The following is a 72,089-nucleotide window of genomic DNA, read 5'->3' as shown; positions in this document are numbered from 1 at the left end:
GCTCGACCGGTAAAAGGTCTATCTTAAATTCCTTATCGGCTAAGATTAAGTTGCAGTTTTTATAGATTTTATCGACTTGCATGATCTTTCCATTGGCTACTTCTACTAATCATTTAGTTTCTAAGGGTTGAGGTTTTTCAGTAAATAAGGTACAAAAATCACTAGACACATAACTTCGGTCGGCACCAGTATCGAATAAAATAGTTGCATAACAATTATTGACAAGATACGTACCCGTGATGACCTCATCCTCATCTCGGACTTCAGCAGTAGTGATAACAAACGCACGACCCTTCGCAGCAGTAGCATTAACTCCAGTAGCGAGATTATCCTTCTTCTTAGTACAGTTAGGACTAATGTGTCCCTTTTCTCCACAAGTATAGCAGGTTGGAGGGGCTTTGGCTGGAACAATAGCCTTATCCATTGGAGGAGTCTTACACGTCTTAGCAACGTGTCCCACTTTCTTACATAATGTACAAACCGCAGTACACTTCCCCGGGTGATGCCTCTTACAATGAATACAGAAAGGATAAGTACCCTTTTAATTCAATCTTGTGTTATCCTCAGGCTTCTTACAATCATTCTGAGCCGAAATTTGAGATGGCTCAAACTTCCTCTTACCATCATTACCCTTGGTTTCAACCTGCTTATTGGCCAACACCCTTCTTCTCTTGGCCAACATCAGATTTTGTGCCATAAGAATCACAGTATCCAGAGTAACCTTCTCGGCAACTATAACATTCCCTTGAACATCCTTGGGAAGACCTTCAATATACCGCTCAATTCTTCTAGCTTCGGTAGGAAACATTTCAGGACATAGAGTAGAAAGTTCCAAATAACGATTGGTGTAGTTCTCAATATCAGTACCCTTGACCTTGAGTTCCCAGAACTCAGCTTCAAGTTTCTGGACTTGACTCCTCGGGCAAAATTTATTGACCATAATGCTTTTGAGTTCGTCCCATGGAATTGTATTAGCATTATCAATTCCTACGGACTTGGCATGAGCAGTCCACCAAGTTAAAGCATTACCACCCAATGAGCTAGTGGCATACTTTACTCGATCGTCATCACCACAGTTACAAATATGGAAAATAGATTCCATCTTCTCGAACCAACGGACTAGTTCGACAGCTTCCTTGGTTCCCTTAAATGCAGGAGGATGACAGTTTGAAAAATCCTTGTAGGAACAAGGTTTCGGTTAAGGATTAACATTGTTAGCTTGATTGTTGCCTTGAGCGGCAGTGAGTAGTTGTTGGAATTGCTCAGTAGTCAAGACGATATTGTTAACAGTAGGTGCAGCTGGACGAACCATGATGTCGCTACATAAGTGGACATAAGTCGGATAAGTTAACAAATTATAGGGTTGAGCAATTACAAGTAGGAATAAGATAAAGTATTAATATCACATGATATAAATAAAACACTTTATTTTATTAAGGAACGAGGCATTAAATAAGCCTTAATACACGATTCGGAATTAGAAATAGTTTTAAGGCATAGCCTTTACATAGATGGATAAATAGGAAAGATAACTAAAGAATATTAAGATTGAAATAATCTTCATATTTCTTCTTCTCATCCTCAAACTGCTTCATCACTTTTTCCATGTTATCCTTCACAAGTTTCTCCAGCCTTTCTGTTTGAGAGTCGAGAGATTCTTGGACAAACTTATCATTTTGCTCATTCTTCCCTTTTTGCTTTTCGTATTCGAGATTGTCATAGAGGTTGGTAACACGACTGTTAATGGCATTGGTGTCGTATTCCCTTAAGTCAAGTTGTTTGTCGACTCGGCTTCTCTCCATTTTCATTCGGAAGTCCACATCCTCCTGGAGATGAGCAAGTGATTGCTTTCCCCAACGAGTGTTACATTCTTCCTCGTACTTTAGGAGCCTTAATTCCTTTCTTAGTTCAACATTTTCCTCCACCAACTTCTTAATTTTGCGGTCCTTCTCATCCATACGGACCTCCACTCTCGCCATGTGGCGAAGCAAACCCTCATACTTAGCAGCATCATTATAAGAAGGAGTCCGAGCTCTCTTCCTTGATGGATCGGCTTCTTCATGATGTTTTCCTTTATCTTCGATTCTCGGAGTTTGATAATATTGAGGAGACCTTTGTGAATTTCGCAGAGTATTTGGACTATAGTTTGGTGAAGTAGGACTGTAAGAAGGACTTCGGACAGGTCTTGATGTTTCAGAGTGTCCAACACCTACTTCGGTAGTAGGGTTGTGAGTTGCCTTGTGGGGCTTGTTAACGATTGAGCTTGACATCCTATCATTAGGAAAGAGACTTTTATTAGAATCTTTTAGTCAAGTTTTGAAAAGCATAAATGTTAAGATTATAGGGCAATCCTAAGTGCTTTAAAGTCTAAGGCAGGAAAGGTAATAGTTTCCTAGATTGCTAAGGCACCCTAGCTAGCAAATAAGGCACACATAAAGATGCAATCTTGGTTCTCTATAATATCCTGGTTATGCTCTGGTACCAATCTATCACACCCCCAGTTAGGGCCTGGGCAAAATGTGACTTAATACCAAAATATACCAACATATTATAATAACGAGAACAATACTAAATGAGGAAATTAACTTTGATGAGTACGCAGCGGAAAATGAAATGTCGTTACAAAGGAATAAAGTAAATGTTTAAATGCAATAGTAAAATATGCGATAATCTCTTGATCCTATGTCCAAGTAGCATCACATAAGCAGTAGATAAGTAAGCTTGAATCAAACAGCACCTGAGACAAAACATGCTAAAGTGTCAACCAAAAAGGTTGAGTGAAGTTCATAGGTTTAACAAAAGTTTGACCGTTATTTTAGACTACGAGATTTAGTTTGTAAAGTTGAGCTCCCGCAGGATCTAAAGTTATGCCAAAGCGTGATATTTAGACTAAACGTTTAAGTTTACCCGATGACAAGTTGTGTCTGTCCTTGTCGGTTTTAATTTCATTATCAAGTAATACAAAGACTTAGTCAAATGTATCGGGGACGTTACTCCCGATAGGCCTACCCCCAATAATTAAGCATACCACAGCAATTAAAAATATCACTTAGGGAACAAGTTAGACTTGATGAGGAGGTTATGGTGGTGATGGGTACCGAAATTTTAAGGGGTATGAGGTTACATTTTAGACACAAGTACAGGGAACAAGTTAGACTTGATGAGGAGGTTATGGTGGTGATGGGTGCCGTAATTTTAAGGGGTATGAGGTTACATTTTAGACACAAGTACCAAACTGTTAAACTATGCTATACCCGACTATGTCCGACTAAGTCCGTACAGTGATATTTTTAATTGCTGCGGCATGCTTAATAATTGGGGGTAGGCCTATCGGGAGTAACGTCCCTGATGCATTTGACTAAGTCTTTGTATTACTTGATATTGAAATTAAAACTGACAAGGACAGATACAACTTGTCATGGGGCAAAGTTAAACGTTTAGTCTAAATATCACGCTTTGGCATAACTTTAGATCCTGCAGGAGATCAACTTTACAAACTAAATCTCGTAGTCTAAAACAACGGTCAAACTTTTGTTAAACCTATGAACTTCACTCAACCTTTTTGGTTGACACTTTAGCATGTTTTGTCTCAGGTGCTGTTTAATTCAAGCTTACTTATCTACTGCTTATGTGATGCTACTTGGACATAGGATCAAGAGATTATCGCATATTTTACTATTGCATTTAAACATTTACTTTATTCCTTTGTAACGACATTTCATTTTCCGCTGCGTACTCATCAAAGTTAATTTCCTCATTTAGTATTGTTCTCGTTATTATAATATGTTGGTATATTTTGGTATTAAGTCACATTTTGCCCAGGCCCTAACTGGGGGTGTGATAGATTGGTACCAGAGCATAACCAGGCTGTTATAGAGAACTAGGATTGCATCTTTATGTGTGCCTTATTTGCTAGCTAAGGTGCCTTAGCAATCTAGGAAACTATTACCTTTCCTGCCTTGGACTTTAAAGCACTTAGGATTGCCCTATAATCTTAACATTTATGCTTTCCAAAACTTGACTAAAAGATTCTAATAAAAGTCTCTTTCCTAATGATAGGATGTCAAGCTCAATCATTAACAAGCCCCACAAGGCAACTCACAACCCTACTACTGAAGTAGGTGTTGGACACTCTGAAACATCAAGACCTGTCCGAAGTCCTTCTTACAGTCCTGCTTCACCAAACTATAGTCCAAATACTCTGCAAAATTCACAAAGGTCTCCTCAATATTATCAAACTCCGAGAATCGAAGATAAAGGAAAACGTCATGAAGAAGCCGGTCCATCAAGGAAGAGAGCCCGGACTCCTTCTTATAATGATGCTGCTAAGTATGAGGGTTTGCTTCGCCACATAGCGAGAGTGGAGGTCCGTATGGATGAGAAGGACCGTAAAATTAAGAAGTTGGTGGAGGAAAATGTTGAACTAATAAAGGAATTAAGGCTCCTAAAGTACGAGGAAGAACGTAACACTCGTTGGAGAAAGCAATCACTTGCTCATCTCCAGGAGGATGTGGACTTCCGAATGAAAATGAAGAGAAGCCGAGTCGACAAACAACTTGCCTTAAGGGAATACGACACCAATGCCATTAACAGTCGTGTTACCAACCTCTATGACAATCTCGAATACGAAAAGCAAAAAGGGAAGAATGAGCGATATGATAAGTTTGTCCAAGAATCTCTCGACTCTCAAACAGAAAGGCTGGAGAAACTTGTGAAGGATAACATGGAAAAAGTGATGAAGCAGTTTGAGGACGAGAAGAAGAAATATGAAGATTATTTCAATCTTAATATTCTTTAGTTATCTTTCCTATTTTTCCATCTATGTAAAGGCTATGCCTTAAAACTATTTCTAATTCCGAATCGTGTATTAAGGCTTATTTAATGCCTCGTTCCTTAATAAAATAAAGTGTTTTATTTATATCATGTGATATTAATACTTTATCTTATTCCTACTTGTAATTGCTCAACCCTATAATTTGTTAACTTATCCGACTTATGTCCACTTATGTAGCGACATCATGGTTCGTCCAGCTGCACCTACTGTTAACAATATCGTCTTGACTACTGAGCAATTCCAACAACTACTCACTGCCGCACAAGGCAACAATCAAGCTAACAATGTTAATCCTCAACCGAAACCTTGTTCCTACAAGGATTTTTCAAACTGTCATCCTCCTGTATTTAAGGGAACCGAGGAAGCTGTCGAACTAGTCCGTTGGTTCGAGAAGATGAAATCTATTTTCCATATTTGTAACTGTGGTGATGACGATCGAGTAAAGTATGCCACTAGCTCATTGGGTGGTAATGCTTTAACTTGGTGGACTGCTCATGCCAAGTCCGTAGGAATTGATAATGCTAATGCAATTCCATGGGACGAACTCAAAAGCATGATGGTCAACAAATTTTTCCCGAGGAGTCAAGTCCAGAAACTTGAAGCTGAGTTCTGAGAACTCAAGGTCAAGGGTACTGTCATAACCCGTCCTTAACCATAAGAACGTGTTAGATAACGTATGATTTCATTGCGAGGGATTGACCTCTATATGCGACATTTTTAAAAGAGAAACTGCATATATTATACATTACAAACCATAACCATTATTTTTGTTACAAGCTTTAGACAATAAAAAGATGATTATCGTTTAGCGATAATCTTCGACTTACAAACTTTACATATAATGATAACAACACGATTTCGAGCATATTTTACAACACAAATCCTTGGGTATGCAGTTTTATTTTTGACACAAATATGCGTACGCAAGATCCTGCTCAAATTCAACATAATGCAGCGGAAGCTTTAGTAATCACCTGAGAATAGACATGTTTTAAAAGGTCAACATAAAGTTGGTGAGATATAGGTTTAATGCCGGCAGCAATATATATATATAGACCACAAGATTTCGTATATAAACAGTTTAATAAAAATATTCTAAGTGGTTGAGCACTTGGTAACCATACTTAACATTTAATCACGTCGCATATTCCCTTTATTATGAAATCTTACTACACCGTACCAAGTGTAGTCACGAAACGAAGTACTGTGCAACCGTTGAATACTGGTCGTCCAGTCCGGTTGGGGTTGTCAGGCCCGATAGATCTATCAACAGGATTCGCGTTTACAATACCGTTGTAAATAACAGTTACCAAGCTACAGGGAAGTATGCCAGTGGTACAACTCAACGTAGAATATATTTTTCAGTTACTTGTGTCCATAACGTAAAACATAAAATACATGTATTCTCATCCCGAAATATTTAGAGTTTAAAAGTGGGACTATATACTCACTTTCGTCTTGAAGATATATATATAATTTGACTTGGTCTCCGGTTGATATCACGAACCTATCCATATATAATATATCAATACCTTTTCTTTTTAAACAAACGTCACATATATATACTTGTTATACTTTTAATACTTTGAATAATTCCTTAGTCCGTAGTTAGCAGTTCGTTGTTAGTAATTCAATTTTAATGGTTCATTTTTAGATGTTTAATATACCCGCAATGAAATAAATAAAACCCCCAACGAAATAAATAAAACCCCATCGTATATGTATTGGTCGAGATTAATCTTGACCCATGGTACCGGTGTTGTCAAATGACGTGTTGCGTACATAAAGTACCGGTGTTGTCAAATGACGTGTTGCGTACAATCATGGGATCTTATGATTAATCTTCTCGTGTTGTTTACGGGTGATCCTGAACCATATAAAATTGAATTATAAGTACATATATATAAAATATCATGTTAACTTAAAAAGATGTGATTTATTTAATTTTTTTCCCAATTATTTTCGTGGCTAAACTAGTCTTGGATATCCGATTTTGTTTCGGTCATAGTTTCTTCGTTACAACTCCGTTTTCGTTGATTCAACTTGCCATCTCCTTGGATCGAGTCCCTCTTTAAGACTATGAACTGTAAATACCTTAGTTTGTATTCAAAATCACACGGCATAGGTCAAACTTTAGTGAAACTTATGAAGTTAATCATTTTCCATCATGTAAACAACCTCAAATGATTATTTTTCTAAAAATACTTATACTTTGAGTTAAATCATGAAATTTTTATGTGTTATCATATTCATAGTAAAAATCATTTTTCCAGAAAATAAACCTCCAATTCAAAGTTTAAGATGGTTTTTAATTATCCAACCCAAAACAGCCCCCGGTTGCACTCCGACGTCGTAAATTCAGTTTTTAAGGTGTTCTTTGAAAAACCAAGTTATACCTTGTTAAGTTAGCATATAATTAAGATATGTTACAGGTCTTGAAGTATTTTAAAAGTTAAGTTAGAAGGATCTATTTAGTTTGCGAACAAGTTTGAAATCATTCAAACTATGTTCTAGTTTATAAACTCTTATATATATAGCTTTAAATATATGAATTGAAAAAGAGTTGAAGTAGAGTTTTTACCTCAAGTTTAAAATGTAAAGTTGCTGGAAAGAAGTAGTAAAATAAAAGTTGAGAGAGTTCTTGCAAGTGTGTGTGAAAATTGGAAGTAAAATTTGGAAAATGAATGTGTAAAAATGAGTTAGAAATGGTGCTTATTTATAGGCTTGAAAATTTGGTTTTTAGTGAAAATATCTAAGATAAGTTAAAATTTATTATGTCATGAATGACATATTATTCCAATAATTGAAGATTTCTATTGGTATATACCAATAGTAAATACTTCTAGAAGCTGTGTATAGTACCCTAGATATACGTATAGGATTATTGAGGAAACGGAACGAGAATTCAAATATAACTATCTTTCGTAAATATACTTATATTGTTTTATGTATAAAATCCCTTTAAAAATGATTAAATACATTACTTATACGATATATGTATAAACATTATAAATCATCAGTATTTATGTCAAATAACGTTACGTAGGTTATTGTTTTGAAAACTTAAGTTAGTAGTTTCAAAATATACTTATGACTTTTTGTTATTAATACAAAATGAGATATTAAAACATCCTTAGATCATGTTAAATATGTATGTATAATTATCATATATTGTATAGTTCGTGATATCATCGGTCAAACTAGACGGTCAAACGTTGTGTAAAACTCTTTTCAAAAACATAAGTCTCAACAATTTGGATTGCTTATCATGTTGGTAAGGTTTAATTTATGTAAATATTAATCTCATAAGTATAGAACGATCGGAAAAGTGCGGGTCGTTACAGTACCTACCCGTTAAATAAATTTCGTCCCGAAATTTTAAAATTGTACCTATTTTGCGTCATCGAGAAACAAGTGTGGATACTTTTGTTTCATCTGATCCTCTCGTTCCCAAGTAAACTCAGGACCTCTTCGAGCATTCCAACGAACCTTAACGATTGGTATGTTGCTCTGCTTGAGCTGTTTAACTTCACGATCCATGATTTCGATTGGTTCTTCGATGAATTGTAGTTTCTCATCGACATGGATTTCTTCAAGAGGAATGGTGAGGTCTTCCTTTGCAAGACACTTCTTAAGGTTTGAGACGTGAAAGGTATTGTGTACTCCGGCGAGTTGTTGCGGTAACTCGAGTCGATAAGCTACCGGTCCAATGCGTTCGATGATCTTGAACGGGCCTACATATCTTGGGTTCAGTTTACCTCTTTTACCGAAACGTATTACACCTTTCCAAGGTGACACCTTTAGCATAACCATGTCACCGATCTGAAACTCTAATGGTTTCCTTCGGACATCGGCGTAGCTCTTTTGGCGACTTCGGGCTGTTTTCAATCTCTCCTTGATTTGTACTATCTTTTCAGTAGTTTCATGTATGATCTCGGGACCAGTTAATTGTCGATCTCCTACTTCATTCCAACAGATAGGAGATCTACACTTCCTTCCGTACAATGCTTCGAATGGTGCAGCTTTAATGCTTGCATGATAACTATTATTATACGAAAATTCTGCTAACGGTAGATACTTATCCCATCCGTTTCCAAAATCGATCACACATGCCCTGAGCATGTCTTCAAGAGTCTGAATCGTTCTTTCACTCTGCCCGTCGGTTTGCGGATGATATGCGGTACTCATATCTAAACGAGTTCCTAGTGCCTCTTGCAGTGATTGCCAGAACTTTGAGGTAAATCTACTATCACGATCGGATATAATGGAAATAGGTATTCCATGCCTTGAAACAATTTCCTTTATATACAATCGTAATAGTTTCTCCATTCTATCCGTTTCCTTTATAGGCAAGAAATGGGCAGATTTGGTAAGACGATCAACAATCACCCAAATGGTGTCGTATCCCCAGGCAGTCTTTGGTAACTTCGTGATGAAATCCATGGTAATACCATCCCATTTCCATTCTGGGATTTCTGGTTGTTGAAGTAACCCTGATGGTTTCTGGTGTTCTGCTTTGACTTTGGAACAAGTTAAACATTCCCCAACATATGTTGCAACGTCTGTCTTCAAATTAGGCCACCAATAATGCGTCTTAAGATCTTGGTACATCTTTCCAACTCCAGGATGTATCGAATATCTTGTCTTATGTGCCTCGTTCAATATCAACTTCCTTAATCCACCCAACTTCGGTACCCAAATACGATTTGCAAAATATCGAATTCCATCTTCCCGCATAACGAGTTGCTTCTCATACTTCTTCATTATTTCATTTCCTATATTTTCTTTAGTAAGTGCTTCTCGTTGAACTTCTTTGATTTGTGAGTTGAGATTCATGCGAATTTTTATGTTCATCGCTCGTACTCGAATTGGTTCTCGTTCCTTTCTGCTTAGTGCGTCAGCCACCACATTCGCTTTCCCGGGATGATAGCGAATCTCACAATCATAGTCGTTTATTAACTCGACCCACCTACGTTGCCTCATGTTCAGCTGTTTCTGATCAAAAATATGTTGAAGACTTTTATGATCAGTAAACACAGTGCATCTAACCCCATATAAGTAGTGTCTCCATATCTTTAACGCAAACACGACTGCTCCCAGTTCTAGATCATGCGTCGTATAATTCCGCTCATGAATCTTCAATTGTCGAGATGCGTATGCAATAACTTTCTTTCGTTGCATAAGAACACAACCAAAACCTTGTCGCGAAGCGTCACAATATATTTCAAAATCATCGTTCCCTTCAGGTAACGATAAAATAGGCGCCGTAGTTAACTTCTTCTTCAGTAATTGAAATGCGTTCTCCTGCTCCGAGGTCCATTCGTATTTCTTCTCTTTTTGCGTTAATGCTGTCAACGGCTTAGCTATTCGGGAAAAATCTTGAATAAACCTTCTATAATAACCGGCTAAACCCAAAAATTGGCGTATCTGCATTGGTGTTTTAGGAGTCTCCCATTTTTCAATGGCTTCAATTTTTGCTGGATCAACCTGAATTCCTTTGCTACTAACAACGTGGCCAAGAAATTGCACTTCTTTCAACCAGAAAGCACACTTAGAAAATTTAGCGTATAGCTGTTCTTTTCTCAACAACTCTAATATCAACCTTAAATGCTGCTCATGCTCTTGCTCACTCTTGGAATAGATAAGAATGTCATCAATGAAAACGATAACAAACTTATCTAAATACGGACTACAAACTCGATTCATGAGGTCCATGAATACAGCTGGCGCATTCGTCAATCCAAACGGCATGACCAAAAATTCGTAATGACCATAACGTGTCCGAAAAGCAGTTTTCGGAATGTCCTCTTCTTTGACACGTAGTTGATGATAGCCCGATCTTAGGTCGATTTTCGAATAAACACATGATCCCTGGAGTTGATCAAATAAGTCGTCAATTCTCGGTAGTGGATACCGATTTTTGATAGTTAACTTATTTAATTCACGATAATCTATACACATCCTAAAAGATCCATCTTTCTTTTTAACAAATAGAATCGGAGCTCCCCACGGTGAAGTACTTGGTCGTATGAATCCATGATCCAGTAATTCTTTTAACTGACTCTGAAGTTCTTTTAACTCGGACGGTGCAAGTCTATATGGAGCACGAGCCACTGGTGCGGCTCCTGGTACTAAATCTATTTGAAATTCTACAGATCTAAATGGAGGTAATCCCGGCAACTCTTCCGGAAAAACTTCAGGAAAATCTCTTGCCACAGGCACGTCGTTGATGCACTTCTCTTTTTCTTTCTTTTTGACTTTATTAACATGTGCTAAGATAGCATAGCACCCTTTCTTCAAGCACTTTTGAGCTTTCAAATAACTAATGAGTTTTAGCTTTGAGTTACCCTTCTCTCCATAAATCATCACCGGCATTCTATCCTTACAAGGAATGCGAATTGCCTTCTTGGCACACACAACTTCAGCTCCTACTTTGGACATCCAGTCCATGCCGACTATTACATCAAAACTTCCTAATTCTACGGGTATTAAGTCAATTTTAAATGTTTCTCCGGCTAAATTTATTTTACAATCACGGCAAATTTTATCGGCTTTAATTAGTTTACCATTAGCTAACTCAATTATGTACTTAGCATCTAGAGGTAATGATGAACAATTCAATTTAGCGTAAAAGCCTCTACTCACGTAACTTCTATCGGCACCAGTATCAAATATAATAGATGCGGATAAGTTATTAATGGTAAACGTACCCGTAACAAGCTCCGGGTCTTCACACGCCTCTCTAGCATTAATAACAAATGCTCTTCCACGTGCAGATCCATTATTCTTCTCTGGATTCGGACACTGGCTCTTATAGTGACCTTGTTTTCCACACCCATAACAAGTAATGGTAGCCAAAGCAGTTCTATTTGCATTGGTGGCAGGAGTCTTGGTACCATTTGTATTTGTAACGAGAGCCCTACAATCTTCAGCAAGATGACCCTTTCGATTACATTTGTTGCATACCACATTACAGTAGCCAGAGTGATGTTTGTGGCATCGGTTGCATAAAGGATTTTGTCCTTTATAACCAAAGCTTAAACCACTACCCGCACCTTGCGTGATTTCTTGTTTCTTAAAAGATTGTTGTTGGTTACCTCGATCATAATTTCCATTCCACTTTCTTTTGTTACCTGATACCTTCACATCAGTATTGGATACTTTCTTATCCATGATGACCTGATCCATTAGCTCGTTTGCCATGGTTATAGCTTCATGAATTGTCTGAGGTTTCGATGCTGTAACATTTGCTTTGACCTTTTTGGGCAAACCATCTTTGTACATTTCAATCTTCCGTTCTTCGGTTGGAACCAATTCAGGACATAGCAAAACTAATTCCATGAATCGCTGATTGTAGTTGGTGATTTCAGTACCAATAACCTTCAGACTTCGTAACTCATCTTCCAACTTCCTAACCTCGTTCCTTGGACAATATTCGTTGATTAACATTGTTTTGAATTCTTCCCACGGAGTATCATAAGCTACATCTCCTCCTACAGCCTTCACATAATTTTTCCACCACGTGAGTGCACTATCTTGTAAAGTGCACGATGCATACTTGGTCATGTCCTTTTCAACACAACCACTGATTTTAAACACAGTCTCCATCTTTTCTATCCACCGGGTTAAACCGATTGGTCCTTCTGTTCCACTGAATGATGAGGGCTTGCAAGCTTGAAAAGTTTTGTAAGTGCACCCCACACGAGGATTTGGGTTAACTGCAGCACCTCTTGCAGCCTCGACCCATAACATTCTGTCGTTCACTCGTTGATTGATGAGTTCCTGGATTTCTTGTTCCGTCATTCGGTTCAATTGCGCCATATTCTTCTATAAGAATGAAAAGAAAATAATTATTCACATGGAATATTATAGATGTAGTGTATATTTACAGTACATTATAGCTTATTAATAATATGAACCAGGTATTATTATAAAAGCCTTTTCTTCTTATTAGCGTTTTATAATTATATCTAGGGTAGTACCTACCCGTTAATGTCCATACTTAATAGCTTAGTACAGAATCAATTACTACCATCTAAATAATACTTAACCATGGAAAATTATTGCATTTCACACTTCACTATTTTACATATGCTTATCTTATATCGAACATTAAGCAAACCACACCAATAATATTATACAAAACATTATATGATCCCATGGTTTAATACGGCAGCGCATCGTTTGGTCTATTTTCTAGGACGTTTAGGTTCAAGGAATGGCCTAACGCTTATCCTAGCTGTCTGCCTATATTTTGGCTGTGGGGCTGAAGAACTGGATGCCGGGACAGCACGAATAGGAATAGCGGGAATAGGGGTGGTAGTGTCTAGTGGAGTTGGTGCCACATCATCCTTACTAAACTCGGGATTTGAATTTTCTAATTCATTAGCCTTTCGTTTCTTTCCTAGTTCGAACTCGTCTTTTGTAATTTCCTGTATTTCTTCCTCGGGTTCACTTTCCTCCTCGGGTTCACTTTCCTCCTCGGGTTCACTTTCCTCCTCGGGTTCACTTTCCGGGTTCTCTATAGTCGGTTCATCCGGAATTTGTGAGTCTTCCCCAAAGATATTATTTTCGTCATCGGATAGGTTAATGACTGGAACACCATCTGAAGATTCTGGTTCGGAGTCGCTGAATGTGATAACAAGTTTTGAGCCCGACATCTATCATACAACAACTAACCCATTAGTACTACATAATATTTACATATAAATTTTAACCAACAATGATAAGCAATGGTTTTTAAATCAGACCCGGTCAAAGTCCAGACTTACTAATGTATCCTAACGACTTATCGGTTAGACACACTAATGCAAACCTGGTTCGCTAAGACCACCGCTCTGATACCACATGTCATAACCCGTCCTTAACCATAAGAACGTGTTAGATAACGTATGATTTCATTGCGAGGGATTGACCTCTATATGCGACATTTTTAAAAGAGAAACTGCATATATTATACATTACAAACCATAACCATTATTTTTGTTACAAGCTTTAGACAATAAAAAGATGATTATCGTTTAGCGATAATCTTCGACTTACAAACTTTACATATAATGATAACAACACGATTTCGAGCATATTTTACAACACAAATCCTTGGGTATGCAGTTTTATTTTTGACACAAATATGCGTACGCAAGATCCTGCTCAAATTCAACATAATGCAGCGGAAGCTTTAGTAATCACCTGAGAATAGACATGTTTTAAAAGGTCAACATAAAGTTGGTGAGATATAGGTTTAATGCCGGCAGCAATATATATATATAGACCACAAGATTTCGTATATAAACAGTTTAATAAAAATATTCTAAGTGGTTGAGCACTTGGTAACCATACTTAACATTTAATCACGTCGCATATTCCCTTTATTATGAAATCTTACTACACCGTACCAAGTGTAGTCACGAAACGAAGTACTGTGCAACCGTTGAATACTGGTCGTCCAGTCCGGTTGGGGTTGTCAGGCCCGATAGATCTATCAACAGGATTCGCGTTTACAATACCGTTGTAAATAACAGTTACCAAGCTACAGGGAAGTATGCCAGTGGTACAACTCAACGTAGAATATATTTTTCAGTTACTTGTGTCCATAACGTAAAACATAAAATACATGTATTCTCATCCCGAAATATTTAGAGTTTAAAAGTGGGACTATATACTCACTTTCGTCTTGAAGATATATATATAATTTGACTTGGTCTCCGGTTGATATCACGAACCTATCCATATATAATATATCAATACCTTTTCTTTTTAAACAAACGTCACATATATATACTTGTTATACTTTTAATACTTTGAATAATTCCTTAGTCCGTAGTTAGCAGTTCGTTGTTAGTAATTCAATTTTAATGGTTCATTTTTAGATGTTTAATATACCCGCAATGAAATAAATAAAACCCCCAACGAAATAAATAAAACCCCATCGTATATGTATTGGTCGAGATTAATCTTGACCCATGGTACCGGTGTTGTCAAATGACGTGTTGCGTACATAAAGTACCGGTGTTGTCAAATGACGTGTTGCGTACAATCATGGGATCTTATGATTAATCTTCTCGTGTTGTTTACGGGTGATCCTGAACCATATAAAATTGAATTATAAGTACATATATATAAAATATCATGTTAACTTAAAAAGATGTGATTTATTTAATTTTTTTCCCAATTATTTTCGTGGCTAAACTAGTCTTGGATATCCGATTTTGTTTCGGTCATAGTTTCTTCGTTACAACTCCGTTTTCGTTGATTCAACTTGCCATCTCCTTGGATCGAGTCCCTCTTTAAGACTATGAACTGTAAATACCTTAGTTTGTATTCAAAATCACACGGCATAGGTCAAACTTTAGTGAAACTTATGAAGTTAATCATTTTCCATCATGTAAACAACCTCAAATGATTATTTTTCTAAAAATACTTATACTTTGAGTTAAATCATGAAATTTTTATGTGTTATCATATTCATAGTAAAAATCATTTTTCCAGAAAATAAACCTCCAATTCAAAGTTTAAGATGGTTTTTAATTATCCAACCCAAAACAGCCCCCGGTTGCACTCCGACGTCGTAAATTCAGTTTTTAAGGTGTTCTTTGAAAAACCAAGTTATACCTTGTTAAGTTAGCATATAATTAAGATATGTTACAGGTCTTGAAGTATTTTAAAAGTTAAGTTAGAAGGATCTATTTAGTTTGCGAACAAGTTTGAAATCATTCAAACTATGTTCTAGTTTATAAACTCTTATATATATAGCTTTAAATATATGAATTGAAAAAGAGTTGAAGTAGAGTTTTTACCTCAAGTTTAAAATGTAAAGTTGCTGGAAAGAAGTAGTAAAATAAAAGTTGAGAGAGTTCTTGCAAGTGTGTGTGAAAATTGGAAGTAAAATTTGGAAAATGAATGTGTAAAAATGAGTTAGAAATGGTGCTTATTTATAGGCTTGAAAATTTGGTTTTTAGTGAAAATATCTAAGATAAGTTAAAATTTATTATGTCATGAATGACATATTATTCCAATAATTGAAGATTTCTATTGGTATATACCAATAGTAAATACTTCTAGAAGCTGTGTATAGTACCCTAGATATACGTATAGGATTATTGAGGAAACGGAACGAGAATTCAAATATAACTATCTTTCGTAAATATACTTATATTGTTTTATGTATAAAAGCCCTTTAAAAATGATTAAATACATTACTTATACGATATATGTATAAACATTATAAATCATCAGTATTTATGTCAAATAACGTTACGTAGGTTATTGTTTTGAAAACTTAAGTTAGTAGTTTCAAAATATACTTATGACTTTTTGTTATTAATACAAAATGAGATATTAAAACATCCTTAGATCATGTTAAATATGTATGTATAATTATCATATATTGTATAGTTCGTGATATCATCGGTCAAACTAGACGGTCAAACGTTGTGTAAAACTCTTTTCAAAAACATAAGTCTCAACAATTTGGATTGCTTATCATGTTGGTAAGGTTTAATTTATGTAAATATTAATCTCATAAGTATAGAACGATCGGAAAAGTGCGGGTCGTTACAGGTACTGATATTGAGAACTACACCAATCGTTATTTGGAACTTTCTACTCTATGTCCTGAAATGTTTCCTACCGAAGCTAGAAGAATTGAGCGGTATATTGAAGGTCTTCCCGAGGATGTTCAAGGGAATGTTATAGCTGCCGAGAAGGTTACTCTGGATACTGTGATTCTTATAGCACAAAATCTGATGTTGGCCAAGAGAAGAAGGGCATTGGCCAATAAGCAGCTTGAAACCAAGGGTAATGATGGTAAGAGGAAGTTTGAGCCATCTCAAGTTTCGGCTCAGAATGATTGTAAGAAGCCTGCGGATAACACAAGATTGAATTATAAAGGTACTTATCCTTTCTGTATTCATTGTGAGAGGCATCACCCAGGGAAGTGTACTGCGGTTTGTGCATTATGTAAGTAAGTGGGACACGTTGCTAAGATGTGTAAGACTCCTCCAAAGGATAAGGCTATTGTTCCAGCCAAAGCTCCTCCAACCTGCTATACTTGTGGAGAAAAGGGACACATTAGTCCTAACTGTCCTAAGAAGAAGGATAATCCTGCTACTGGAGCTAATGCTACTGCTGCAAAAGGTCGTGCGTTTGTTATCACTGCTGCTGAAGCCCTAGATGAGGATGAGGTCATCACGGGTACGTATCTTGTCAATAATTGTTATGCAACTATTTTATTTGATACTGGTGCCGACCGAAGTTATGTGTCTAGTGATTTTTGTACCTTATTTACTAAAAAGCCTCAACCCTTAGAAACTAAATGATTAGTAGAAGTAGCCAATGGAAAGATCATGCAAGTCGATAAAATCTATAAAAACTGCAACTTAATCTTAGCCGATAAGGAATTTAAGATAGACCTTTTGCCAGTCGAGCTCAGAAGTTTTTGACGTTGTAGTCGGAATGGATTGGTTACGTCCATTACATGCTGCTATCATGTGTTACGATAAAACTGTTCATGTTCCATTGGGAAATGGAGAGACTCTCATCATCCAAGGTGAAAAGAGTGGTTTCAATCTCAACATCATCTCCTGTATTAAAACTAGCAAATACCTTATGAAAGGTTATCCAGCTATTCTAGCTCACGTTAAGATGATTGAATTTAAAGAGAAGCGTATTGAAGATGTACCAGTGGTTAAAGACTTTCCCGATGTGTTTTTTGAAGATCTTCCTTGTCTTCCACCTCCTCGACAAGTTGAATTTCAAATTGATTTAACTCCCGGTGCTGCTAAACCTTGCACTTTAATTTAGCTTAATAACCCTTAATTATCCAAGTTTATTTATTTTAATTACACAAGTCTTTTTAGTTATTTATTTACTCACAAAAGTTATTATCTTATTATTTTTATTAACTTGTACAAAGTGATTTATCGTATTTTATAATTCTTAACGCTTAACCTTTATCGATTAAAGTTTAATTATTAAGTTTAATTGTTTTATTGGGCATTTAATAAGGAAAAGTATAGAATGGAAAAATGAGAAATATAAAATGGAAAAATGAGAGTCGTTATAAATCTTTTGCTCGTTCTCCCAATTAAATCTTACATTCTTCCTCATCAACTTGGTTAATGGAGAAGCGATTTTAGAAAAGTCTTGGATAAACCGTCGATAATAACCGGCCAATCTGAGAAAACTTCGAATTTCCGTTGGTGTAGTAGGTTGTTCCCAACCCTTTACCGCTTCTATCTTCCCCGGATCTACTTGAATACCTTCTTCATTCACAATATGGCCAAGGAATTGCACTTCCCTTAGCCAAAATTCACACTTGGAGAATTTAGCATACAACTTCTCCTTTCGTAACGTGTTTAACACCTCGTGCAAATGATGTTCATGTTCCTTCATACTCTTGGACTAAACAAGTATGTCGTCAACGAATACAATTACCGACTTATCCAACATAGGTTGGCATACTCGGTTCATAAGATCCATGAATGCCACAGGCGCATTTGTAAGACCAAAAGGCATCACTAAAAATTCAAAATGCCCATAACGAGTTCAAAAAGCCTTCTTCTCAACAACTTCCTCAAAGACCCATATTTGGTGATAATTGGACCGTAAATCAATTTTAGAAAAATAAGTCGCGCCTTGGAGTTGATCAAATAAATCATCGATCTGAGGCAATGGATAACGATTCTTGATTGTCACTTTGTTCAACTCCCGATAATCAATGCACATACGCATACTACCATCTTTCTTCTTCACGAATATGACCGGAGCACCCCATGGCGAAGCACTCGGTCGGATAAAACCCATCTCAAGTAACTCTTGGGTTTGGTTTAACAACTCTTGCATTTTCGTTGATGCTAAGCGATAAGGATTTTTAGCAATGGGGGTAGCCCCCGGAATCAACTCAATGCGAAATTCAACTTTCCTTTCAGCCGGAACACTCGGTAACTCATCCGAAAAAATGTCTTCGAATTCGTTCACCACCGAAATATCACGAATGAATGGAGGCTCTTCGCGAGTATCAACTACATGTGCGAGAAAAGCCATGCCACCGCCCTCAAGGAGCCGACGTGCCCGTGCATATGTGCATAATGGTACAAGTCTTCTCCATTTCTCACCATGAATAATTAATTCTCCCCCACTTTGGGTCTTTACCAGGATGAACTTCTCGTGACATGCAATATAGGATCTATAACGATCGAGCCAATCCATACCAACAACGATATCAAACTCACCCAAAGTCATCGGGAAAAGATCGATTTTAAAGGTTTCGGCACCAAACACAACATCACAATTTTTACACACATCAACCCTAGCATCGTCTTACCATCCGCTATTTCGAATTCTACCAGATGATTTAACTTAGCTAGCGGTTTATTAAGCTTAGGTACAAACTTGGGAGACACAAATGACAAATTAGCACCACTATCAAATAGTATCCTTGCCGGATTAGAGTTCATGAAAGTACCTGAGACGACTTCATTTGATTGTTTGGCTTCATCATTGGTCATCAAATAATTTTGTCCCCTACCCGTACCCGCCGCCTTCTCTAGCTTTTTAACTTGATCCCCACGCGACTCGGGACACTCCTACTTCCGGTGTCCTTTGTAACGACCCAACTTTTTCGACTTATATTTTGTGCTCTACACTTTCACGAAACTACATATTTGAGTGTACTGAGCTATTTTATGCTCTGGGATCTTTATTCATGATTAATTACTCTTGTTAATATCTTACAACGTGCTATTAAATGCTTAATCACTTAACTTGATCCCCGAATACTTTTACGACCGTTAGTGTCACTTGTCTTTTGAAACGAGCAATGTACTTGGTACACGTTAGACTTTTGTCATAATTGGAACATTATGACTACGTAATACTAATTGTTATTTTCTAATGACAATTACTATGCTCGATGGTTTATTAATTACGCTTAGTGTTTACTAATGCTCACTAGTTACCTTAATGGACTTTTACCATAATGGACTTCCATGACCCAACCTACTCAAGTAATGGACTTATTTAGTATACTAATTAATGGACTAATTAGCCCATGAAACATAAGACAAAAACCCATTGGAATATAAGACAAGTATTAAGCATGCTTGTGTACTACAACTTACAAGTTTTAACATTATGTCCCATGCCACCCAACATTAGCCTACACCACCATGTACTACCACCCATGCCAAGCAAAAGGTCCCCCCACCCCACCTCTCCTAACCATCGGCCTATGTACCACCCCACCACCACTTTATTTTTTTTTAAACTCTCATCTTATTCTCATTTTATTTCACAAAAACATACACAACATTTCTCTAGTTTTTCTCTCTAACTTTTCTCTCTAAGTTACTTGAAGAACTTGTAAGTTCAAACTTCATTTCTTCTTTCTTTTCTTCTTTAAATTCGTGAACCATCATCATCTTTTATCATTCATGGATTTTGTTTTTGTAACTTAAATCCTTATGTTATCTTGCAATCTTTAATCACTTGTATGATAAAGAAGCAAGAACAAGGATCAAAGCTTTGTAGCTTTTGGTTCTACATGAAACTTGTAATGATCTAAGGTACAAATACTTTAAGATCCTTTTTATGTTCAAGTATTGGAACTTTAAAGTTTATTTTATGAAGATTCAAGCTTCCAACTTGAAATCACTTTATGTAAAGATTCCAAGCTTGAACTTGTTTATTTCTAACTTTAAATCTATCTTTTATGCTTATGAAATTCGATTTATATATGTTACTTGGTCAAAGATTTACTTGTTAACTTTGATCTCATGTATCTTGTAACCAAAGTCTAACTTTGAATGTTCAAGAACAAGAAAGTTTAAGCTTCCTAGTTTATAACTTTCACTCATCTAAAGTTGATCTAAGTTATGTAACTTATGGTCATCTAACTTGTGATGACCCGAGAATTTCTGACCAAATTTAAACTTAATCTTATCTGATTTCGACACGATAAACAAAGTCTGTAATATTGAAATCTCAAAAATTTTGAACTAGGTTCATGTATACATTTGACCTTTGACTATTCCCGACGATTCACGAACAAGTGTTGTAAATATATATAAATTTATATATAATTAAATAAATATAAATGAGAGTATTGATAATAACAGAATATAAATGAATCATTAGAATTAAAATGTAAAAATGATAAATAAAATAGTTAAGTTCTACTAGGAGAAATATATACATAAATATATACATATATGATATAAATTTATATAAGAATATATATATGATTTCTATTTATAATAAGTATATTGTAAAACACATGAAGTGCAATAAATTAAATATAATTACAAATTGAATTATAGTTATTATATTATTATTACATTCATTATTATTATTATTATTATGATTATTATTATTATTATCAGTATTATCAATATTATTGAATTTATAAATTAGTATTATTATCATTATTATAGTTACTAGAAAATAACACAAATTAATTATTATTATCATTAAGAATATTATTAATATCATATTTATGATTAGTAACAATATTATTATTATACTTGTATTATCATTAGTTAAAATATTAAGGGTATTATTATTATTACCCTATGTATTAAAAGATTAACTATAATATATAAATATATACATATAAGTATAAGAGGAATATAAAAAAAATATATATGCAGGTATATAAATATTGAAATATAATCAGATATAGAAAGATACATATACAAATGCGTATTACAACAAATGCAGATAGATGAATATATAAAATACAGTTTATATAAATATAAATATTGATTAGGTACACAAACAGCTTTCTATCATTCTCAAACAACAGGTAATTTTTGCTTTTTGTCTGAATCAGTACAATTTGATTCCAAGATAATCACAGACTTTAAAATCAGTTACACATTGTAATCAATCTGTTGCTTCTTTATTTTTATTTTTATTTTATTTTGATCGAACAGTTCATGTTCCAAGTGGTTAAATGTTGACTTCCAGTAACAATACGAATATATTATGATCAATGTAACTGTATTCAATCACATTATGTACACCCATACTCCAATTCGTAAAAGAGGGAAACCAAGAAAACCCAGAACAACAACTACTATCTCTGTTCTTTCACTTTTCAGCCAAATTTCAAAATCGAATCAATTTTAAAAATGTATAAATGTGGTTTTGTTAGGAATCCTCTACTCGTACTTCCTGTAAAATTTCAACCTCCAATTGTTTATATCGATTACGAATTTTTGAGTCAAAGTTTCAAATAAAAAAAGTCAACATATTTCCAATCGCGAAATTCATAGTTGTATCGATGTTTCAGATGCAATTGATGATTCCAAAAGTTTATATGAATGATTTCTAACAAATTTCATGTTGTAACAATTATCTAAAACAATCTCAAAAGTGAAAACATTTTTTTTTTCTTCATTCTTGTAACAGCGACGGCAGTGGCTGCCATAGGGATTTTTTTTTTTTTTTAAACATCTCTTTTTAGTATTTGTGATTGTTTACAAGTTGTAAGAGAACCCACCAATTCGTTATCTTGAGTATTAAAGTTCCATGGTTGGCTAGATTTCATGAAGAAGAAGAAGGAGAAATTAGAAAAAGAATTACGGGTTATATAGTATTAGTCTTGGGATAATTCAGATAAACAGAAACAGCGGAGTGGTCAAGAGTGTTAGCGGGTTAACGAGAGGTCGAGGGTTCGAGCCCGGCGTGTGGCAGTTTTTTTTTTTTATAAAAAGCTTAATTGAGGTAGTTTCAAGTCTAAAATTATTATTATTATTATTATTATTATTATTATTGATATCATTATTGTTATTTCTATTATTAGTAATTAAAATTGATTATAAATACATATACCAAAATTTATAATATAATTGTTATTTTTTTGCCAATAATGTTATCAATATCATTATTAGTGTTATCATTAAATATTATTATTATTATTATCATTATTATTAATTTTATCAGACTTCTATCAATATAAGTGTCACAAATATTATTATGATTAGAATTTACTAATTGATGACATAGGAACTCTAGTCAATTGGTTAGAAATTAAACACGAAGATTGTGATTATTATGACTATGAACATAAAAGCTTTAATGTTATTGTTGAGATTAAGATTATAGAAATCTTGAAAATAAATATTATTATTGATAGAATTATATTTAATAGTATCATTTTTATTAATATTAATATTATTAGTATTATGATTAGTAAAATTTCTATAAAAGTTTCATGTTTATTAACTTTACCATTATTGTTAAAAATATTATGTTTATAAAAACTATCATTTTATCCTATCATTATTCATTATTATTATTAATAAGATTATCATTATCAGTGCTATTAATAAAACCTATTATCATTACTAAAAATTTATTTAAAGTTATCATTAAAACAAAAAGTATTATGATCAATATCATTATTATTAAAAGTATTATGAATATAAAAATAAAAGTTTTGAAAATATTATTATTAGGATTATAAGTATATATTAACTATAGTAATAAATTATTTTAGAGATATTCATATATATAACAATTTATGTATTTTTTTTATAACACGAAACAGATATACATAAACATTAATATACCTATAAAAATGTTAATCAATTGAATGTATATACAAATTAAAAATATATGTTATTAATATAAAAATGATGTAATTAATAAATTTATATATATATTCATTCGAATACGATTATATGTATTAATAAATATACAAATGATATAGGTTCGTGAATCCGAGGCCAACCCTGCATTGTTCAGTTTTTCAAAGTCGTCATATGTATTTTTACTACAAAATACAGTATTGTGAGTTTATTTGAATCCCTTTTACTCTTTATATTTTTGGGCTGAGAATACATGCGCAACTTTTATAACTGTTTTACGAAATAGACACAAGTAATCAAAACTACATTATATGGTTGAATGATCGAAATCGAATATGCCCCTTTTTATTAAGTCTGGTAATCTAAGAATTAGGGAACAGATACCCTAATTGACGCGAACTCTAAAGATAGATCTATCGGGCCCAACAAGCCCCATCCAAAGTACCGGATGCTTTAGTACTTCGAAATTGATATCATGTCCGAAGGAGGATCCCGGAATGATGGGGATATTCTTATATACATATTGTGAATGTCGGTTACCAGGTGTTCAATCCATATGAATGATATTTTGTCTCTATGCATGGAACGTTTATTTATGAGAACTGGAAATGAAAATCTTGTGGTCTATTAAAATGATGGAAATGATTATTTATGTTAAACTAATGAACTCACCAACCTTTTGGTTGACACTTTAAAGCATGATTATTCTCAGGTACGAACGAAATCTTCCGCTGTGCTTTTGCTCATCTTAGAGATATTAATTGGAGTCATTCATGACATATTTCAAAAGACGTTGCATTCGAGTCGTCGAGTTCATCAAGATTATTATTAATTCAATTATAGTTAGATATATTATGAAATGGTATGCATGTCGTCAACTTTCGATGTAATGAAAGATTGACTTTTCAAAAACGAATGCAATGTTTGTAAAATGTATCATATAGAGGTCAAGTTCCTCACGATGTAATCAACTGTTGTGAATCGTTTATAATCGATATGGACTTCGTCCGGATGGATTAGGATGGGTCTCTACATAACTTGTTAAAACAAGAGTTCATAAATTTGTGTTCATTTTACTTTACAAGATCTAAGTTTCATAACTTATGGTTTTGTAAAAGTTGAAAATCTAAGTGCTATGACTTAGGGTTTCACCAAGAACATAAGATCTAGACTTTTTAGTCTAAGGTCTTTAATACTTAGCTAAGATCTAAGTTCTATAACTTAAGGTCTTGCTTATTTTGTTTGATTCAAAGTTTATAGCTTAATAGAACTTGTACTTGCGTCGAAACTAAGAACTTGATGTAACTTTGGTTCATCATCTTGTTTAAACTCTTAAATGAGTTGTGTTTTTATTTCTTAGTCTTGACTTTGTGTGTTGATGGTTAAACCTTGTTTAAAGTGATGATAAAACATCAAGAGTTGTACACTTGAGGCTTATACGCATCAAGGATGAGAACCGTGATGAGCATCAAACACCAAGAAACCCACCGGAGCACTTGTTTGCTGTTTTTCAGGGTCTGATCAGACCCTTGAGCTGCTGGAAAAGTTTATTTCCAGATAGTTCGGTTCGAGTAGATGACTTTTTGTTTAAGGCTCTCCTAAATCCGATATACGGTTTAGGATTTATAGCCTCCCGAAAGTCACTACGCCTTTGTAACGTTGTGCTGAAATTTCTGACCTACTCGCACTTAAACCGTAGCCACGGTCAAACAAAGACGAGTTAGGTTCTGAAAATTGGTCAGACGTTAGAGGACTCACATACGGAGCCTTGGCCACTGACTACGCATCTTTTCAATTTGTATAGAGGTCGTAGCAGCTGAACGAAGTCAGCCTTTGTTTCGATCTCTATTCTTGATTGAAAACTTACTTTACTTTTTACGTACGATGATGATGATGATGATACTTAAGACTTAACTTGCATACTTTTAAACCTTTGGGAACGATTTACTGAATTAGTAACTTTTGACTTAGGTTGATGACCTTTCGGACCGACTTACTTGCTTACTTTTTCGTATCGACTTTTACTGCACTTTCACGGTGAGTTATAGCTCCCTTTTTACATAACTATTTTTGGGACTGAGAATACATGCGCTTTTTATGTTTTACTTACTAGGAACGAGTACTTAAACTTTATATATGTGTGGGTGATATAACGGCATAAAATTTCCCCTTAGCTCGGTAACGTTTAGTCATTGGTTTTTGAACCGGTGAACGCGAATCTTAGATATGGATCCATAGGGTTTGACATCCCCACTCGGGCTAGTCGCGCTAGCATTTAATGGGTGTTTAATACTTCGTAAACTTACGCACTCACCAAGTGTACTTTTAGGGGGTAATATTACGTTAAGTTAGTTACCGGGTGCCCACGGATAAGCATATACTTTATTATACTGATTTGAAATACTGATTTGAAACGCTGGTTTGAAGCACTGAAATCTCGTGGTCTACATTACATTACTGATTACAAACAAACTATAGCTCACCAACATTCTTGTTGACTTTTTAAGCATGTATTTCTCAGGTGCTTAGACGTTGTTACTTCTGTTGTTAGACTTGCTGTTATAGTCTTGGTGTTATAGACTTGTTGTTACAGACTCGCTATGTTAGACTTCCGCTGCATTGTTTAGAGATGTCTCAAGCATGTAACTTTTCATTTTGCACTCACAACTTATGTTATTTACGAGCTATGGTTTTGTAATGACCTTTGTGTCACGTACTTATGTTAATGCTTTCTATTCATAGAAGCACGTGATCTTTGTAAAACTTTTGACGTTGGTAAAAACGTTACTTTTTCAAGAATGCAAAACTTGTTTTAAAACAGCATATAGTGTTGTAACCGTGTAATGATCCTATTGTTGATGATCCGTACACGTTGATTTTGTACGGGGCGTCACATCCTTCTTTTTGGCAATTAAAACATGTGAGTTTGTTTGTTGAAGATGGGTTCGGGCAATCACGGGCCATATGACCCTTTTGCCCACAATTGTAACACGCAAAAGAAAAACCCCCAGAAGTACTTTTCTTCACACTTCTAACACTCTCGGCCGCACTCTTGCTCTTTTTGTTGGAATGACTTGTAGCTTCAAACTTTCTTTTGCTAAAAGTGAAGTCACTCTTTTTCGGAGCAAGGGACTCGAAACCTTTAGCGACATTAAACAACTCATCAAAAGATTTCACTGAAACCCTACTAATCTTCTCTTGAAAGTTGTCATTCAAGGTTCGATAAAAATCTTCCATCAACATATGATCATTACCGATATACTCCGGTCAAAATTGGGTCTTTGATAAGAAGGTAGACTTGAGAGTGTTCAAATCCATTGACCTTTGCTTCAAGGCATGCAACTCATCCTTTAGCCTCGAAAGATCGGCCGGAGTTCGGTACTCCTTAAAGAACTCCGTCTTGAATTCATCCATGTCAAACTCATACTTTGCTCCTCACCGTAAACTCGAATTTTCGCGTCCCACCATAACTTCGCATCACCCCTCAACATGCTACTTCCGTACCTCGTCTTCTTATCGAGAGGGCATTCACTAGTGCAGAAGGCCCCCTCCATATCGGAGATCCAACGAGTACTCTTTAGTGGGTCTCTTTCACCATCACAGGTGGGAGGTTGAGAAATTTTAAAGTTCTTATAGAGGAATTCTCTCCATCCCACGTCACTCGAGTCAACTTTGGCATTCACACCTTGAGGTTTACGGAACCTCTTATCAAACTCCTCTTGGATGATAGCTCTCATTTGCTCTTTTATCATATCGGTCACTTGCTCGTCAACTGATTCTTGAAAAAATTTCTTGACATTCGCAAGAAAATCCGCGTTATGTTTTGCCAAGATGGCCTCCACCTTTGCCGTGAAGTCACCTTCGACACTCGGACTTCCATTATCATGACCGTTTATCATCTTCTTGCTATAAAATGGAATTGGTTAAATAACCAAACACATGAAAACGATTTACACACCACCCCGCCCCATCTTGCTCAACACTCGTAGCACATCACTTTTTTGACACGATTTGCACCCGTAACAATGGTAGCTAATCATTGTTACGCGAACACGTCGCATTAACTCGCTAGTACGACAAATATCTTGCCCGATGATTGCAAACACAATACAATATAATCATCACATAGTTAGTATACCTACGCTAAGGCACTAACCAATCCCGGTCTGACCCGCATCCTACAAGTCCCGCATAAAACACACACACAATAAGTCTAAGTCTAGGCACCTATCTCAAGTCGCCTAAATCCCTTAGACCATGCTCTGATACCACTTTTAACGACTCAACCCGTTATAGACACCCAAACTTTTTTTTTTTGTTAAACATTGATGTCAGCACATAGGCGCGACGCGCCTTTCTTAGCCGCGGTGCGGCTCTCAAGAATTGCAGAAGGTCAGCCATTATCAAACATCTGTTACCGGATTACACTGTTTCCCGCAGTGCGGCAAAGTCACCCGCAGCTCGGCCTCACCTGGGGTCTGATTCTGATTTCAGCATAATGCATAAGTCCCCCGAATTTACAATCTTTAAACATGTTTTAACTCAAAAGACTCCCCACAACATAGTTAAAGTAAGTTTACATGTTTTCATCCATAATTCAAGTAATTTATCAACAGGGCCTCATTCGCCCAAATTACAACCCAAAATATAAGTTTCTACCCGACAAGTTTAAATGTCAAACAAGACCCGAGCATGGTGTTTAGGGTTAAACTACCCAAACCTAGGTCAAACTTCAAAAGCAATCTTCTAGCATAATCAAAGGGGATACCCCTAATCCGCAAGCTTACCCTTGCCCTTATCGACACCGGAACCTAAAAAGAGTAAACAACGAGAGGGTAAGCAAAAGCTTAGTGAATGAAATAATTATACACATACATATATAATATACTTACTTGCAATCACTTACACATTTACTGCATACATGCTAGCAATCTAATTAGCATATCATCTCAAAGTATGAAGGTAATAATCCCCAATACCATAACTAGCATAACGAATAGCATATAGTCGATACAATATAAAATGCTAAACTACAACACATAACCATCGGCGTTCACAACATTCGTTAGTGTACTTAACACCGCATATAACTAACCTCTGGGTGGTGTCTTAACACCGCGACTAGCCCACCCTTCACGAAAATGTGGTGTCTCAACACCGCGACTAACCCACATTTCATTAATCCTGGAGTGGTGCCTTAACACCGCGACTAACCCACTCATCACGTAAAAATGCGATGTCTTAACACCGTGACTATCCCACATTTCACGCCGCACAAATAAATACATTATATACATACATGTATAATTATTCCACTCACCTTTTAGCCGAAGAGTGAAGGTAAGCAAAATAAGCTCCCCAACCGTCAATGCCATTTACCTATTACATTAACACAAATCAACACACATCTAAATGGAACCTTCGACCCGCCCAAATAGACAGTGCAAAGGTTCACCATTTGCACTCACAATGCCACTCTTAGGCCTAAACCACCAATAATCACTAAAGCTAGTGACCATGGCTTTAATTCACCCATTATACATCATTAGGTCATTAAGTTCATGCTAGTGAGTCTCACAAATCACCTTTCTCTCGCTAACTCTCTCTCTCTCTCTCTCTCTATCTACTTGAATATGAAGATGATAAGGTTGGTGAATGGAGTTAAATGAGTCCCAACAGCCTTTTAGTGGCCATAAATTCGGCCACATGTGAAAAGTCAAAATTACCCTAGCTATCTTTTAATTAAAAGAAGAAATCAGCAACAGCACGATGCCGCGCCGTACCTCAGAAGGCCGCGCCGCGGCTCCAAGCACAAACTGATACCCGCCAGCTTTTATACAATTTAGGGAGATTTTACATTATATACAATTTAAGTTTCGGGTCTTACACGTTGTCGGATACATAGTGCGTTTGTCAAAGGCACAACGGTTGTAGTAAGGTAACCTACGATATGGATTCCGACAGCCGCTCTTTCATAAGGGAAACTCTGACAGAGATACGTAGTACATGGTTGGCCCTGAGCTATGCATGTGTAGTCACTAGCATTTAAACACTTTAAGCATATGAGGAGGCACAACGGTTGTAGTACTCTATGCCTCTGCCGTGTATGGCCATGGAAGCTAATCTCCAGTGCTGATACAGTACATTGCACTATAATGCGGTCTCAAGCATTGCACCCTGCTTGAGGGATTCGTGGTTAATTAAGGAATTGTTTGTTTAAAACCCATAAAGGATTGGACCGTTAGGATAAACGGACGTTGTCATGGAGGTTACTTTGTAATTTGGCCATGGTGTTCTTTATGGTTCTTCTCTTTTGATCAAGAGCCTAACTGATTTAATAGTCCAATCATTAACGAAAATGTCGAAAACACGTCATGTCTCTCAGATCAGGATACCTTATATCTTTGCTTATACTTAAAAAAAGTTTAGACCTTAAGGATCGTTAATATGTCACCTCACCGGCGGCTTCATCTTAAATCCAAGATAATTTTTATTTTTCGTCCAAATAACCACTATGAACGTCTAGTTCATAATGGTAGACGAACATAAATGAATAAATAATAATTGAAACATAATTAAAGAGAATCAGGAATATAAAAGTAAAAGTACCTTAATTAATTTAAAGAAACTTCAATTGAATTAAAAAGATGTTGATTACAACTTGAAAGAAAGCTTAAAATCCTAAATAATTCGTAACTTTTCATGACTAAACTCTATTTATAGGTATCTGACATACAGCCTAGCCGGAGGCTAAGATAGGTCTAGCCAGCGGCTAGGAGAGTCGGTTAATAATCTCTCCACGTTTAACTTGTTCTTCAAGCACATGATACCGCCATTCTGCAAATCTGGCCGACGGCTATATGTGATCCATCCGGCGGATCCACTAATTGATATCTTATACAGATTCGTTTCCTTATTTATCTATGACTTGGGCTTTACGTACAAGAAATAGTATCTTAGCCGTCGGTTTTAAGTGGGTTAGCTGGCGGCTCTGACATTTTTTACTTGAGCTCCAAGTTCTTCGGTTTCTGGCTTGATTTTCTTGAACATTCTAGAATCCTTACTCTAGTCAGCGGCTCTGGTGTCTCACAGCCAGCGGATCCAGCTGCTTTTCTACTTTTTTTCATGCTTTTGTCCTGTTTAATCACATTTTCTAAACAAACACATCAAAATAACTTTTTACAAGAATTATTAACTTTTTGATATAAAAGTATTATAAATAGATATGTTGTTTATATACCAATATACCGCCTTAAATTGTATGTAAAAATATGTTTAATTTGGGCGTTATCAACCTCCCAATCTTACGAGTGAAGGCTCACTCGTGCGAGTGACCAAGAACCAGCAGCTGCTGCTGCCATGACAGGTTTCAACCCAAAAATCACTATTAGCTCACGAAGCACGTACAATATATATAGATCACTTATCAAGAATTAAACAACACAAATAACTCAAAAACAACAAGATCCAAGCTACTTTATGCACACCACCCATTTACACCCAAAAAACCCAATTACACAAGGATTCAAATAAGATTTAAGCAAACAAACCTAGATGTCAACTCTAGATGATGCACGAAAACATGTTCTAAACTTGAATAACTTCAATTCCACACTAGATTCACTTAGGGTTTGAGAGGGCGACAAAAACTAGGTACAGTTTATTTTAGAAGTTTCAAGAACTGAAGATATGAAACAGATATCATACACTTTAATGGGTTTAAAACTCATACCCCACAACACATGGGTATTTATCAGTTATCTGATATCTTATATACTTCATTAGGCGGCCCTAACGGAGTTCAATTTAAATAAACGAACAAATTCTGTGACCCTTGTCACAAACTGGTTTTAACCACATACTCATTTAATAATAAACATATTATTAAAATAAAAGCATATAATAACACAAAAACAAACTTAAGGGCATATTCGTCATCTTGCGTCTATCCCATTCATCAGTCTGTTACAATAGATTGAGAGTTTTTAACCAAATTAATGAGTTTCATGGGCTTTGGAAATGAATGGGTTAATTTGATTCGATCATGGTTATCATCAACTTCGATTTCTATTTTAAAATGTATCGCCAACTGACCAATTCTTCCCCAAGAGGGGTGTTAGACAAGGGGACCCTCTTTCCACCTTTTTATTTATTATTGCTAGTGATGGTCTAAACTTTCTCCTCAACAAGGCTATTAAAAAAATCTATTGAAAGGCGCTGAGGTTGGAAATGACAAAGTTATTGTATCACACTTACAATACGCAGACGATACAATCATTGTCGGAAAATGAAATAAATCAGAGGTAAGAAACACTTTAAAAATACTAAAATGTTTTGAAGATCTTTCGGGTCTAGAAATAAAGTTAAATAAAAAGTTGTGTCGACGGAATTGGTACTTCAAAAAAGGAACTTAGTGACTTAGCTTCATGGTTTGGGTGAAAGTAGAGAACTTTCCTTTTCAAGTTATATTGGTCTTCCAATTGGTGCAAATTTAAAATTACAAAATAACTGGAAGACCATTCTCGAAATATTTAAAAAAAACTAGTTGACTGGAAGGCAAAATCTATGTCTTACGGAGGAAGATTAATCTTAATTAAATCCGTCTTGAGCAGCCTCCCTCTCTATTACTTCTCGCTTTTCAGATCTCCCACGAGTGTTTTAAAAATACTCGAAGGAATGTGTCGTGACTATTTCTGTGGGGGTCTTTTGACTTAAAAAAGAAAGCTTGGGTAAAATAGGATCAAATTTTACTACCTTATGAGTCATATTGGTTCTTTATTTCAAAAATTTGACACTTTGGTAAAATGGTGGTGGAGATTTCTCACAGATAATAACTCTTTTTGGGCACGCGTAATTAAAAGTATATACGGTCAAAGTGGTGGGTTGGGATGTATCTCCCACATAAATGATCAAAACTTAAAAAAATTAAGTGGAAGAACTTGGTACAACATCATATAAGTCGAGCACACCTTAAACAAGTTAATGTGTGATATTTCTAATGCGTTTGTTAAAGTTATAGGCAAAGGAAACGAAACGAGCTTTTGGAACGATAAATGGTACGGTGAAGCCTCGTTAAAGGAGATATTCCCGAGGCTATACTGTTTGGACTGTCAAAAGGAAGCGTTGGTTGGTGATCGTATAAAGTGGGAAGATTCAATAATTTCATTCAGTTGGAGCAGCAGCCCCTCGAGGTTGAACGCGTACTGATCTCACAAAACTCATACACTCACTAAAATGTTACCCATCGTCCGGAAAAAACTAACATAGATGAGTGGACTTAAATCAACAACAATGGCCTATATTCATCTAAGTCACTTATGAACATACTCAATGAGGTATCTGGTATCTAGTGTTAATCGTTCAACTGCAAATCCAACCCTTAATAACTCATTGTTACCACAAAAAATTGGTATTTTCATGTGGTGCGCAAACCAATATAGATAACCGGTGTGAGACGAATTAAGCAACAGAGGTATTGATTTGAATCGATTAGATGCCTGGTATGTGATAACGGGATTGAAACACTTCAACATATACTTATCAACTGCTCAAAAGCAATTGACATTTGGGAAAGAATCCGTAAATGGTGGCATCTAGATCATTTAAACATCTCGGGGCTGTCAGACTTAGTATTGGTAAGAACTCTAACTTCAAAACATCTACAGGTTCATCCATTTGGAAAGCAATAATAGTATGGATCACGAGTTATTATATTTGGAAAAATCGAAATGATCATGTTTTGGGAAAGATACTCTAAGCTGCCCCAAAATAGTTTCATACATCCGATCTAAAAAAATTTGAATGGATTACGGTTCACGTGAAAAAAGAATATAAATTGACAAAGTTGGCTAACAAATTCGAGGATTTTCGATATCAATCCGCCAACCAAAAAAGGAATTGGTTAATTCTATCTCCTCTCGAACTCCCAACTGTATCTATATGAATATATAATCGACAGGTTTTATCACATAGTCTCAGTTGTCTTTCACGTCTAGAGACTAGATGGGGTGGATGACGGCTAGTATTTTATGGTTGAATTTTCAACACTAGCACCAGGGCCGGCTAAGGCTATGGGCGAAGCGGGCGACGGCCCGGGACATCACGCGGTTAGGGGTATCATTTCGAAAAAAATTATTAATACCCATAGTTTAAACCACATAAAGATATATGTTTGCGTAACTGTTCGGGGGCATTTTATAATCATTTAGCCCGGAGCATGTAAAAAACTTTGACCGGCCCTGACTAGCACTGATATCGTCTATGTCCCAGCTTATCTTTTCAAGTCCCGTCCCTATCGTGGAGGTTAATTGAGGGTCTATGAGCATTTTCCTGTCCAGCTTATATTAATGTGAATAGGCCATGTATCTAATCTGTATAGCTTCCTGTATTACTCAGTGTTCTGTTAATCTGGTCCTTTGAGGGTTCATTATGTAATTGCTCTATAATTATACATATATTTAATTGTGGTAAATGGTGTCAACCTATGATTGGTTGAAACCATGCGTTAATAGTAATTCTTTTCTTTTTTCTTTTTTTTTTTTAAAAGACAGGATTTGCCCAACACCCCCAAACCACCAACTCAATATCATCCGGATCCCCTGACCCGCTCCACCAACCTGACCCGAATACCCGCTACTGTAGCTGCTACTGTAGGTACGGTACCTTTTTTTTTTTTTTCTTTTTTTCCTTCGAAACCAACCCGCAGCGAAAGCGCGGGCCAAAAAACTAGTTAATAAAATTCTTTGTTGGTTATTCAAAAAAAGAAAACAAATTAAAAATTAAAATATTATGCAGTACTTTATTAACAGATTAATAATATTGATATAATTGATATAATCATAATCATAAATGTGTTTCATAGCATATATAATTCAAACGATAATTGCTATATATACATATTATTATGCAGTATTTTAAATTAAATTCTATTTCAATCATTTAATTTTGCTAATATAACGCATTTATGATAATTATATCAATCAAAATTAATTGCTATTCAATATTTTCCAATTAAACAATATAGCCTACAAACAATTTACATCTATATAAGTCTCCTCAATTCATTTGTTTCATTCACCTTTCATTTTGTTATCTTAATTAATCAAAAAGTAAGAAGTCTTACAGTTACCATGAAGATGTTCAAACCAATCTTTGCATTCTTCATTATATTCAATGCATTTTATGTCTCATTTCTTCATTGTAAGTTTAAAGATTTAATCGATTAATTCTAATGTTGTGTTTTTATGGAGAATGTAACATTACCAAAATTGTATTGATATAATTTTTGTATTAGTATAGTTAATTAATCGTATTTTATGAATTTCATGTAGGCACAAGAACTCAGAGCATTAAGCATGAAACCAATGGTATATTGCCGTCAAGCCAACCTTGGTTTAAATGCGACCATTACCCCAACGGTTTTGGAGGCACAATGTGGTGTTGTTGTTCTGATAAAAAATTTTGTCAGCCTACTCAAGCTGAATGTATCACTGGTTGCGCAGCATTTCCTCCAGAACCTAATTGTCAAGCATAAAATTAAAATTAGAATTACTTAAGAAATATTATCCAATTTTTCGACTGTGTTATTCAAATTTTTGGACGGTGTAATGAAATTATTTAGCACTTAATTGTCGTCCAAAACATTCATATCCGTGTATGCTTTATCAATTGAGATGTGAATAAATTTGCTTTTGAGCATTTGAAATAATTAAAAGAAACATTATCCAATTTTTTGTTATTAGTTTCAATGCAAAATAAAAATATTTCAACAAGGATCTGTGATTGATATCTATATTATTAGGCCCGTTTCTTTTGGACTTTTTAAGCTTAATTGAGGGGATAGATTTTTCGGTAAGATTTTAAGGTGTTTCTTTTGGACTTTTTAATTGAGTCCGACTGTCCAGAAGACTTTACCACAAATTCCAAAAACCATCGTGTTCCCCATACAGCTACTCCTTTCCAATACTACCTTCTCCCCTCTTTCATTTCACTTGATTCACAATCTATGTTTCGAATCTCCTTCAACAGTTCAAACGATTCATATAAATCACTTGATTCACGATCTATGTCATTGATCTGACGAATCGTCGACCGTCGTTACCTAGTCCGGCACCATCACCACACGTTCGCATACCCTCACTACTTCTCCAGCGACCTTCACACTCCTTGGAACTTGAAGTCCATCACGCTTTGCTGTCCCGATGTACTAGCGTCGAAGCCTAATATCACTTATATATATATTTTTTTTCATAACAACTTATGTGTATCATTTTCTTGTAACTTAGAGAAGTTTTTCTATGGAAAGGGGTTACTTGCAATTGGAAATGTTCTTCTTCTGATTGTAAATATAGTGATGAATTGATTTTGTGGTTTGTGTAGCTTGACATCAGAGTTGTTAATCGGTGTTGATTTTAGTTAGAAAATTTACAGGTAAGAGGAAGATGATTGAAAAATGGGATTAGGACAAAATAGTCATTTTTGTTATTAATCCTTTTCATTCATCCTAAAAAAGAAACATCTATTCATTTTCATCTTACTCCATTCTACCTTCTATATTCATAATGTCATCTTTATCCATATTGAACTTAATAGAAAATAAAGTAAACAGCCCCAAGTTGAGTTGTTGCCTTGAGCATCCGTCTCCCTTGAGTGTTGAAGGGTTGTTTATTATAGCCTTTCGAATTGAAACCCGGCTTGCTCCAGCCCCAAAGAACCACTCACTAGCTAGCCGGACTAGTGATGGCCTATATAGACCCTTTCGCACCAAACGCAACAACTGTCTTCCAAATCAAAAGAAAGACGTTTATACAAATCAGAACCAACCCTGGAACGACCTTAACATGTTTGATAATAAATTACGAGTACTCCGAATAGAAAAGCTTGATTAAACAGCCCGTTTGGATCGTGTTTGAACATGTAGTAAACTAAAAACTTACAACCAAACAACTATGTCAAGTGCAATTGGGACAATTTATGTATACAACCAAAATTCACAAGACTTGATGATGCTCGTACAATAAGATAGACAAAAATAAGCATATGATATTGCATATCGATAATTATTAAGTAGTGACTTCCTTCTAATCTAGGGTACGAGGAATGATTGTCTACACTCTACCTCCCCCATACCCTACATTTGTGGGATTGGGTATTGTTGTTGTTGTTGTAGAAGGCCAGTATGATCTTTATCACCTATTTATTGTAATTAGCAGACTTACTTAGAGCCTGATATGTAATTTAGCAAGATCTTGTAATGCTTCATAAATCACCACAAAGTAGGGGTGTTCAATATTTGGTTTCAAACCGATTCATCCGAAAACCAAACCGAAAATAAAAAACAAACCAAACTTGAATTCAGTTTCTAGTTCGGCTTCGGTTCGGTTTTAGATTTGTGCTCAATCGAATTCGGTTTAACCAAAAACCAGATTCAAAGAATAATATATTAAATTATAAACATTTATATAGACAAGGTGATTTTAAATCAAAATTCGAATTCAAAATCGATTTGTTATGATTATTTTGTTAAAGTAATGATTTTCTTTGATTTTTCTGTTTAACCGAAACCACCGCAACCAAACCAAACTCCGATTCAGTTTTCAGGTTCAACTTTGGGTTTGAAATTGAATTTGGTGTAGGTTTCGATTTGTGGTTTTGCTTTCAAATTTTTTAAAACATAAAACCGAACCGATCAACACCCCTAAAGGCACAAAGTAGAATACTGAAGAAAAATTAGAAACTAGCGAAAAACAATCAAATAAATAAAAGATTGTCAAAAGCAGTGTTCTCATTGAAGTATAATACCAAAGTCTAACAGGGTCACACAACGCAACGAAAACACTAAAACCCTAATTCAATATAGAGATAACAGAGTACCAGAAACTTCTACCAAACCAAAAATAAAATCCAAAATTTCTTATAACCGTAAATAAAAGACAATAAACGAACCATATGAAGCTCCCTCAATCCTTCTTTTCGACTGCAGCTTTCTTCTTCGATGACGCCTGTGAATACAAAAACGTTCCAAAAATAGCAATGGCTGATCCAAGTGCATTCAAAGGCCTAACAGGATTTCTAAAAACCAAAACAGTAGAAACGATCACAACAACCCGTTTCATTGTATTACCAACCGAAAAAGTCAATGGGCTAATATCATCAAGTGCTTGATAAGATGATTGATTATAAAGATGATAAAACACCCCAGAAATCATCACCCACAGATAAAAAGTCGACGGATTACCAATACTCGCAATCGCTTTATGGTAACCAGGAACCCATTGAGACCCTTCAACAAAAATAGCAACAGGAAACAGATAAAAGAACGAGAGAATCGTAATCCAACCATACAAATTTAGACCATTCACTTGCTTAAAGTTTTGTAAACTCTTTTTTGAGTAAATGTTTCTTAACACGAATCCAACGTTACTAATCATAGCACCCCATAATCCACCAAGATTAAAGGAAACTTCAGTAACAGCAGCTAAAGAACACCCCATAACAATTGGTAAAATTGATAGCCAAACAGATATAGGGTAAGTATCACCTAAAGCAGATGAGAATACAACAGAGAAAACAGGCTCTGCTGATTTGATAACATGAGTGAATGAAACAGCAACTTTAGAGAATGAAACACAAGCAGAAATATGACCAATTGTGTGAAATAGTGCAGGGCCTAATAAAGCAATAATAAAAGACTTATCAATTTTAGGGCAAGGTTGAAGCTTTGTAGCCCAGAGAACCAACATCCATACAGAGCCAACAAACAGCTGAAATGAAGCAAGAAGCCATGGATATGGGAATATATTTAAAGCTTTCTTATTGTAAATATTGAAAACAATATTTTGAAAATACCAAAACCCAAAAACAATAGCAAGTTGCAGAGTCTTGTTTGACTTTTTTTCAACTTCACCATCTGGGGTTAAATCTTGACCAGTTTCAGATGCTGATTTAGCAATCAGTGAAGTGGTGGGTTTAGCCCCAAAATCCCCAAAACCATATGGGGTCTTGAAAAAGTTGCTTGATTTACAGATCTGAGAACTGGGTTGGTTGTTGATTTTGTTAAAGATTGAATCTTTAACCCTAATTTGATGAGAAAATGAAGTTCTTGAAACAAGATTAGGGCTGTTCGTTAGATACTTATGATGGGGTTTTGACAAAGTGACAGATGATGAAGGAAGCAGATTCAACAACATCATTTTGAAATTGAAAGAAGTAACAAAGATTGATGAGAAAGGGTTAGGGAAAGAACCCTTTCAACCAGAGTGTTTAAAAGTGTTGGAATGTAGCGGTCTGAAGGTAAGAATTAATTTAGTTTAATATGTTGAGCACATGTTAATCAAGATTCGGAAAAATAATATCGAGGTCAGATTTGGGAATATGCTTGTTTGGGCCTTTTCAGTTTGACTTATTGAACTACACACATTTGGGCCACCAAAAATATCAGATTTTAGAGGTGTATTATACAACTCTCACTTTTTCCCTCTGAATTTACCAAGTTGTCCTAGGGTTTCAATGTCATATTATTTGCATCATCATTAGGGTTGTTATCCATTTCGACAAACGAACTAAACATTTATACTTTTATTTAATGATGGTGTGTATTGTTAAAACTCTAATATTATATAAAACCCTAAACATAACCCTATACAATAAGTACTAAACTCTAATACTATTTTATATTAAATATTAAAATCTAACCCTAATACTAAACTAATAATATAAACTTTAGGTAATAATATTAAATGGTGACAATTATAAAGTTATAAACTAATTAGAACCTAATTAAGAATTTATAAAAGTTAGGGACTAATAAATAAATAAAATGTAATTAAATAAATGTAACCTTAATAATAATAATAATAATAATAATAATAATAATAATAATAATAATAATAATAATAATAAACTATAAAATATATATATATATATAATTTACATACAAACAAAATATGCCGATTATAAAATAAAAAAAAATGCAGATAATTAATAAATGGGTCGGTCATTTTTAAGGGGAAGGAAATAAACTTGATCCTTAAACTTCTCAAATCCTAATTAGATCCTAATGCAACTCTTTAAATCTTCAAGTAATTTGAATAAGATTAGGAAACCTACACAACTATATAAGGCATCATGTATTCCATAATAGTCACCACAAAAATAAACCCTACAATCTTGCAAGTTAGTCGACTAAAATAGCTGCAGTTTTTCTTCTCTTGTCGACTAAAAAGAAGTCCCAAAATTCCTCCTGCATTCGTAAACCATCACCTTCAAACCTGCTGTTTTCTAGCGACCAAAAACAGCTTTCCCCAGCCTCCAGCAATTCGCCAATCAACCCCCTATAACAGCCCTTCAAGTGACCATCAAAGCAGCCTGTTATCTTGTTGCTAGTCGCCTGCAAAACAGCCCTCCTAATCGCCACTCTTACAGCCTTTGTAACAACCCGTCCTTATCCACCTGGACGAAGTCATCAACATTTGGTCCCATTGCGAGGCGTTGACTTAAATATGCCATGAACGACTCCAAGTAATATCTCTAAATTGAGCAAATGCACAGCGGAAGGTTTCTTTCATACCTGAGAATAAACATGCTTAAAAGTGTCAACCAAAAGGTTGGTGAGTTCATAGGTTTATCATAACAATCATTTCAATATCTTAATAGACCACAAGATTTCATATACACAAACGTTTAATAAAAAATATTCTAAGTGGTTGAGCACTTGGTAACCATACTTAACATTTAATCAACGTCGCATATTCCCTTTATTATGAAATCTCACTACACTATACCAAGAGTAGTCACTGAAACGAAGTACTGTGCAACCGTTGAATACTGGTCGTCCAGTCCGGTTGGGGTTGTCAGGCCCGATAGATCTATCAACAGGATTCGCGTTTACAATACCACATATAAATAGTAGTTACCAAGCTATTAGGGAAGATATGCAGGGTGGTACAACTCAACGTAGAATATATTTTAAGTACTTGTGTCTATTTCGTAAACATTTATAAAAGCAGCGCATGTATTCTCAGCCCAAAAATATATATTGCAAAAGCAATTAAAAAGGGAGCAAATAAAACTCACCATACTGTATTTTGTAGTAAAAATACATATGACATCATTGAACAAATGTAGGGTTGGTCTCGGATTCACGATCCTATATCAATTATATATATTAAAACATATAATCATAATCGAGCAAGTTCCTACATTATTATTCATTGTTATTTTAATAAAGTATATGTTTCATTAATAACATAATTAACTATATTTATTTTATATACTTTAGGTAAATAATTAGTATTTATTATAAATATATTAATATAAATATATATTTTTATATAATATTTATTTGATAAAATATGGTTAATAATAATAATAATGATAATAATAAAAATGATAATAATTTTAATAAAAATGGTAACTTTAATACAAATGATAATTTTACTAATAATGATATAATAATAATAGTTTTAATAAAAATGATAATTTTAATAAAAAAATGAAAGTTTTAATAATTTTAATTATAATGATACTAATAATATTAATAATGATAACAATAATATTAATAATTCTAATAATGATAATAATAATAATAATAATAATAATAATAATAATAATAATAATAGTTTTTCATAAAAATGATACATTTAATAATAATAATAATTTATTTAATCATGACTTAATTATAATTATATTCATAACTATATCTATATATTATCTTAATCGTAATCGTGCATATAATTAATCTTTTCGGTTGTAATTACCTTCAATATGATCATAACCATAAATTATATCTATTTTTATTTTTATCATAAAACCTAATATTAATTATTAATAATAATAATAAATAATAATAATAAATAATAATAATAATAATAATTAATAATTAATAATTAATAATTAATAATTAATAATAATAATTATAATAATAATAATAATAACAATACCTAATATAAAGAGCTCGCATTTTATTAGGGTTCCCAAAACAACAAATCGATAACCGAATACAATTGCAGAAGAAGGATACGGTTTAGGGTTCTTCGATTCATCAATTAAACCGATTAATCAAGAAATTCTCCGATGTACAGTAGGTTATTGGTTCATCATCATTATCGTTCGAGTATTATTCCACTCGAATAGCAATTTATCAACAACAATCTTCATTGTATCAGGATTATCATCTTATCCTCCTTCATCGATTGTATCAGGTAATTGGTTCATCAATTGTTCGAATAGGTAAATGATTCGTTGATATTTTCTTAAATTAGTCATCCATTTGTATACAATCTGTATATTTTTTTTTTTTTACTAAATTGAAATCAAGCTATAAATAAGGGTTTCCTTGATGGGTTTGGTGATGGTTGATTATAGTTGATGAATTACTTGTGATTTTGATCAATAATTGTGGTAATTAAAAGTAGTTTATTCGAACAGCAGTTAAGGGTTGGTGACTGCTTGAACAGAACAGGAAATGGTAGCAGTAGATGTCTAATTGTGTTGTTGTTTTTTTGAATATAAAAAGAAATGAGAGTCCATTGTTGCAGCTGTAATTGTAGCTGTAGCAGCCTTGTTTCGTAGTGGTTTTGATGGTGGTTTGAGCAGGAAACAGAAATACCAATATTGCAGCAGTTATCTAACATTAATAGTTCAAAGGTAATGGATTTTGATAGTTTTTTAGAAGTTGATAATGGTGTTTGTTTGTGATGGCAGCAGTAGCAGAACCATAATGGTTTAAATGGTGATCATAAGTGAAGAAAGTGAAATGGGTGTTTTCAGTTTATTCATGGTGGTGGGATTGGGTTAGAGGAGAAAAGAATAGCAGTCTTAGATTGTAACAAGCCTTGTTTGCAGATTCGGTTATTGCAGGTACAGCAGCAGGTTGTCGAATAGCAGAGATTTTTGCAGCAGGTTGTCGAATAAAGGTATATGTAACAATTTATGATGACAGGAGGTGATTGGTTGCAAGTTAACACAGAACTAGGTAGCAGCAGCATAGTGATAGAAATAAAGTGATGGTTTGATGTTTGTAAATGAATGTTTGCAAGGTCTGTATACAGGATAAGAGTAGTAGAAGAGAAAGACAATGTGGCTGTAGGAGGTGGTGATTTAAGGAGGTCCGATGGTGTTGGATCTATTCAAAAGATTGTAACAATAGCAGCCACACAGCAGTAGTAATCTTGTTCGAAGGATAGAAGTAAAACAGAAAGTATCAAGGTCTTCGAATATGGTGGTTTCGTCTTTGGTTTAACAAAAGAAAATATAAATGATATCAAGTAGCAACAACAAGTGGGTTGTATATGGAGATCGTAAAGGTTTATTAGGTGGTGTTGAATTGGGTTCATATTCAAGAAAATGGTGACTAATATGCTTTTAGAGGAAGAAGAAGTTGAAAGTTGAGTGTGTGTGTTTATAATCTATAAGCCATGTATATGTATATATAAATATCCCAAATGATTGTAGTGAATTCAGTTATAAAAAGAAAAGAAGTAAAGAAAGTCAAAGTGATTCTTTGATCAAAAGGAAAACAACAATTGATGACATTGTTTACAGTAATCATGAAAAATGGGTGTTGTGCAAGAATAATACAATATATATATATAATCATATACATAGCTTTCAATACTTTAAAGTAATAATAAGTTATTATTACTAATAACACGTTTGATGATTGGAATGTGTAACAGAAAGCATTTAGTTTATTAATATTAGTTAGGCAAGCTTTTGCACCTTTGATTCCCAATATTAAGTATTAAGTGATGCACGAGTAATTTAACAGTACATGAATGAAAAGTAAAAGTGATGTGGATAATTAGTGTGTGGATGTAAATATGCATATGCATATATAATATTATTGTGGTTGTCAAAACAAAACAGTATTAAGATTATGAAAATATCTCGTGTGAAATTAGTAATCCAACTGTCTTTGTTTGGATTTTAACCTTCGACGTTCATATTAGGGGTATTTGCATATTGTTAGATTAGAAAGAAAATAACACAAACATATCTGTAGAGATATGAGATGGACCAGCATCTAATTAAATGACAAAATATGAATTGTAAACATATATGTTTTTAATATATGTATGATGTATATGTAAAGTAAGATGGGTCCAAACAAACACAGTAAACTCTTTGAATTCACAAAATATGCATTAAAGAAACTGATTAAATAAGTCCAGCTGTATCTTTTAGTAGTTTATCTACCGACAGTTTTCACTGAGTAATATATCGTGCTCCATTGTTAATTAGTTACAGATAAAAGTCTATCTATAACTTTCTGTCTAAATTAACTACTACCTCCGTCTCATTCCAATAGGCCATTATTCTATTTTGGGCTGTCCCATTCTGATAGTCCACTTCCATAAATAGAAAGAAAAGAAGATATTTCATTGGTGGATCTGGAGAGAGAATATATTTCATTGGTGGAGAAATGAAGTTAGTGGGATTTCCTAAAACTGTGTGTTTTTTGTCTGTGGACTATTGGAATGAGACGGAGGGAGTATATATATTCATTTTAATAAAAGATTTTATTATATCTTATATTATTTTGCATATTTGTTTCCAACAATTAAATCATATATTATTTCGAATAATATTCCAAATTATTGTATATATGTATCTATTTACAATTAGTTGTTCGTGGATCATCGGGTATGATCAAAGTCAAATGCATTAAAAAATAATAATAATAGTTCAAACATTTTGAGACTCAACCTAACAGACTTTTCTTATCGTGTCAAAATATTAAATCGTATCGAGAGTTTGATTTAAAATTAGTCGAAAATTTTCGGGTCATTACAGTACCTACCCGTTAAAGAAATTTCTTCCCAAAATTTGATCAAGATCGTCATGGCTAACAATAAGAATGTTTTCATAATGAATATGAGTTGATATATAGAGTTTTATCACCATTGAGTAGTATGGACAAAACAATTTGATTACTCGAAGTGTATGAGTGAAGTTATCGTAAAAGAGTGAAATGAAGAAAATAAGATTCGTCTTGACTTTAAGTAAAGCGATTAAGACATCTCGAATTCGTAGGTTAAATCTTTGAATTTCGAATGATGACTAATGTTCCAAGAAAGGAATGGTAATAACACGATCTGATTTGTTAAATTACCAGAAATCACGGAAAGATAGAAATATCAAGAAAATATTTTATTGATATGTTTAGAGGTTAAGTAAAATGAAAAAGTTATGTAACATGGCACATGATGAGGGTATGATCTGTGAACCATCACGTTCCATTAGAAACTCAGCATGACTTACTGTAACATAATCACGTTGGCCAAGCATCATTATATTATACTAACTCATGCTTCAATTCCCAACATTTCTCCACAATTCATTCGTAATTTATACTTAGATTTTATAGAAGTTTCCAATATAATGGAATACAGAAAACACGAAGAGGTAGATAATTTCGGACAAGAATATTTATGAAAATATCCTCAGAAATATCGAAGATATTTATGATGATATTTTGGAATTTCTAAGTTCGATGGTTGATGAAGAAAAATTTTTCGCAAGATTTTAACATAATTTCAGAGCAGGATATTCTCTACAGATTTCATCAGAAACAGAATCATCAGGATTCTTTGAATATAGGGTTTGGTCCTTGTATTTGTTTTTGGTCTCCTTCATGGTTAGCTCAATCCGTTTTTCAGTGCCAAATTTTCTATCGAGCTTTCCCAACATTCCATTCTTTATTATCAAACTTTTGGCCGTTTAGACCATCTATGATTTTGTTGTTTCCTCGACATTTAATGCTATCATATCTGAATCGTCGATTATTAATCCAAGATGTTTTCAGGAGAATTGTGTTTTTAGATGATTAAATGCTGATGGTAGTATGGTGGAATATAAAAGGTTCTCTGGTAACAATAAATGAACACGCATATATAACAAGGTTATAATAAGGTTATTTCGAACGAAAATTTGGAGTTGTCTTGCTGGAGTTGTGACAAAATTGGCTATCTTGAAAAGGGATTGTAAAGTTATTTTGGGTAACAACAACGCTAAAGAAATTAGCACAGCTACGTGTTAAACGTTTACTCAGTTTCTGAGAGATTTTCAGGTATATGACTATATGCATAAATCTTTTCTTCCGTAGATGAGGTGTGGTTGGTTCATCCTCTCGATTGAGGTTTTTCAAGAATCAGGAAAGGTTTAAACGCAGATTGGAATTGTCAAGATACAAATGAGGTTTAAGATGAAATCAAGTGGCAAACTTGAAGAATTATTTAGTTTCATATTTTATAATCAATATTTTAATTCATTTTTAATTGTCCAATGTTGATAGTCCAATAATGAAGGTATTTCGTATGCCCGAGAGACATATTAAGTTAATGTGGCTAATATGTTATGATCCAAGTCGGGTCATACCCAATAACAAGCTTACCGACACCTTATGCGTATTTGATCTTTAAGGTTGGATCATTAAAATAAATACGCAACACTTGAATTTTAGAAAATGGTTTCTAAAGAAATATTACTTGATATGTGAATATAAATTATGGGTAATTTATATTATATGGATTTAATTATTTATAGGCTAAATAATTAATAATGTTATGTTACAATTTTATAAATGTATTTTATAAATTATGTACACATACATTATAAATGAAATGCAAGTTTTATAAAATTTAATTTTATAAAATGAAACCATTTTATATATAAGACATGGAAGTGGCATTGGGAGGGCAATTCACATGCTAAAAGATTCCACCTTTTTGGTCAATTCTTCCCATTTCCACAAGTATATGTCTAGCACTCTTTGAGACAATTATTCCATGCAAACATATCAAGTAAAATAGCAAAAAACTGACCAAGAAAAACTGCTCCAGCTGCTGTTTCTGGCCGTGGCTATAGGAGCTCAAAAGGGGTTCCATTTTTGGTTTTTGCAAGTTCATTTTCAAGTGTCATTAAATCCTAACTAAAGTACTAGGTGTTGGAGGTTGGCTTGGGGTATTATCTCTTGAGGTTCCATAGTTTTGGAACTCCATTCATCATCATTCATTTGGGTTGCTGCTGTCCAGAAATTAGTGAGCAAGGAAAGGGGTTTGTAGCTTTGTTAACAAGGTTGTTAAGGTTCCAAAGTCTAGCTAACTTAAAGGGTGTTGTTGGAGGATCAAAAGCTTGGGTTTTTCACACTTGTTCATCATCTTCATCATCACTCATTGACCTCCTTACTAGGAGAAGGTATAATCTCTAAACTACTTCTATTTTGAAAGCATATTTCATGACTTGATGTCTTATTGGAATTCAAATTAATTGGTCAAATATATATACACATGTCTTCTTAAGAAAAACATGCTTCCGCTTGCTATAAATCTTACTAAATTGGTTTAGTGATTATGTTAACATTAAGAACTTGTTGTTATATTGAATTCCAACAATGGTATCTAGAGCCGAAGTTGTTGAAATATGCTTCAAGATGTTGTTTAAACCCACTATATTTGCAATTTATCAACATGCATGAAAGTAAATTGCAAAAATTCATGGATTTGGGTGGGTAGGAGTTATAGGCCGAATTGTTTAGGGTACCAAAATGGGTTTTGGGCTCTTGCAATTTGGTCATATTTGGTTGCATGTTCATGTTCACAATCATAGCCTTGACCTTGTGTTTGGTTGGATATTTGAATGATTTATATTTATTCATTTGGTATGTAATATTAATTCATTCATTTGGTTTGTAAAATTGTAATATTTTGTAATTGTTATGTAATTTATTTTATATTTGGTATGTAAAATAGATTAGGTTGTATTTCATTTTCTAGATAAAAATGTATTAGGATACATATTTTGTAAAATGATGAAGATGATGAAGACTTGAAGAACACAAGAAGAAGCATTTGGATGCAAGATTGAGTGGGAGATTTTGAAATCTCCTACTTTATATTATTACCCCTTAACCCGGTGACATTTGTTTTCGGCTAAACAAATGTCCACCTAAATGGCTAGATTGTGAACATACTTATTTTGCATGTGTGGTTGTTTGTATGTTTATGGATTGTATGTTTGATTGTAACAAATTAATCACACAAGTTAACAACAAACATAACGACAATTTAATTGGTTAAATTAAACGTATTAACGACATGCGAAACGGCAATTTAAATGGTTAAATTGACAAGGCAACTAAAGACCTTAATAAATGGTTATTAGGAACAAGAAAAGGATAATTAATATAAATTGGTTTATATCAAGTAATTGGCTCAATTACAAGACATGAAATTGGTTTTTCAAAAGTACCATACACTAAATGCATGTTGGTGTATGGCATAAAAGTTTTCTCAAACTAGAATTAAACGAAAACTCAAAATCCCTTTTACGAACAAGGTAAACAAGTTAAACGCCATCCTTTTGTGGAAACACTTAGACATATTAGGAATCTCTTGATGGGATAAAGGTCACCTAACCGTCATGAGTGAACTAATATGAATAAGGTACACTTCGCATACATATGGGATAAAGGTCACCTAACCACTTGTATGTTAAGTCTACATGTCTACACAAATAGGACGATTTGATTTGGGAATCATGAACTTAGGGTCACCGAAGCATGATGAACAAATTGGCGTTGATGGGATAAATATGCCATGCAAAAGGATTGCATGATCCCATAACTTAGAAGTTGCAAAAGGATTGCAATTGTCATTATGACTACCTAGCTAAATCAAATGACGGGATAAAGGTCACCTAACCGAAATTTGATTTACCGTTGGATTCTAATATTTAATAAAACAAATTAAAGGGTATTGTTTATTGAAATTGAAATCAATACTTAAATGAACTTTGTTGAATTTTGTAGATGGCCGCTAATAACAACAACAACAACATGAACAATGCACCACTTAACTTTAACAACCTATCGTTACGGTCTCTCCTCGAGAAAGACAAACTCAACCATACAAATTTTATGGATTGGTTCCGCAATCTTCGGATTGTCCTCAAACAAGAGGATAAAATGTATGTGCTTGAGGACCCCATTCCCGATCAACCGGATGAGAATGATGTGGAGGCAATGGCCTCTTACGATAAGTATTGCCACGACTCCCTTCAAGTCTCATGCTTAATGCTTGGGACTATGATACCCGAACTCCAAAAGGATTTCGAGCATCATAGCGCATACGACATGATAACACAATTGAAGGAGATGTTTCTCCAACAAGCACGTGTTGAGCGTTTCGAAACGGTTCGGGCGCTTCATGCTTGTCGTATGGACGATACCCAATCGGTTTCATCTTATGTACTTAAGATGAAAAGCCTTATCGATCGTGCTAACCGTCTTAACCTAAACATTTCCAATGAGTTAGCCACCGATCTTATCCTTAACTCCCTATCAAAAAGGTTTGATCAATTTGTAATTAATTACAATATGAATGGGATGGATAAGAGCATAGGTGAGCTTCACGGTATGCTTAGAACGGCGGAAACTAGCATGGGTAAAAGGGTTTTACCCGTGTTAACAATCGATCAAGGTGGATCCAAAGGTAAGACCTCTAAGCCAAAGGTGGCTAAGAGAAAAGGACCCGCCCATCAAGGCAAAGGGAAGGGGAAGATGGTTACCCCAACCATCAACAAGAATAAGAAGCAAAAGGTAGCCGAGAAGGCAAACCCCAAGGAAGACCCATGTTTCGGTTGCGGTGAGATGGGTCATTGGAAACGAAACTGTCCGGTTTATCTTAAGGAGTTGAAGGACAAGAGGGATGCAGGGCAAACCTCAGGTAATATATATATGGTATATATGGAGCTTAGTATTACTTCTTCTAATACATGGGTATTAGACACGGGATGTGGAACTCATATTTGCAATTCTTTGCAGGGGTTCAAAAGAAGTAACAAGCAAACGGGAACATCAAGTCTCTTCATGGGGAATGGAGCTAAAGTGCAAGTGAAAGCTCAAGGAGACTTTGTGTTAAAACTTCCAAGTGGCTTGGAACTTATTTTGAATGATGTTTTGTATGCACCCGACTTATGTCGAAACATTATTTCTGTTTCCCGTTTGAAACAATGTGGTTTTAATCCTAATTTTGTTAATGATGATATCCACTTTTATTTAGATAATGTATTCTATTTCAAGGCTTCACCTTCAAATGGAATTTATGAATTGGTTCACGATGACACATTATCTAATAGCTCAATGTACCATACAAGCACCAAGAAACTCAAAAGGGATTTGAGTGATTCCTACTTATGGCATTGTCGCCTTGGTCACATAAACAAGAACCGAATGCATACACTTCAAAAGAATGGACTTTTGAAAACAAATGAAATGGATTCGTTTGATGTATGTGAATCTTGTTTACAAGGCAAGATGACTAAAGCACCTTTCAAAGGGACTTATGAAAGGGCTAAAGACTTATTAGGATTAATACATTCGGATGTATGTGGACCTTTTAAGCCCATGACTAGGAATGGTGAAAGATACTTCGTCACTTTCATTGATGACTTCAGTCGTTTCGGATATGTCTACTTATTAAGACACAAGGATGAAACTTTTGAAGCATTCAAAGAATATCAAAACGAAGTACAAAATCAACTCAATAAGACAATCAAGGTACTTCGTACCGATAGAGGAGGTGAATACCTAAGCGATGCTTTCCAAGATCATCTTAGGAGTTGTGGGATTATCTCACAACTTACTCCACCCGGAACACCCCAACTTAATGGAGTTTCCGAAAGGAGGAACCGAACCCTAATGGATATGGTTCGATCTATGATGGCAAGAAGCTCGTTGCCTCTATCATTTTGGGGTTATTGTCTATGCTCTGCGGCTCGTATTCTAAATATGGCCCCAACCAAGAAAGTGGAACGAACACCTCATGAGATATGGTTTGGTAAACCTCCATCTCTATCATACTTAAAGGTATGGGGATGTGAAGCTTATCCTAAGCGTTACGTCCCTAATAAGTTGAATGCTCGATCCACGAAGTGTATCTTCATAGGATATCCCAAGGATGATATGGGATACTATTTCTATGATCCATCCGAGCAGAATGTATTTGTTGCTCGGAAGGCGGAATTCCTTGAAACTAAGTTCCTAATGGAAGGAAATAGTGAAAGGAAGATAGATCTTGAAGAGGTTCAAGATCAAGTAGATGATACACAATTGGTTGACACTAGCACTCAACATGAAAATGTTGAGAGTGATCAAATGGATGATCAAAATACACAAGACATTCGTAGATCTGGTAGGATTAGCAATCCTCCTGAGAGATATGGGTTTCTCATAGATGGTTGCTATACGGTTGATTTGGATGAACCAACAAACTACCAAGATGCTTTATCAAGGATTGATAAAGATAAATGGCAGGAAGCCATGAACGCTGAGATGCAATCCATGTATGAAAACCAAGTGTGGGAACTTGTTGAGCAACCTCCTAGCTCTAAGCTAGTTGATTGCAAATGGCTTTTCAAGAAGAAAACCGACATACATGGAAACTTGGATACATATAAAGCTAGACTTGTAGCAAAAGGTTTCACTCAAACTCAAGGGGTTGATTATGATGAAACATTTTCGCCTGTGGCAATGCTAAAGTCTATTAGGATATTATTTGCCATAGCTGCTCATTATGATTACGAAATATGGCAAATGGATGTCAAGACCGCCTTCCTAAATGGATATCTTATGGAAGATGTCTATATGGTTCAGCCTGAAGGTTTTGTTGATCCAAAATATCCTAAAAAGGTATGCAAGTTAAAGAAGTCAATCTACGGATTGAAACAAGCATCTAGAATGTGGAATCATCGTTTTAATGAGGAAGCCGAGAAATTTGGCTTCATTAAAAATGGTGATGAAGCTTGTGTATATAAGAAAGCTAGTGGGAGCACTATCATATTCCTTGTATTATATGTGGATGATATATTATTATTTGGGAATGATATTACCACAATGCAAGGAGTCAAAACTTGGCTAAAGAGTTGCTTCTCCATTAAGGATCTTGGAGATGCACAATACATATTGGGGATAGGGATCTATAGGAATAGATCCAAGAGATTGATAGGTTTAAGTCAAAGTACATACATTGATAAAATCTTGAAAAGGTTCAAGATGGAAAACTCTAAGAAAGGTTTGGTACCTATTCAAAGAGGAACCAGTCTCAGTTCATCTCAGTGTCCCACCACGAAAGATGAACAAGAGAAAATGAAGAAAGTCCCATACGCATCTGCTATTGGGTCTATCATGTATGCAATGATATGTACTAGACCGGATGTGTCATGCGCTCTAAGCTTGACAAGTAGATACCAGAATAACCCAGGAAACAGTCATTGGATTGCTGTTAAAAGTATATTGAAATACCTTAGGAGGACTAAGGATATGTTTCTAATATATGGGTCTGGTGAGGAGGAACTCGTTGTAAAAGGTTACGTGGATGCGAGTTTCCAAACTGATCGAGATGACTCTCGATCACAATCCGGTTATGTCTTCATGTTAAATGGTGGTGCGGTCTCTTGGAAGAGTTCGAAACAGGAGGTTGTTGCGTTATCCACTACAGAGTCAGAGTACATTGCCGCCTCACTGGCAGCTCAGGAGGCTGCATGGATGAAGAAATTCATCGACGACTTGGGAGTGGTCCCTTCCATTCAGGACCCTCTTGAGATCTTTTGTGACAACGAGGGTGCGATTGCTCAAATCAAGGAACCTCGTGCTCATCAAAAGACTCGTCACATTGAGCGGAGATTCAACTACATCAGGGATGAGGTTGAAAAGGGAAAGATATGTATTCACAAAGTTCACACAGATCAAAATGTTGCGGATCCACTCACGAAGCTTTTACATGGGCCAAAACATGAGGGACATGTTTGTGCATTAGGGCTTCGATATTCTAGTGATTGGATATGATTTATTTTATGTATTGTACCGGAACGAAATTATTCAAACTCATTAATATAACTATGGTGTTAATTTATTTGAGTTATGTTCCTATTTTGCATATTTCATCCATGAATAAGCAATTATTCGAAATTTCCGTAGTCGATCACATTTGTGGGAACAAGTGTGAGGTTTAGACTATTATGAACTCGGATTGGTATACATTCGTAGGTTGAATGTGGGGCAAGGTTGCAACCAAGGTTCATAGATATTTGTGGGAAACAAATATTGGAAGACCCGCTCTCAAGAATTACTGTATGGAGCCTTTGTGGTTGATCACATGTAATCTTGAGTAAAGGCGAATATCATTATGTCCTCTGACCTGAGATACATATTGGGTTCGGATATTCACCAAGTACTGTGCCTTGATTCTTTCCTTCGCTATTCTGAAATATGGTAGTACATAAGGAAGAACTCAGGTATATTACAAAGTGTATATCTAGGACGTATGTAGTCAAGATGGAATTTGTCCCTCTTATTCGTTGAGAGTCAGATGTCTAAGGCCTGAAAAGTTAAATCTATAAGAGAGTGATCACTCTGTATCTCTTGGATTTGACATGACATCTAGGATGAAAGGATGTAATGAAAGATTCACCTATTCATGTTCGAGACGGGAACTCGAAAAGGGATGATGTTATTGAATGGCACAAAGTCATAACATATTGGGGGTGATGGACGGTAGTTAGGTGGTATCCATCACTTGCATTAATTTCTTATGTTTCTCGTGCAAGTGGGAGATTGAAGGTATTTCGTATGCCCGAGAGACATATTAAGTTAATGTGGCTAATATGTTATGATCCAAGTCGGGTCATACCCAATAACAAGCTTACCGACACCTTATGCGTATTTGATCTTTAAGGTTGGATCATTAAAATAAATACGCAACACTTGAATTTTAGAAAATGGTTTCTAAAGAAATATTACTTGATATGTGAATATAAATTATGGGTAATTTATATTATATGGATTTAATTATTTATAGGCTAAATAATTAATAATGTTATGTTACAATTTTATAAATGTATTTTATAAATTATGTACACATACATTATAAATGAAATGCAAGTTTTATAAAATTTAATTTTATAAAATGAAACCATTTTATATATAAGACATGGAAGTGGCATTGGGAGGGCAATTCACATGCTAAAAGATTCCACCTTTTTGGTCAATTCTTCCCATTTCCACAAGTATATGTCTAGCACTCTTTGAGACAATTATTCCATGCAAACATATCAAGTAAAATAGCAAAAAACTGACCAAGAAAAACTGCTCCAGCTGCTGTTTCTGGCCGTGGCTATAGGAGCTCAAAAGGGGTTCCATTTTTGGTTTTTGCAAGTTCATTTTCAAGTGTCATTAAATCCTAACTAAAGTACTAGGTGTTGGAGGTTGGCTTGGGGTATTATCTCTTGAGGTTCCATAGTTTTGGAACTCCATTCATCATCATTCATTTGGGTTGCTGCTGTCCAGAAATTAGTGAGCAAGGAAAGGGGTTTGTAGCTTTGTTAACAAGGTTGTTAAGGTTCCAAAGTCTAGCTAACTTAAAGGGTGTTGTTGGAGGATCAAAAGCTTGGGTTTTTCACACTTGTTCATCATCTTCATCATCACTCATTGACCTCCTTACTAGGAGAAGGTATAATCTCTAAACTACTTCTATTTTGAAAGCATATTTCATGACTTGATGTCTTATTGGAATTCAAATTAATTGGTCAAATATATATACACATGTCTTCTTAAGAAAAACATGCTTCCGCTTGCTATAAATCTTACTAAATTGGTTTAGTGATTATGTTAACATTAAGAACTTGTTGTTATATTGAATTCCAACAAATAATCGGTTTATATATATAAATTTTAGAATTATCCCACGACGTATTGTATACGTATTGTCTTTGCATCAACCCAGAGATGTATTGTATACGTATTGTCTTAGAATTAACTAAGACGTATTGTGTATGTATTGTCTTAGGATTTATCAAAACGTATTGTATACTTATTATGTTAGGATGTACCAAGAATATTATTATTCATATATACAATTACTATGATATGTCAAAACGTTGTATACGTGTCCCGATATTTAAAGTGCGTAAAATAAATAACAGAAATTAAATGACAATAAATAAAACTGCGAGAATATAAATTGCGATAAATAAAAATGTAATCAGTTAGCTAGGAACAGTTAGCGTGGATTCTTAACAATATTCTTCTCATAGTTAAATTGTTTGTTTCTAACAAATTTTATTTTGTCCAATGTTTTCTTCATTATGCCACTTGTTGGATTCTGAGAAGTCAAAATCCAAATATGAAATTTGAATGAAAATGGTTATCCTATGGTGAACGGATTCGTATAGCTATGGATGTGAGTAGGATAGTAAATGACTGTTGAATCAGATTCGAAGAATGTACAATGTAATCTTATTAATGTGGAATCTAAATATTCCTCGGGTATTACCTATCCGTTAAAATATTTTCACCATTAACAGTTCGCACAAAAAGAATTTTTAGTTACAATCTTTATGAAAATATACTTGCATATATATTTTCTTCAGATGTAATCATGGATTTAATGAGTTAACATGATATTAGACTCATTTGATTTTCGATTAGAACTAGGATACATAATCTCTAAAACATTAGAGATTACATAATCACCATGTATAACGAAGATAAATGATGTAGAATGTAGAACGATACGTAGAACGAAGATCATGCTTGGGGTATAGATTGTTATATGGTGACGTGTAGTGTTGATGGTACTGGAGCTGTTGTTGATTGTACTGTTAGTGCCGGTGTTGTTGCTGAAGCTGGTAAATTTTGCACCATATTCTCCAAATTGATTACTCAAGCGCGAAGTTTGTTGACTTCTTCTATTATTCCGGGACGATTTTCAGTCGAAACGAGCGGGTGAATAAGGTTTAGAATTTTAGATAGATTATAATCGTGGCGAGATACTCTGAAAATGAGTGTGGAAATGGTGTTTCGATTAGGTTCGCCGGTAAATGCTTCAGGTTCTTCGCCAAGAAGGGAATGTGGTCGATGGAAAGGATCGCTTTCTTCACGTCTTCATTGGTTAAGTCGTCTACGAACCCATCAGATGAATTGGGGATGGCTGATTGATTGATTCATTCTGGTGACACCGCTTTCGGAGCTTTGGTGAATATCCATGTCGGAATAGCTATCGAAATCTGAGGGACTCGAACTGGTTGAGGGATTCATCTCGTACGATCAGATGAAGGATTTTCGATAAGAAATAGATTATAGGATGTAGATTAGTACCCTGCAATACATAATTTACATATGTATATATAATACTAAAATCTCATAAGTTACGGAGGAATCTACGGAAACTGTCAGGAAAAGTCTACAGTAACAGATACGCTAAGATATGAACTTTTGTCTATACACTATTCATGCAATCAATGCAGTAAGATGTGTCTAGACTAAGAGTGATAAGCAAGTGATTCCCTAAGAATGATAAACAGGTAATTTTTGACACAAAATGAGAAGCAAAACTTTTGACATGCAGACACGGTCGAAGTCCAGACTCACTAATGCATCCAAACAACTATCAGTTAGATACACTAATGCAAGACCTGGTTCGCTAAGACCACCGCTCTGATACCAACTGTAACAACCCGTCCTTATCCACCTGGACGAAGTCATCAACATTTGGTCGCATTGCGAGGCGTTGACTTAAATATGCCATGAACGACTCCAAGTAATATCTCTAAATTGAGCAAATGCACAGCGGAAGGTTTCTTTCATACCTGAGAATAAACATGATTAAAAGTGTCAACTAAAAGGTTGATGAGTTCATAGGTTTTTCATAACAATCATTTCAATATCTTAATAGACCACAAGATTTCATATACACAAACGTTTAATAAAAATATTCTAAGTGGTTGAGCACTTGGTAACCATACTTAACATTTAATCAACGTCGCATATTCCCTTTATTATGAAATCTCACTACACTGTACCAAGAGTAGTCACTGAAACGAAGTACTGTGCAACCGTTGAATACTGGTCGTCCAGTCCGGTTGGGGTTGTCAGGCCCGATAGATCTATCAACAGGATTCGCGTTTACAATACCACATGTAAATAGTAGTTACCAAGCTATTAGGGAAGATATGCAGGGTGGTACAACTCAACGTAGAATATATTTTAAGTACTTGTGTCTATTTCGTAAACATTTATAAAAGCAGCGCATGTATTGTCAGCCCAAAAATATATATTGCAAAAGCAATTAAAAAGGGAGCAAATAAAACTCACCATACTGTATTTTGTAGTAAAAATACATATGACATCATTGAACAAATGTAGGGTTGGTCTCGAATTCAAGATCCTATATCAATTATATATATTAAAACATATAATCATAATCGAGCAAGTTCCTATATTATTATTCATTGTTATTTTAATAAAGTATATGTTTCATTAATAACATAATTAACTATATTTATTTTATATACTTTAGGTAAATAATTAGTATTTATTATAAATATATTAATATAAATATATATTTTTATATAATATTTATTTGATAAAATATGGTTAATAATAATAATAATGATAATAATAAAAATGATAATTTTAATAAAAATGGTAACTTTAATACAAATGATAATTTTACTAATAATGATATAATAATAATAGTTTTAATAAAAATGATAATTTTAATAAAAAAATGAAAGTTTTAATAATTTTAATTATAATGATACTAATAATATTAATAATGATAACAATAATATTAATAATTCTAGTAATGATAATAATAATAATAATAATAATAATAATAATAATAATAGATTTTAATAAAAATGATACATTTAATAATAATAATAATTCACTTAATCATGACTTAATTATAATTATATTCATAACTATGTCTATATATTATCTTAATCGTAATCGTGCATATAATTAATCTTTTCGGTTGTAATTACCTTCAATATGATCATAACCATAAATTATATCTATTTTTATTTTTACAATAAAACCTAATATTAATTATTAATAATAATAATAAATAATAATAATAATAATAATAATAATTAATAATTAATAATTAATAATAATAATAATAACAATACCTAATATAAAGAGCTCGCATTTTATTAGGGTTCCCAAAACAACAAATCAATAACCGAATACAATTGCAGAAGAAGGATACGGTTTAAGGTTCTTCGATTCATCAATCAGACCGATTAATCAAGAAATTCTCCGATGTACAGTAGGTTATTGGTTCATCATCATTATCGTTCGAGTATTATTCCACTCGAATAGCAATTTATCAACAACAATCTTCATTGTATCTGGATTATCATCTTATCCTCCTTCATCGATTGTATCAGATAATTGGTTCATCAATTGTTGGAATAGGTAAATGATTCGTTGATATTTTCTTAAATTAGTCATCCATTTGTATACAATCTGTATTTTTTTTTTTTTACTAAATTGAAATCAAGCTATAAATAAGGGTTTCCTTGAAGGGTTGGTGATGGTTGATTATAGTTGATGAATTACTTGTGATTTTGATTAATAATTGTGGTAATTAAAAGTAGTTTATTCGAACAGCAGTTAAGGGTTGGTGACTGCTTGAAAAGAACAGGAAATGGTAGCAGTAGCTGTCTAATTGTGTTGTTGTTTGTTGAATATAAACAGAAATGAGAGTCCATTGTTGCAGCTGTAATTGTAGCTATAGCAGCCTTGTTTCGTAGTGGTTTTGATGGTGGTTTGAGCAGGAAACAGAAATACCAATATTGCAGCAGTTATCTAACATTAATAGTTCAAAGGTAATGGATTTTGATAGTTTTTTGGAAGATGATAATGGTGTTTGTTTGTGATGGCAGCAGTAGCATAACCATAATGGTTTAAATGGTGATCCTAAGTGAAGAAAGTGAAATGGGTGTTTTCAGTTTATTCATGGTGGTGGGATTGGGTTGAGAGGAGAAAAGAATAGCAGTCTTAGATTGTAACAAGCCTTGTTTGTAGATTTGGTTATTGCAGGTACAGCAGCAGGTTGTCGAATAGCAGAGATTTTTGCAGCAGGTTGTCGAATAAAGGTATATGTAACAATTTATGATGACAGGAGGTGATTGGTTGCAAGTTAACACAGAACTAGGTAGCAGTAGCATAGTGATAGAAATAAAGTGATGGTTTGATGTTTGTAAATGAATGTTTGCAAGGTCTGTATACAGGATAAGAGTAGTAGAAGAGAAAGACAAGGTGGCTGTAGGAGGTGGTGATTTAAGGAGGTTCGATGGTGTTGGATCTATTCAAAAGATTGTAACAATAGCAGCCACACAGCAGTAGTAATCTTGTTCGAAGGATAGAAGTAAAACAGAAAGTATCAAGGTCTTCGAATATGGTGGTTTCGTCTTTGGTTTAACAGAAGAAAATATAAATGATATCAAGTAGCAACAACAAGTGGGTTGTATATGGTGATCGTAAAGGTTTATTGGGTGGTGTTGAATTGGGTTCATATTCAAGAAAATGGTGACTAATATGCTTTTAGAGGAAGAAGAAGTTGAAAGTTGAGTGTGTGTGTGTGTTTATAATCTATAAGCCATGTATATGTATATATAAATATCCCAAATGATTGTAGTGAATTCGGTTATAAAAAGAAAAGAAGTAAAGAAAGTCAAAGTGATTCTTTGATCAAAAGGAAAACAACAATTGATGACATTGTTTACAGTAATCATGAAAAATGGGTGTTGTGCAAGAATAATACAATATATATATAATAATATACATAGCTTTCAATACTTTAAAGTAATAATAAGTTATTATTACTAATAACACGTTTAATGATTGGAATGTGTAACAGAAAGCATTTAGTTTATTAATATTAGTTAGGCAGGCTTTTGCACCTTTGATTCCCAATATTAAGTATTAAGTGATGCACGAGTAATTTAACAGTACATGAATGAAAAGTAAAAGTGATGTGGATAATTAGTGTGTGGATTTAAATAAGCATATGCATATATAATATTATTGTGGTTGTCAAAACAAAACAGTATTAAGATTATGAAAATATCTCGTGTGAAATTAGTAATCCAACTGTCTTTGTTTGGATTTTAACCTTCGACGTTCATATTAGGGGTATTTGCATATTGTTAGATTAGAAAGAAAACAACACAAACATATCTGTAGAGATATGAGATGGACCAGTATCTAATTAGATGACAAAATATGAATTGTAAACATATATGTTTTTAATATATGTATGATGTATATGTAAAGTAAGATTGGTGCAAACAAACACAGTAAACTCTTTGAATTCACAAAATATGCATTAAAGAAACTGATTAGATAAGTCCAGCTGTATCTTTTAGTAGTTTATCTACCGACAGTTTTCACTGAGTAATATATCGTGCTCCATTGTTAATTAGTTACAGATAAAAGTCTATCTATAACTTTCTGTCTAAATTAACTATATATATTCATTTTAATAAAAGATTTTATTATATCTTATATTATTTTGCATATTTATTACCAACAATTAAATCATATATTATCTCAAATAATATTCCAAATTATTGTATATATGTATCTATTTATAATTAGTTGTTCGTGGATCGTCGGGTATGATCAAAGTCAAATGCGTTAAAAAATAATAATAATAGTTCAAACATTTTGAGACTCAACCTAACAGACTTTTCTTATCGTGCCAAAATATTAAATCGTGTCGAGAGTTTGATTTAAAATTAGTCAAAAATTTTCGGGTCATTACAGTCTTAAACCTGCTATTTCTCCTGCAGTTGTTCACCACTCAAACAGGCCACAAGACGACCTATTGTTGCTGCAAAGTTGCTGCGGGTTACTGCTGTTTCTGTCGGGATCAAACGGGTCAAGAAAACCCTTGTATTAGGTCGTGATTTCCTGATGAATCTGCTGCTGGTTTCTGTTTCTGTTTCGCATCAACATCATCATCTCTAACCTTGATCTTTAGTTTCTAAGGTAGCCTAAACTCTAGTTAATCTTATTCTTAATCTAATTACTTTTAAAGTTATAAATTATGTATGTTGTTATTATGTATTATGAGTATGATCTTGATCAAATATAATGGTTAATTATTGATAAAAAGATTATGAAGTATTAATAATTTGATAACTATTAAGTATGATTAGATTAAAAGATAACGATGATGATGAATAAGGCATGAAGTTAAATTGATCCTAATAAGTAAGTAGATAATTAAAGGGCTAAAAGATAAAAGATAAAGAAGATTATGATTTTATGTGTAAGAAGATGATAATGAATACGATTATAAGAATATGAATATGACATAGGTGAAATAAAAGATTGATTAGGAGTTGAACTAGTAAAGAATAACATGGATTGATTTTGATTAATATGACTAGGGTTAGTGAACATGAATGGATAGAATGATAGAAAGTTATGATTTTATGTGAAAAGTAAAAGTATAATTAAAAGATGTATGATCATGATTATAGATTAATAAGACACTAGGTTAATTAATGTTAATAAAATATAATTATAAGTATTGTGCATGAAAGAATAATGGTTAGTGATTAATAAACTAGTCATGAATGTGATTAATAAGATTAAAGATTGTAAAACTTAAAAGATTATGAATAAGTTAGATGATTAAAGAAAAAGGTTAAAAGTATCATAAAAGATTTTGATGATGATTAATAAGATTGTTAGATTAATAGTATTATAACTAGGTACGATGTTAAAAGGTTATGATTATGGATTAGTAACGTAGTTATGAACATGGTGTACATGCATGCGTACGTACGTATGTGCATGTATACACTGTATGTATATGTGTGTGTATATGTAAATATATGCATACGTGTATATGTATGTGTATATGTGTATGTATGTACGTGTGTATGTATGTATGAACGTGTATTAAGTAAGTATTATTATGAGTTAGTAAACCTAATAATAAGAAAGGTAATAAATATATGTATATGTACCATCTTACACTATTATATAAGTAACACATACATTTACTAAATATATACCATATAGTTATGAACCCATACATGTATAATAATAATAAAGAATATATATGTATGTATCACATGGATATAATTATACACGTAGCATATAATGATAAGTATATACAATAGTTGATTAATTAAATAATAATACTATAATTAGTATAACCTATACACTTATCTATATAGTAATACTTAAGTACACTAAGTATAATATCACTTATATAAATATAATTTTTCTCGAGAACGATCACTGTTAATATAGTTTGCTATATTAATAAACAAACATTACGTCTATTAGACATTAACTAATCAAACATAATATCTCTAGGTTGAGATCTCCGTGTTCAACACTCCGATCATATAACTTGCGTGAAATATCTATCTGCTATTAAGGTGAACTTCATAGCCCCTTTTTTACTATTTCTTAACTGTTTTATAAACTTTGGGGTGAGACACATGCTTGTTTTTAAACTGTTTTATGATTAGACACAAGTACTCAAATGTTAACTATATACATGTTGTTTGTTAACAATAACGGTCACTGCTAATATAATTCGTTATATTAGTAAACATACTTTGTCTGTTGACAATAACGGTCACTATTAATATATTCATTATATTAATAAGCATACTATAACGGTACTGTTAATATATTCATTATATTAATAAACATACTATAACGGTCACTGTTAATATATTCATTATATTAACAAACATACTTTGTCTATTGACAATAATGGTCACTGTTAATATATTCATTATATTAATAAACACACTTCATTCTATTGATTGATTTTATATCAGTCAACCCTAAATTAAATCTTGTAATCTAAAAACTTATTATGATTATTAAACCTATGTTGTTCACTCAACCATTTTTGGTTGACACTTTAAGTATGTTTTGTCTCAGGTGAAGATTGCTAAAGATTAGTTGCTATTTGGACTTTGCTGCTTTTGGAGTCCGCATTTATACATTCATATTATTGCATTAAAACATTTAAGTTCAATTGTAATGACATTACTTTCCGCTGCTTCAAATATATTAGTTTATACTAAAAACGTCTCATATAGAGTCGTTCTCGTTTATACATACTTGTGTAGTGATATTGTGAAGTCATAATTCTCCGGCCATATTTGGGGGTATGACAGAGTGGTATCAGAGCCAGGTTGTTATAGAGAACCAGAATTGCATTCTATGTATTCCTTATGTGTTAGATAGGTGCCTTAGCAATCTATAGGACTATAACCTTTCCTGTTTTAGTTTCTAGTGCATTTTCCCCTTACATTTTATTCGTGCTTTTGCGTCATCTTTAGAACCAACCTAATCATCTCTCTTTATATTCATTTAGGATGTCTCGCCTTAACTCGATCGTCAGAATTTCTGACTCCGAAGAATCCTACTCCGAAAGATCTGTCCACACACCGACTTATGGACCCGTTTCCCCGCCATTTTCACCAACTCACCCAAACTATGTCCCTGCTAGTCCACCACACTACCCTCATTTGGAAGAATCCCACACTAATGATAACTATGATGGGGATGACGAGGAGGAAGAGTTTGTGGAAGAAAAAATTGAAGAAGAAGAAGTTGAGGAAGAATCCAAGTCCGAGTCCTCTGTTCAAAACAATGGCAACAATGGCGTACCGCGAAACCTTTTGACTATTCGTTCTCATCAAAGTTTTATAAGCTACCCGCCCCCTACATACAAGAGTACTGAAAGACCTGGGCTTAGTAATATAGAAATGGTGAATGCTGATATCATGAGCTACACCAACCGATTTCAAGAGTTTGTTCACATGGCTACTCCCGAATATCTAGGGATCCAATGCTACATCAATGGATTGCCTAATGAAGTCCGAAGAGATGTTATCTTGGAGAACTCGAGTACCATACAAGAAGCTGCTTGCATAGCAAGCTTTTTCATCGACAAACATAAGGAGAAAGAAGGTGCAAAAAGGAAGAGAGAAGGAATGGTGCAAGAAAATTCTAAAAGCAAATCCAACAAAATTTATAAGGAAAAATTCAACAAGTTGTATAAGGGAAAACATCCTTATTGCAAAAGATGTGAGAGACATCATGAAGGATGGTGTAAGGCCAAGTGCACCAAGTGCAAGAAGGTGGGTCATGTAGCCAAGAATTGTAGAGTTGTTATTCCATCAACCAAAACTCCAGCTACAAAGACAATTGCAACCGTTCCTACTTGCTATAACTGCGGAAGAGTAGGGCATTTCAAAAATCAATGTTCAGATAAGAAGAAGAATGAAGAGGCACAATGAAGAGTTTTTGGAAACCACTAGAGACATTTAAACTTTTCATTTTCATAGTGTTCTTTATGTCACCATTTAGTACTTTTTCATTTTGGAAGATTTCGTTAAGTTTCTGTAATACTCTAGTTATTTTCTTTTAATGAATGATGTTATTTTCTTTTCTTTTCTTTTCCATTGAATCATTCACCTCGATGAAGATGCATATTGACTAGATGACATAGTAGTAACCTTATGGAGTGATAAAAGTATGATTTAGAATAATATAATGACACTTGATCAATGTCATTATATTATGATAAGTCATACAGAAATCCTAATGGATCATGATGGGAATAAGATTTGATCAACCTTAGGACCATTGTGTACCATTACTTACTCCTTATCACTATATTGTCAACTAAAAATATCAATTCTAGATATTATATATCATTTACTTGTAAACTATCCACGCCGATGTTGTACCTATTGCATAGGTATCATACCGATTAGTTCCATTCAAAATGAAGAAATCATCCAGCCAACTCCAAGAGTTTTTTTGGAGAAAGGTTTCATTCGTCCTAGATTGCCTTCATGGGGAGCACTCGTTCTTTTCCTTAAGAAGAAATGTGGCACATTAAGAATGTGTATTGATTACCGAGAACTCAACAAGCTAACCATCAAAAACCATTATCCATTCTTGCTTATTGATGACCTGTTTGACCAACTGCAAGGATCAAGTCTCGATTCGAAGATTGATCTTAGGTCGGGCTATCATCAATTGAGATTCAATGAAGTTGACGTTTCTAAGACTGCTTTTCGAATCCGTTATGAGCATTATGAGTCTCTTGTCATGCCTTTTGGTTTAACCAATACTCCTGTTGTATTCATGGATCTTATGAACCGTGTATGCAAACCTTATCTTGATAAATTTGTAACCATTTTCATTGATGACATCTTAATCTATTCCAAGAGCGAGAAAGAGCATGAGCAACATCTGCAATTGATTTTAGAGCTCTTAAAGAAGGAACAACTGTATGCCAAGTTTTTTCAAGTGTGAACTTTGGCTACGAATCGTACAAATTCCTTGGACATGTAGTTAATAGTGAAGGAATACATGTCGATCCTATAAAAATCACCATTAATCAGAAATTTTCAAGAACTAGTCATGGAGGAAGTCCATAAGACTAGATATTCTAATCACCTAGGCTATTTTAGCTGATATTTCATACAACATCAACTCTCATTCAAGTAGGTCCCCACTGTAATTAAGTGTAGACTTTGATTTAACAAAATGTTGACCAAATGATAATTTTTAGTCAAAACTTCCTGTTAAATAAAGTTCATACATTTCACATCTCGAATCTTAAAAAGTGTCTTGTTGACGACATACTCGTTATTTCCCTTGAATGATCTTCGCATTAATTTCACTTCATTGAAAAACCTATAGAACTTATGGATCGTGCGCTTAAACGCTTGAAACAAAGCACTATACTTATTGTTAAAGTCCGTTGGAATTCGCGACGAGGCCCCGAGTATACCTGGGAACGTGAAGACCAAATGAGACGGAAATATCCCCATCTGTTCTCAACGGCAGATGCATCCGAGAAGTCCACCTGAAACTTCGGGACGAAGTTTAAATTAACGGGGAGGTACTATAACAACCCTCACTTTTTCCCTCTGAATTTACCAAGTTGTCCTAGGGTTTCAATGTCATACTCTGTGCATCATCATTAGGGTTGTTATCCATTTCGACAAACGAACTAAACATTTATGCTTTCATTTAATGATAATGTGTATTGTTAAAACCCTAATATTATATAAAACCCTAAACATAACCCTATACAATAAGTACTAAACCCTAATACCATTTTATATTAAATATTAAAATCTAACCCTAATACTAAACTAATAATATAAACTTTAGGTAATAATATTAAATGGTGACAATTATAAAGTTATAAACTAATTAGAATCTAATTAAGAATTTATAAAAGTTAGGGACTAATAAATAAATAAAATGTAATTAAATAAATGTAACCTTAATATTAATAATAATAATAATAATAATAATAATAATAATAATAATAATAATAATAATAATAATAATAATAATAATAATAATAATAATAATAATAATAATAATAATAATAATAATAATAATAATAAATAAACTATAAAAAATATATATATAATTTATATAAAAACAAAATATGCTGATTATAAAAAAAAATATGCAGATAATTAATAAATGGGTCGGTCATTTTTAAGGGGAAGGAAATAAACTTGATCCTTAAACTTCTCAAATCCTAATTAGATCCTAATGCAACTCTTTAAATCTTCAAGTAATTTGAATAAGATTAGGAAACCTACACAACTATATAAGGCATCATGTATTCCATAATAGTCACCACAAAAATAAACCCTGCAATCTTGCAAGTTAGTCGACTAAAATAGCTGCAGTTTTTCTTCTCTTGTCGACTAAAAAGAAGTCCCAAAAATCCTCCTGCATTCGTAAACCATCACCTTCAAACCTGCTATTTTCTAGCGACCAAAAACAGCTTTCCCCAGCCTCCAGCAATTCGCCAATCAACCCCCTATAACAGCCCTTCAAGTGACCATCAAAGCAGCCTGTTATCTTGTTGCTAGTCGCCTGCAAAATAGCCCTCCTAATCGCCACTCTTATAGCCTTAAACCTGCTATTTCTCCTGCAGTTGTTCACCACTCAAACAGGCCACACGACTTCCTATTGTTGCTGCAAAGTTGCTGCGGGTTGCTGCTGTTTCTGTCGGGATCAAACGGGTCAAGAAAACCCTTGTATTGGGTCGTGATTTCCTGCTGAATCTGCTGCTGGTTTCTGTTTCTATTTCGTATCAACATCATCATCTCTAACCTTGATCTTTAGTTTCTAAGGTAGCCTAAACTCTAGTTAATCTTATTCTTAATCTAATTACTTTTAAAGTTATAAATTATGTATGTTGTTATTATGTATTATGAGTATGATCTTGATCAAATATAATGGTTAATTATTAATAAAAAGATTATGAAGTATTAATAATTTGATAACTATTAAGTATGATTAGATTAAAAGATAACGATGATGATGAATAAGGCATGAAGTTAAATTGATCCTAATATGTAAGTAGATAATTAAAGGGCTAGAAGATAAAAGATAAAGAAGATTATGATTTTATGTGTAAGAAAATGATAATGAATACGATTATAAGAATATGAATATGACATAGGTGAAATAAAAGATTGATTAGGAGTTGAACTAGTAAAGAATAACATGGATTGATTTTGATTAATATGACTAGGGTTAACGAACATGAATGGATAGAATGATAGAAAGTTATGATTTTATGTGAAAAGTAAAAGTATAATTAAAAGATGTATGATCATGATTATAGATTAATAAGACACTAGGTTAATTAATGTTAATGAAATATGATTATAAGTATTGTGCATGAAAGAATAATGGTTAGTGATTAATAAACTAGTCATGAATGTGATTAATAAGATTAAAGATTATAAAACTTAAAAGATTATGAATAAGTTAGATGATTAAAGAAAAAGGTTAAAAGTATCATAAAAGATTTTGATGATGATTAATAAGATTGTTAGATTAATAGTATTATAACTAGGTACGATGTTAAAAGGTTATGATTATGGATTAGTAACGTAGTTATGAACATGGTGTACATGCATGCGTACGTACGTATGTGCATGTATACACTGTATGTACATGTGTGTGTGTATATGTAAATATATGCATACGTTTATATGTATATGTATATGTGTATGTATATGTATGTGTGTATGTATGTATGAACGTGTATTAAGTAAGTATTATTATGAGTTAGTAAACCTAATAATAAGAAAGGTAATAAATATATGTATATGTACCATCTTACACTATTATATAAGTAACACATACATTTACTATATATATACCATATAGTTATGAACCCATACATGTATAATAATAATAAAAAATATATATGTATGTATCACATGGATCTAATTATACACGTACCATATAATGATAAGTATATACAATAGTTGATTAATTAAATAATAATACTATAATTAATATAACCTATACACTTATCTATATAGTAACACTTAAGTACACTAAGTATAATATCACTTATATAAATATAATTTTTCTCGAGAACGGTCACTGTTAATATAGTTTGCTATATTAATAAATAAATATTACGTCTATTAGACATTAACTAATCAAACATAATATCTCTAGGTTGAGATCTCCGTGTTCAACACTCCGATCATATAACTTGCGTGGAATATCTATCTGCTATTAAGGTGAACTTCATAGCCCCTCTTTTTACTATTTCTTAACTGTTTTATTAACTTTGGGGTGAGACACATGCTTGTTTTTAAACTGTTTTATGATTAGACACAAGTACTCAAATGTTAACTATATACATGTTGTTTGTTAACAATAACAGTCACTGCTAATATAATTCGTTATATTAGTAAACATACTTTGTCTGTTGACAATAACGGTCACTATTAATATATTCATTATATTAATAAACATACTATAACGGTCACTATTAATATATTCATTATATTAATAAACATACTATAACGGTCACTGTTAATATATTCATTATATTAATAAACATACTATAATAGTCACTGTTAATATATTCACTATATTAACAAACATACTTTGTCTATTGACAATAATGGTCACTGTTAATATATTCATTATATTAATAAACACACTTCATTCTATTGATTGATTTTATATCAGTCAACCCTAAATTAAATCTTATGGTCTAAAAACTTATTATGATTATTAAACCTATGTTGTTCACTCAACCATTTTTGGTTGACACTTTAAGCATGTTTTGTCTCAGGTGCAGATTGGTAAAGATTAGTTGCTATTTGGACTTTGCTGCTTTTGGATTCCGCATTTATACATTCATATTATTGCATTAAAACATTTAAGTTCAATTGTAATGACATTACTTTCCGCTGCTTTAAAAATATTAGTTTATACTAAAAACGTCTCATATAGAGTCGTTCTCGTTTATACATACTTGTGTTGTGATATTGTGAAGTCATAATTCCCCGGCCCTATTTGGGGGTATGACATGTATCGACTTGACTTTTTATTTATCTTTTTTTAAACGGTGGTTGAGTAAAGACAAGGAGGCATGAAAGTAGCAATTTTTGTATGCATGTGAATTTTGTGTTCACTGATGAACCGACTAAGGTTGAAGAGGCTTTGAAGGATGGGCATGAGCTATGCAAGATGAGCTCTTCCAGTTTGACATAAACAAGTTTTGACTCTCGTCTTGAACCAAAGGATCAACAAAAAAAGTTATTGGTACAAGGTGGGTGTTCAAGAATAAGACGGATGAAGATGGATGTCACTAATGGGGTCTGGGGTCGAACGCAATGACGACACCCACCCACCCGATTATTTCTTTGATACGAATCGTTATAATCCTATCGCCCTTAGGGAGAAAACCCCACTTCGAATCCATAGTAACATCGCATGTGGTAAAAGCCCCTCGGGAGAGGCCCGAACGCAAGACGTCTTAAACCTCCGAGGCCCATGATATGGACGAGTAACAACAAGGAAAAATATAGGAAAATGACGAATATATTTATATTTTTAAAGCGTTGAGACAAAATACATTTATAAAGTAAATTTGCAATTTAACATCCTTCGAAAACATGGTATGAACATGGTTCGAACAAACCCATTTTCGAACCTAGTGCACTGGTCGGAAAAAAATAAATATTGACCGGTTATATACAACTACGACCTCGTGCACTATGTTCTAACATGGTTCGAACGTATAACAACCCTTAATTTTTCATACTTGAAATGACTATTTTACTCTTTAAAGTTTTTGCACGCTTATTAATATTAAAATTTATAAGTAATTACCCTACTTTAATACAACAGTTGACTGAATATTAATTTTTAGTCGACACTTATTGTTAATTAAAGTTTATATTATTTTATAATATACTTTAGTGAATATTAACTACTAATAACATAATTCTGGCACATTTGTGAAATACAAAACTATAATGTAACTAAATAAAGCAAATTATAAAATAGAAATCGAAAATCATTATTATTAATAATAAATTTCAGATAAATAATAATAAAGAGATAATTACAAAATAATTTCTAGAATTTTCCAAAGGATAAGATTTACAATTAATTTGATTTATTTAATTTGAATTAATTTAGTAATTATCTACAAGTATTCTAAAATTATCCAAAAAGAATATGCCAAGAATATATCAAACTTTTTCTTTAAGAAAAAAAAATTAGTTTCGTAATCTAATTCAAACTCTTAACCCTAACCTTAAATTTTGAAACTATAAATAGAGGTCATATTTTCTCATTTCAACTTGCACCTCACAAATTTACTCTACTCTTCCTCCTTCCCTATTGGTTTCAGCAACCATCACCATCCCCATAATTGTAGTGACCCGAACTTTTCCATGTTTATATATATTAATTGAGATTGATATTTACATGATTAAATGTTTCCAACATGTTAAAAAATCAAACTTGTTAAGACTTGATTAATTGAAATATGTTTCATATAGACAATTGACCACCCAAGTTGACCGGTGATTCACGAACGTTAAAACTTGTAAAAACTATATGATGACATATATATGGATATATATATAGTTAACATGATACTATGATAAGTAAACATATCATTAAATATATTAACAATGAACTACATATGTAAAAACAAGACTACTAACTTAATGATTTTTAAACGAGACATATATGTAACGATTATCGTTGTAAAGACATTTAATGTATATATATCATATTAAGAGATATTCATACATGATAATATCATGATAATATAATAATTTAAAATCTCATTTGATATTATAAACATTGGGTTAACAACATTTAACAAGATCGTTAACCTAAAGGTTTCAAAACAACACTTACATGTAACGACTAATGATGACTTAACGACTCAGTTAAAATGTATATACATGTAGTGTTTTAATATGTATTTATACACTTTTTAAAGACTTCAATACACTTATCAAAATACTTCTACTTAACAAAAATGCTTACAATTACATCCTCGTTCAGTTTCATCAACAATTCTACTCGTATGAACCCGTATTCGTACTCGTACAATACACAGCTTTTAGATGTATGTACTATTGGTATATACACTCCAATGATCAGCTCTTAGCAGCCCATGTGAGTCACCTAACACATGTGGGAACCATCATTTGGCAACTAGCATGAAATATCTCATAAAATTACAAAAATATGAGTAATCATTCATGACTTATTTACATGAAAACAAAATTACATATCCTTTATATCTAATCCATACACCAACGACCAAAAACACCTACAAACACTTTCATTCTTCAATTTTCTTCATCTAATTGATCTCTCTCAAGTTCTATCTTCAAGTTCTAAGTGTTCTTCATAAATTCTACAAGTTCTAGTTACATAAAATCAAGAATACTTTCAAGTTTGCTAGCTCACTTCCAATCTTGTAAGGTGATCATCCAACCTCAAGAAATCTTTGTTTCTTACAGTAGGTTATCATTCTAATACAAGTTAATAATCATATTCAAACTTTGGTTCAATTTTTATAACTATAACAATCTTATTTCAAGTGATGATCTTACTTGAACTTGTTTTCGTGTCATGATTCTGCTTCAAGAACTTCGAGCCATCCAAGGATCCGTTGAAGCTAGATCTATTATTCACTTTTCCAGTAGGTTTATCCAAGGAACTTAAGGTAGTAATGATGTTCATAACATCATTCGATTCATACATATAAAGCTATCTTATTCGAAGGTTTAAACTTGTAATCACTAGAACATAGTTTAGTTAATTCTAAACTTGTTCGCAAACAAAAGTTAATCCTTCTAACTTGACCTTTAAAATCAACTAAACACATGTTCTATATCTATATGATATGCTAACTTAATGATTTAAAACCTGGAAACACGAAAAACATCGTAAAACCGGATTTACGCCGTCGTAGTAACACCGCGGGCTGTTTTGGGTTAGTTAATTAAAAACTATGATAAACTTTGATTTAAAAGTTGTTATTCTGAGAAAATGATTTTTATTATGAACATGAAACTATATCCAAAAATTATGGTTAAACTCAAAGTGGAAGTATGTTTTCTAAAATGGTCATCTAGACGTCGTTCTTTCGACTGAAATGACTACCTTTACAAAAATGACTTGTAACTTATTTTTCTGACAATAAACCTATACTTTTTCTGTTTCGATTCATAAAATAGAGTTCAATATGAAACCATAGCAATTTGATTCACTCAAAACGGATTTAAAATGAAGAAGTTATGGGTAAAACAAGATTGGATAATTTTTCTCATTTTAGCTACGTGAAAATTGGTAACAAATCTATTCCAACCATAACTTAATCAACTTGTATTGTATATTATGTAATCTTGAGATACCATAGACACGTATACAATGTTTCGACCTATCATGTCGACACATCTATATATATTTCGGAACAACCATAGACACTCTATAT

General features: G+C 33.6%; 1 protein-coding gene across 1 annotated transcript; it reads right to left on the bottom strand.

Moving 5' to 3' along the window:
- Positions 1 to 37,348: 37,348 nt before the first annotated feature.
- On the bottom strand, positions 37,349 to 38,674 carry LOC139898497 (xylulose 5-phosphate/phosphate translocator, chloroplastic). The gene has a single exon (XM_071881239.1). It carries the CDS (start codon positions 38,613 to 38,615, stop codon positions 37,383 to 37,385), a length of 1,233 nt encoding a protein of 410 aa, XP_071737340.1. The 5' UTR covers positions 38,616 to 38,674; the 3' UTR covers positions 37,349 to 37,382.
- Between the last annotated feature and the right edge of the window lie 33,415 nt (positions 38,675 to 72,089).

This window comes from Rutidosis leptorrhynchoides, chromosome 3 (genome assembly GCF_046630445.1).
Source record: "Rutidosis leptorrhynchoides isolate AG116_Rl617_1_P2 chromosome 3, CSIRO_AGI_Rlap_v1, whole genome shotgun sequence".
Lineage (NCBI taxonomy): Eukaryota > Viridiplantae > Streptophyta > Magnoliopsida > Asterales > Asteraceae > Rutidosis > Rutidosis leptorrhynchoides.
The sequence above is the reverse complement of the archived record's forward strand: the minus strand, read 5'-3'. Positions and strand labels throughout refer to the sequence as shown.

What these genes read in the sequence shown, in the direction of transcription:
- LOC139898497 (XM_071881239.1), bottom strand. Translation starts at nt 38,615, where the DNA reads ATGATGTTGTTGAATCTGCTTCCTTCATCATCTGTCACTTTGTCAAAA.